The sequence below is a fragment of the Agelaius phoeniceus genome, chromosome 34 (assembly GCF_051311805.1).
Source record: "Agelaius phoeniceus isolate bAgePho1 chromosome 34, bAgePho1.hap1, whole genome shotgun sequence".
NCBI classification, from domain to species: Eukaryota; Metazoa; Chordata; class Aves; order Passeriformes; family Icteridae; genus Agelaius; species Agelaius phoeniceus.
This window is the reverse complement of record NC_135298.1, coordinates 4,319,093-4,390,426: the sequence shown is the minus strand read 5'-3', so window position 1 is coordinate 4,390,426 and position 71,334 is coordinate 4,319,093.

The window sequence follows — 71,334 nt, the reverse complement described above, 5'->3', positions numbered from 1 at the left end:
TCTCCCTGAATGGCTAAGCCGCCCCCTTTTATCCCAGTTCTCTTCAATGCTCACAGCTGCAGCCCATCAAGGACAACCAGGACCTGTGGGGCAAAGCCTCTAGACAGATATTCAAATAGAATCCATTTCCTCTACTCTAGCCAGTAAGTACTACCCTACAAGTCCTCAGAACCCCAAAGGCCACCTTTCATCTGACACCCAGACCCTGGGGAAAGGACTTCTTTTTCCCATGGCAAATGGCCTCCCTTGGCAGCCACTCACCCTGGCAGAAAGTGGGAGCCTAGCTAGAATGATGCAATCGTTGCTGGATTTTTCCAAAAGAAAAGCTGGCAGCAACTAGGGCCCTGGAAGTACTTAGAGCCTCAAACGCCACCTTGAACATATTACTGAGACCCTGGGGAAAGGACTTCTTTTTCCCATGGAAAATGGCCTTCATTTGTGGCCACTTGGCCTGGCAGGCAGGGCAGTGCCAAGCCAGGAATCTACAAACTCTGCCGGATCCTTCCAGAACGAAAGCTGCCAGCAACTAGGACCCTGCAAGTCCTTAGAGCCCCAGATGCCACCTGTCATCTGACACCCAGAGCCTGGGCCAATGACTTCGTTTTCCCCATGGAAAATGGCCTCCATTTCTGGCCACTCGCCCTGACCAAGAGGGTGGTGCCCAGCAAGAAATTTGCAAGCTTTGCTGGATTGCTCCAAATCTAAAGCTGCCACTTGTTGTTGTTCTATTTCTCTAGAGTCCCATCATGCTGTTCTCAGATTGCTAAAGTCCATACCTCCTCGGTGTGTTCTTATGGCTGCAGATCTTCACAGCACAGACGCTTTCTTCTGCATGCTGTTCTTTCCCAGTTCAGGGCTCCTTCAAGGCTCTCCCTGAATGGCTAAGCCGCCCCCTTTTATCCCAGTTCTCTTCAATGCTCACAGCTGCAGCCCATCAAGGACAACCAGGACCTGTGGGGCAAAGCCTCTAGACAGATATTCAAATAGAATCCATTTCCTCTACTCTAGCCAGTAAGTACTACCCTACAAGTCCTCAGAACCCCAAAGGCCACCTTTCATCTGACACCCAGACCCTGGGGAAAGGACTTCTTTTTCCCATGGCAAATGGCCTCCCTTGGCAGCCACTCACCCTGGCAGAAAGTGGGAGCCTAGCTAGAATGATGCGATCGTTGCTGGATTTTTCCAAAAGAAAAGCTGGCAGCAACTAGGGCCCTGGAAGTACTTAGAGCCTCAAACGCCACCTTGAACATATTACTGAGACCCTGGGGAAAGGACTTCTTTTTCCCATGGAAAATGGCCTTCATTTGTGGCCACTTGGCCTGGCAGGCAGGGCAGTGCCAAGCCAGGAATCTACAAACTCTGCTGGATCCTTCCAGAACGAAAGCTGCCAGCAACTAGGACCCTGCAAGTCCTTAGAGCCCCAGACGCCACCTTTCATCTGACACCCAGAGCCTGGGCCAATGACTTCGTTTTCCCCATGGAAAATGGCCTCCATTTCTGACCTCCCACCCTGACCAAGAGGGTGGTGCCCAGCAAGAAATTTGCAAGCTTTGCTGGATTGCTCCAAATCTAAAGCTGCCACTTGTTGTTGTTCTATTTCTCTAGAGTCCCATCATGCTGTTCTCAGATTGCTAAAGTCCATACCTCCTCGGTGTGTTCTTATGGCTGCAGATCTTCACAGCACAGACGCTTTCTTCTGCATGCTGTTCTTTCCCAGTTCAGGGCTCCTTCAAGGCTCTCCCTGAATGGCTAAGCCGCCCCCTTTTATCCCAGTTCTCTTCAATGCTCACAGCTGCAGCCCATCAAGGACAACCAGGACCTGTGGGGCAAAGCCTCTAGACAGATATTCAAATAGAATCCATTTCCTCTACTCTAGCCAGTAAGTACTACCCTACAAGTCCTCAGAACCCCAAAGGCCACCTTTCATCTGACACCCAGACCCTGGGGAAAGGACTTCTTTTTCCCATGGCAAATGGCCTCCCTTGGCAGCCACTCACCCTGGCAGAAAGTGGGAGCCTAGCTAGAATGATGCAATCGTTGCTGGATTTTTCCAAAAGAAAAGCTGGCAGCAACTAGGGCCCTGGAAGTACTTAGAGCCTCAAACGCCACCTTGAACATATTACTGAGACCCTGGGGAAAGGACTTCTTTTTCCCATGGAAAATGGCCTTCATTTGTGGCCACTTGGCCTGGCAGGCAGGGCAGTGCCAAGCCAGGAATCTACAAACTCTGCCGGATCCTTCCAGAACGAAAGCTGCCAGCAACTAGGACCCTGCAAGTCCTTAGAGCCCCAGATGCCACCTGTCATCTGACACCCAGAGCCTGGGCCAATGACTTCGTTTTCCCCATGGAAAATGGCCTCCATTTCTGGCCACTCGCCCTGACCAAGAGGGTGGTGCCCAGCAAGAAATTTGCAAGCTTTGCTGGATTGCTCCAAATCTAAAGCTGCCACTTGTTGTTGTTCTATTTCTCTAGAGTCCCATCATGCTGTTCTCAGATTGCTAAAGTCCATACCTCCTCGGTGTGTTCTTATGGCTGCAGATCTTCACAGCACAGACGCTTTCTTCTGCATGCTGTTCTTTCCCAGTTCAGGGCTCCTTCAAGGCTCTCCCTGAATGGCTAAGCCGCCCCCTTTTATCCCAGTTCTCTTCAATGCTCACAGCTGCAGCCCATCAAGGACAACCAGGACCTGTGGGGCAAAGCCTCTAGACAGATATTCAAATAGAATCCATTTCCTCTACTCTAGCCAGTAAGTACTACCCTACAAGTCCTCAGAACCCCAAAGGCCACCTTTCATCTGACACCCAGACCCTGGGGAAAGGACTTCTTTTTCCCATGGCAAATGGCCTCCCTTGGCAGCCACTCACCCTGGAAGAAAGTGGGAGCCTAGCTAGAATGATGCGATCGTTGCTGGATTTTTCCAAAAGAAAAGCTGGCAGCAACTAGGGCCCTGGAAGTACTTAGAGCCTCAAACGCCACCTTGAACATATTACTGAGACCCTGGGGAAAGGACTTCTTTTTCCCATGGAAAATGGCCTTCATTTGTGGCCACTTGGCCTGGCAGGCAGGGCAGTGCCAAGCCAGGAATCTACAAACTCTGCTGGATCCTTCCAGAACGAAAGCTGCCAGCAACTAGGACCCTGCAAGTCCTTAGAGCCCCAGACGCCACCTTTCATCTGACACCCAGAGCCTGGGCCAATGACTTCGTTTTCCCCATGGAAAATGGCCTCCATTTCTGGCCACTCGCCCTGACCAAGAGGGTGGTGCCCAGCAAGAAATTTGCAAGCTTTGCTGGATTGCTCCAAATCTAAAGCTGCCACTTGTTGTTGTTCTATTTCTCTAGAGTCCCATCATGCTGTTCTCAGATTGCTAAAGTCCATACCTCCTCGGTGTGTTCTTATGGCTGCAGATCTTCACAGCACAGACGCTTTCTTCTGCATGCTGTTCTTTCCCAGTTCAGGGCTCCTTCAAGGCTCTCCCTGAATGGCTAAGCCGCCCCCTTTTATCCCAGTTCTCTTCAATGCTCACAGCTGCAGCCCATCAAGGACAACCAGGACCTGTGGGGCAAAGCCTCTAGACAGATATTCAAATAGAATCCATTTCCTCTACTCTAGCCAGTAAGTACTACCCTACAAGTCCTCAGAACCCCAAAGGCCACCTTTCATCTGACACCCAGACCCTGGGGAAAGGACTTCTTTTTCCCATGGCAAATGGCCTCCCTTGGCAGCCACTCACCCTGGCAGAAAGTGGGAGCCTAGCTAGAATGATGCAATCGTTGCTGGATTTTTCCAAAAGAAAAGCTGGCAGCAACTAGGGCCCTGGAAGTACTTAGAGCCTCAAACGCCACCTTGAACATATTACTGAGACCCTGGGGAAAGGACTTCTTTTTCCCATGGAAAATGGCCTTCATTTGTGGCCACTTGGCCTGGCAGGCAGGGCAGTGCCAAGCCAGGAATCTACAAACTCTGCCGGATCCTTCCAGAACGAAAGCTGCCAGCAACTAGGACCCTGCAAGTCCTTAGAGCCCCAGATGCCACCTGTCATCTGACACCCAGAGCCTGGGCCAATGACTTCGTTTTCCCCATGGAAAATGGCCTCCATTTCTGGCCACTCGCCCTGACCAAGAGGGTGGTGCCCAGCAAGAAATTTGCAAGCTTTGCTGGATTGCTCCAAATCTAAAGCTGCCACTTGTTGTTGTTCTATTTCTCTAGAGTCCCATCATGCTGTTCTCAGATTGCTAAAGTCCATACCTCCTCGGTGTGTTCTTATGGCTGCAGATCTTCACAGCACAGACGCTTTCTTCTGCATGCTGTTCTTTCCCAGTTCAGGGCTCCTTCAAGGCTCTCCCTGAATGGCTACGCCGCCCCCTTTTATCCCAGTTCTCTTCAATGCTCACAGCTGCAGCCCATCAAGGACAACCAGGACCTGTGGGGCAAAGCCTCTAGACAGATATTCAAATAGAATCCATTTCCTCTACTCTAGCCAGTAAGTACTACCCTACAAGTCCTCAGAACCCCAAAGGCCACCTTTCATCTGACACCCAGACCCTGGGGAAAGGACTTCTTTTTCCCATGGCAAATGGCCTCCCTTGGCAGCCACTCACCCTGGCAGAAAGTGGGAGCCTAGCTAGAATGATGCAATCGTTGCTGGATTTTTCCAAAAGAAAAGCTGGCAGCAACTAGGGCCCTGGAAGTACTTAGAGCCTCAAACGCCACCTTGAACATATTACTGAGACCCTGGGGAAAGGACTTCTTTTTCCCATGGAAAATGGCCTTCATTTGTGGCCACTTGGCCTGGCAGGCAGGGCAGTGCCAAGCCAGGAATCTACAAACTCTGCTGGATCCTTCCAGAACGAAAGCTGCCAGCAACTAGGACCCTGCAAGTCCTTAGAGCCCCAGACGCCACCTTTCATCTGACACCCAGAGCCTGGGCCAATGACTTCGTTTTCCCCATGGAAAATGGCCTCCATTTCTGACCTCTCACCCTGACCAAGAGGGTGGTGCCCAGCAAGAAATTTGCAAGCTTTGCTGGATTGCTCCAAATCTAAAGCTGCCACTTGTTGTTGTTCTATTTCTCTAGAGTCCCATCATGCTGTTCTCAGCTTGCTAAAGTCCATACCTCCTCGGTGTGTTCTTATGGCTGCAGATCTTCACAGCACAGACGCTTTCTTCTGCATGCTGTTCTTTCCCAGTTCAGGGCTCCTTCAAGGCTCTCCCTGAATGGCTAAGCCGCCCCCTTTTATCCCAGTTCTCTTCAATGCTCACAGCTGCAGCCCATCAAGGACAACCAGGACCTGTGGGGCAAAGCCTCTAGACAGATATTCAAATAGAATCCATTTCCTCTACTCTAGCCAGTAAGTACTACCCTACAAGTCCTCAGAACCCCAAAGGCCACCTTTCATCTGACACCCAGACCCTGGGGAAAGGACTTCTTTTTCCCATGGCAAATGGCCTCCCTTGGCAGCCACTCACCCTGGCAGAAAGTGGGAGCCTAGCTAGAATGATGCAATCGTTGCTGGATTTTTCCAAAAGAAAAGCTGGCAGCAACTAGGGCCCTGGAAGTACTTAGAGCCTCAAACGCCACCTTGAACATATTACTGAGACCCTGGGGAAAGGACTTCTTTTTCCCATGGAAAATGGCCTTCATTTGTGGCCACTTGGCCTGGCAGGCAGGGCAGTGCCAAGCCAGGAATCTACAAACTCTGCCGGATCCTTCCAGAACGAAAGCTGCCAGCAACTAGGACCCTGCAAGTCCTTAGAGCCCCAGATGCCACCTGTCATCTGACACCCAGAGCCTGGGCCAATGACTTCGTTTTCCCCATGGAAAATGGCCTCCATTTCTGGCCACTCGCCCTGACCAAGAGGGTGGTGCCCAGCAAGAAATTTGCAAGCTTTGCTGGATTGCTCCAAATCTAAAGCTGCCACTTGTTGTTGTTCTATTTCTCTAGAGTCCCATCATGCTGTTCTCAGATTGCTAAAGTCCATACCTCCTCGGTGTGTTCTTATGGCTGCAGATTTCACAGCACAGATGCTTTCTTCTGCATGCTGTTCTTTCCCAGTTCAGGGCTCCTTCAAGGCTCTCCCTGAATGGCTAAGCCGCCCCCTTTTATCCCAGTTCTCTTCAATGCTCACATCTGCAGCCCATCAAGAACAACCAGGACCTGTGGGGCAAAGCCTCTAGACAGATATTCAAATAGAATCCATTTCCTCTACTCTAGCCAGTAAGTACTACCCTACAAGTCCTCAGAACCCCAAAGGCCACCTTTCATCTGACACCCAGACCCTGGGGAAAGGACTTCTTTTTCCCATGGCAAATGGCCTCCCTTGGCAGCCACTCACCCTGGCAGAAAGTGGGAGCCTAGCTAGAATGATGCAATCGTTGCTGGATTTTTCCAAAAGAAAAGCTGGCAGCAACTAGGGCCCTGGAAGTACTTAGAGCCTCAAACGCCACCTTGAACATATTACTGAGACCCTGGGGAAAGGACTTCTTTTTCCCATGGAAAATGGCCTTCATTTGTGGCCACTTGGCCTGGCAGGCAGGGCAGTGCCAAGCCAGGAATCTACAAACTCTGCCGGATCCTTCCAGAACGAAAGCTGCCAGCAACTAGGACCCTGCAAGTCCTTAGAGCCCCAGATGCCACCTGTCATCTGACACCCAGAGCCTGGGCCAATGACTTCGTTTTCCCCATGGAAAATGGCCTCCATTTCTGGCCACTCGCCCTGACCAAGAGGGTGGTGCCCAGCAAGAAATTTGCAAGCTTTGCTGGATTGCTCCAAATCTAAAGCTGCCACTTGTTGTTGTTCTATTTCTCTAGAGTCCCATCATGCTGTTCTCAGATTGCTAAAGTCCATACCTCCTCGGTGTGTTCTTATGGCTGCAGATCTTCACAGCACAGACGCTTTCTTCTGCATGCTGTTCTTTCCCAGTTCAGGGCTCCTTCAAGGCTCTCCCTGAATGGCTAAGCCGCCCCCTTTTATCCCAGTTCTCTTCAATGCTCACAGCTGCAGCCCATCAAGGACAACCAGGACCTGTGGGGCAAAGCCTCTAGACAGATATTCAAATAGAATCCATTTCCTCTACTCTAGCCAGTAAGTACTACCCTACAAGTCCTCAGAACCCCAAAGGCCACCTTTCATCTGACACCCAGACCCTGGGGAAAGGCCTTCTTTTTCCCATGGCAAATGGCCTCCCTTGGCAGCCACTCACCCTGGCAGAAAGTGGGAGCCTAGCTAGAATGATGCAATCGTTGCTGGATTTTTCCAAAAGAAAAGCTGGCAGCAACTAGGGCCCTGGAAGTACTTAGAGCCTCAAACGCCACCTTGAACATATTACTGAGACCCTGGGGAAAGGACATCTTTTTCCCATGGAAAATGGCCTTCATTTGTGGCCACTTGGCCTGGCAGGCAGGGCAGTGCCAAGCCAGGAATCTACATACTCTGCTGGATCCTTCCAGAACGAAAGCTGCCAGCAACTAGGACCCTGCAAGTCCTTAGAGCCCCAGATGCCACCTGTCATCTGACACCCAGAGCCTGGGCCAATGACTTCGTTTTCCCCATGGAAAATGGCCTCCATTTCTGGCCACTCGCCCTGACCAAGAGGGTGGTGCCCAGCAAGAAATTTGCAAGCTTTGCTGGATTGCTCCAAATCTAAAGCTGCCACTTGTTGTTGTTCTATTTCTCTAGAGTCCCATCATGCTGTTCTCAGATTGCTAAAGTCCATACCTCCTCGGTGTGTTCTTATGGCTGCAGATCTTCACAGCACAGACGCTTTCTTCTGCATGCTGTTCTTTCCCAGTTCAGGGCTCCTTCAAGGCTCTCCCTGAATGGCTACGCTGCCCCCTTTTATCCCAGTTCTCTTCAATGCTCACAGCTGCAGCCCATCAAGGACAACCAGGACCTGTGGGGCAAAGCCTCTAGACAGATATTCAAATAGAATCCATTTCCTCTGCTCTAGCCAGTAAGTACTACCCTACAAGTCCTCAGAACCCCAAAGGCCACCTTTCATCTGACACCCAGACCCTGGGGAAAGGACTTCTTTTTCCCATGGCAAATGGCCTCCCTTGGCAGCCACTCACCCTGGCAGAAAGTGGGAGCCTAGCTAGAATGATGCAATCGTTGCTGGATTTTTCCAAAAGAAAAGCTGGCAGCAACTAGGGCCCTGGAAGTACTTAGAGCCTCAAACGCCACCTTGAACATATTACTGAGACCCTGGGGAAAGGACTTCTTTTTCCCATGGAAAATGGCCTTCATTTGTGGCCACTTGGCCTGGCAGGCAGGGCAGTGCCAAGCCAGGAATCTACAAACTCTGCCGGATCCTTCCAGAACGAAAGCTGCCAGCAACTAGGACCCTGCAAGTCCTTAGAGCCCCAGATGCCACCTGTCATCTGACACCCAGAGCCTGGGCCAATGACTTTGTTTTCCCCATGGAAAATGGCCTCCATTTCTGGCCACTCGCCCTGACCAAGAGGGTGGTGCCCAGCAAGAAATTTGCAAGCTTTGCTGGATTGCTCCAAATCTAAAGCTGCCACTTGTTGTTGTTCTATTTCTCTAGAGTCCCATCATGCTGTTCTCAGATTGCTAAAGTCCATACCTCCTCGGTGTGTTCTTATGGCTGCAGATCTTCACAGCACAGACGCTTTCTTCTGCATGCTGTTCTTTCCCAGTTCAGGGCTCCTTCAAGGCTCTCCCTGAATGGCTACGCCGCCCCCTTTTATCCCAGTTCTCTTCAATGCTCACAGCTGCAGCCCATCAAGGACAACCAGGACCTGTGGGGCAAAGCCTCTAGACAGATATTCAAATAGAATCCATTTCCTCTACTCTAGCCAGTAAGTACTACCCTACAAGTCCTCAGAACCCCAAAGGCCACCTTTCATCTGACACCCAGACCCTGGGGAAAGGACTTCTTTTTCCCATGGCAAATGGCCTCCCTTGGCAGCCACTCACCCTGGAAGAAAGTGGGAGCCTAGCTAGAATGATGCGATCGTTGCTGGATTTTTCCAAAAGAAAAGCTGGCAGCAACTAGGGCCCTGGAAGTACTTAGAGCCTCAAACGCCACCTTGAACATATTACTGAGACCCTGGGGAAAGGACTTCTTTTTCCCATGGAAAATGGCCTTCATTTGTGGCCACTTGGCCTGGCAGGCAGGGCAGTGCCAAGCCAGGAATCTACAAACTCTGCCGGATCCTTCCAGAACGAAAGCTGCCAGCAACTAGGACCCTGCAAGTCCTTAGAGCCCCAGACGCCACCTTTCATCTGACACCCAGAGCCTGGGCCAATGACTTCGTTTTCCCCATGGAAAATGGCCTCCATTTCTGGCCACTCGCCCTGACCAAGAGGGTGGTGCCCAGCAAGAAATTTGCAAGCTTTGCTGGATTGCTCCAAATCTAAAGCTGCCACTTGTTGTTGTTCTATTTCTCTAGAGTCCCATCATGCTGTTCTCAGATTGCTAAAGTCCATACCTCCTCGGTGTGTTCTTATGGCTGCAGATCTTCACAGCACAGACGCTTTCTTCTGCATGCTGTTCTTTCCCAGTTCAGGGCTCCTTCAAGGCTCTCCCTGAATGGCTAAGCCGCCCCCTTTTATCCCAGTTCTCTTCAATGCTCACAGCTGCAGCCCATCAAGGACAACCAGGACCTGTGGGGCAAAGCCTCTAGACAGATATTCAAATAGAATCCATTTCCTCTACTCTAGCCAGTAAGTACTACCCTACAAGTCCTCAGAACCCCAAAGGCCACCTTTCATCTGACACCCAGACCCTGGGGAAAGGACTTCTTTTTCCCATGGCAAATGGCCTCCCTTGGCAGCCACTCACCCTGGCAGAAAGTGGGAGCCTAGCTAGAATGATGCAATCGTTGCTGGATTTTTCCAAAAGAAAAGCTGGCAGCAACTAGGGCCTTGGAAGTATTTAGAGCCTCAAACGCCTCCTTGAACATATTACTGAGACCCTGGGGAAAGGACATCTTTTTCCCATGGAAAATGGCCTTCATTTGTGGCCACTTGGCCTGGCAGGCAGGGCAGTGCCAAGCCAGGAATCTACAAACTCTGCTGGATCCTTCCAGAACGAAAGCTGCCAGCAACTAGGACCCTGCAAGTCCTTAGAGCCCCAGACGCCACCTTTCATCTGACACCCAGAGCCTGGGCCAATGACTTCGTTTTCCCCATGGAAAATGGCCTCCATTTCTGGCCACTCGCCCTGACCAAGAGGGTGGTGCCCAGCAAGAAATTTGCAAGCTTTGCTGGATTGCTCCAAATCTAAAGCTGCCACTTGTTGTTGTTCTATTTCTCTAGAGTCCCATCATGCTGTTCTCAGATTGCTAAAGTCCATACCTCCTCGGTGTGTTCTTATGGCTGCAGATCTTCACAGCACAGACGCTTTCTTCTGCATGCTGTTCTTTCCCAGTTCAGGGCTCCTTCAAGGCTCTCCCTGAATGGCTACGCCGCCCCCTTTTATCCCAGTTCTCTTCAATGCTCACAGCTGCAGCCCATCAAGGACAACCAGGACCTGTGGGGCAAAGCCTCTAGACAGATATTCAAATAGAATCCATTTCCTCTACTCTAGCCAGTAAGTACTACCCTACAAGTCCTCAGAACCCCAAAGGCCACCTTTCATCTGACACCCAGACCCTGGGGAAAGGACTTCTTTTTCCCATGGCAAATGGCCTCCCTTGGCAGCCACTCACCCTGGCAGAAAGTGGGAGCCTAGCTAGAATGATGCAATCGTTGCTGGATTTTTCCAAAAGAAAAGCTGGCAGCAACTAGGGCCCTGGAAGTACTTAGAGCCTCAAACGCCACCTTGAACATATTACTGAGACCCTGGGGAAAGGACTTCTTTTTCCCATGGAAAATGGCCTTCATTTGTGGCCACTTGGCCTGGCAGGCAGGGCAGTGCCAAGCCAGGAATCTACAAACTCTGCTGGATCCTTCCAGAACGAAAGCTGCCAGCAACTAGGACCCTGCAAGTCCTTAGAGCCCCAGATGCCACCTGTCATCTGACACCCAGAGCCTGGGCCAATGACTTCGTTTTCCCCATGGAAAATGGCCTCCATTTCTGGCCACTCGCCCTGACCAAGAGGGTGGTGCCCAGCAAGAAATTTGCAAGCTTTGCTGGATTGCTCCAAATCTAAAGCTGCCACTTGTTGTTGTTCTATTTCTCTAGAGTCCCATCATGCTGTTCTCAGATTGCTAAAGTCCATACCTCCTCGGTGTGTTCTTATGGCTGCAGATCTTCACAGCACAGACGCTTTCTTCTGCATGCTGTTCTTTCCCAGTTCAGGGCTCCTTCAAGGCTCTCCCTGAATGGCTAAGCCGCCCCCTTTTATCCCAGTTCTCTTCAATGCTCACAGCTGCAGCCCATCAAGGACAACCAGGACCTGTGGGGCAAAGCCTCTAGACAGATATTCAAATAGAATCCATTTCCTCTACTCTAGCCAGTAAGTACTACCCTACAAGTCCTCAGAACCCCAAAGGCCACCTTTCATCTGACACCCAGACCCTGGGGAAAGGACTTCTTTTTCCCATGGCAAATGGCCTCCCTTGGCAGCCACTCACCCTGGCAGAAAGTGGGAGCCTAGCTAGAATGATGCAATCGTTGCTGGATTTTTCCAAAAGAAAAGCTGGCAGCAACTAGGGCCTTGGAAGTATTTAGAGCCTCAAACGCCTCCTTGAACATATTACTGAGACCCTGGGGAAAGGACATCTTTTTCCCATGGAAAATGGCCTTCATTTGTGGCCACTTGGCCTGGCAGGCAGGGCAGTGCCAAGCCAGGAATCTACAAACTCTGCTGGATCCTTCCAGAACGAAAGCTGCCAGCAACTAGGACCCTGCAAGTCCTTAGAGCCCCAGACGCCACCTTTCATCTGACACCCAGAGCCTGGGCCAATGACTTCGTTTTCCCCATGGAAAATGGCCTCCATTTCTGGCCACTCGCCCTGACCAAGAGGGTGGTGCCCAGCAAGAAATTTGCAAGCTTTGCTGGATTGCTCCAAATCTAAAGCTGCCACTTGTTGTTGTTCTATTTCTCTAGAGTCCCATCATGCTGTTCTCAGATTGCTAAAGTCCATACCTCCTCGGTGTGTTCTTATGGCTGCAGATCTTCACAGCACAGACGCTTTCTTCTGCATGCTGTTCTTTCCCAGTTCAGGGCTCCTTCAAGGCTCTCCCTGAATGGCTACGCCGCCCCCTTTTATCCCAGTTCTCTTCAATGCTCACAGCTGCAGCCCATCAAGGACAACCAGGACCTGTGGGGCAAAGCCTCTAGACAGATATTCAAATAGAATCCATTTCCTCTACTCTAGCCAGTAAGTACTACCCTACAAGTCCTCAGAACCCCAAAGGCCACCTTTCATCTGACACCCAGACCCTGGGGAAAGGACTTCTTTTTCCCATGGCAAATGGCCTCCCTTGGCAGCCACTCACCCTGGCAGAAAGTGGGAGCCTAGCTAGAATGATGCAATCGTTGCTGGATTTTTCCAAAAGAAAAGCTGGCAGCAACTAGGGCCCTGGAAGTACTTAGAGCCTCAAACGCCACCTTGAACATATTACTGAGACCCTGGGGAAAGGACTTCTTTTTCCCATGGAAAATGGCCTTCATTTGTGGCCACTTGGCCTGGCAGGCAGGGCAGTGCCAAGCCAGGAATCTACAAACTCTGCTGGATCCTTCCAGAACGAAAGCTGCCAGCAACTAGGACCCTGCAAGTCCTTAGAGCCCCAGACGCCACCTGTCATCTGACACCCAGAGCCTGGGCCAATGACTTCGTTTTCCCCATGGAAAATGGCCTCCATTTCTGGCCACTCGCCCTGACCAAGAGGGTGGTGCCCAGCAAGAAATTTGCAAGCTTTGCTGGATTGCTCCAAATCTATAGCTGCCACTTGTTGTTGTTCTATTTCTCTAGAGTCCCATCATGCTGTTCTCAGATTGCTAAAGTCCATACCTCCTCGGTGTGTTCTTATGGCTGCAGATCTTCACAGCACAGACGCTTTCTTCTGCATGCTGTTCTTTCCCAGTTCAGGGCTCCTTCAAGGCTCTCCCTGAATGGCTAAGCCGCCCCCTTTTATCCCAGTTCTCTTCAATGCTCACAGCTGCAGCCCATCAAGGACAACCAGGACCTGTGGGGCAAAGCCTCTAGACAGATATTCAAATAGAATCCATTTCCTCTACTCTAGCCAGTAAGTACTACCCTACAAGTCCTCAGAACCCCAAAGGCCACCTTTCATCTGACACCCAGACCCTGGGGAAAGGACTTCTTTTTCCCATGGCAAATGGCCTCCCTTGGCAGCCACTCACCCTGGCAGAAAGTGGGAGCCTAGCTAGAATGATGCAATCGTTGCTGGATTTTTCCAAAAGAAAAGCTGGCAGCCACTAGGGCCCTGGAAGTACTTAGAGCTTTAAACGACACCTTGAACATATTACTGAGACCCTGGGTAAAGGACTTCTTTTTCCCATGGAAAATGGCCTTCATTTGTGGCCACTTGGCCTGGCAGGCAGGGCAGTGCCAAGCCAGGAATCTACAAACTCTGCTGGATCCTTCCAGAACGAAAGCTGCCAGCAACTAGGACCCTGCAAGTCCTTAGAGCCCCAGACGCCACCTTTCATCTGACACCCAGAGCCTGGGCCAATGACTTCGTTATCCCCATGGAAAATGGCCTCCATTTCTGGCCTCTCACCCTGACCAAGAGGGTGGTGCCCAGCAAGAAATTTGCAAGCTTTGCTGGATTGCTCCAAATCTAAAGCTGCCACTTGTTGTTGTTCTATTTCTCTAGAGTCCCATCATGCTGTTCTCAGATTGCTAAAGTCCATACCTCCTCGGTGTGTTCTTATGGCTGCAGATCTTCACAGCACAGACGCTTTCTTCTGCATGCTGTTCTTTCCCAGTTCAGGGCTCCTTCAAGGCTCTCCCTGAATGGCTACGCCGCCCCCTTTTATCCCAGTTCTCTTCAATGCTCACAGCTGCAGCCCATCAAGGACAACCAGGACCTGTGGGGCAAAGCCTCTAGACAGATATTCAAATAGAATCCATTTCCTCTACTCTAGCCAGTAAGTACTACCCTACAAGTCCTCAGAACCCCAAAGGCCACCTTTCATCTGACACCCAGACCCTGGGGAAAGGACTTCTTTTTCCCATGGCAAATGGCCTCCCTTGGCAGCCACTCACCCTGGCAGAAAGTGGGAGCCTAGCTAGAATGATGCAATCGTTGCTGGATTTTTCCAAAAGAAAAGCTGGCAGCAACTAGGGCCCTGGAAGTACTTAGAGCCTCAAACGCCACCTTGAACATATTACTGAGACCCTGGGGAAAGGACATCTTTTTCCCATGGAAAATGGCCTTCATTTGTGGCCACTTGGCCTGGCAGGCAGGGCAGTGCCAAGCCAGGAATCTACAAACTCTGCTGGATCCTTCCAGAACGAAAGCTGCCAGCAACTAGGACCCTGCAAGTCCTTAGAGCCCCAGACGCCACCTGTCATCTGACACCCAGAGCCTGGGCCAATGACTTCGTTTTCCCCATGGAAAATGGCCTCCATTTCTGACCTCTCACCCTGACCAAGAGGGTGGTGCCCAGCAAGAAATTTGCAAGCTTTGCTGGATTGCTCCAAATCTAAAGCTGCCACTTGTTGTTGTTCTATTTCTCTAGAGTCCCATCATGCTGTTCTCAGATTGCTAAAGTCCATACCTCCTCGGTGTGTTCTTATGGCTGCAGATCTTCACAGCACAGACGCTTTCTTCTGCATGCTGTTCTTTCCCAGTTCAGGGCTCCTTCAAGGCTCTCCCTGAATGGCTACGCCGCCCCCTTTTATCCCAGTTCTCTTCAATGCTCACAGCTGCAGCCCATCAAGGACAACCAGGACCTGTGGGGCAAAGCCTCTAGACAGATATTCAAATAGAATCCATTTCCTCTACTCTAGCCAGTAAGTACTACCCTACAAGTCCTCAGAACCCCAAAGGCCACCTTTCATCTGACACCCAGACCCTGGGGAAAGGACTTCTTTTTCCCATGGCAAATGGCCTCCCTTGGCAGCCACTCACCCTGGCAGAAAGTGGGAGCCTAGCTAGAATGATGCAATCGTTGCTGGATTTTTCCAAAAGAAAAGCTGGCAGCCACTAGGGCCCTGGAAGTACTTAGAGCTTTAAACGACACCTTGAACATATTACTGAGACCCTGGGTAAAGGACTTCTTTTTCCCATGGAAAATGGCCTTCATTTGTGGCCACTTGGCCTGGCAGGCAGGGCAGTGCCAAGCCAGGAATCTACAAACTGTGCTGGATCCTTCCAGAACGAAAGCTGCCAGCAACTAGGACCCTGCAAGTCCTTAGAGCCCCAGACGCCACCTTTCATCTGACACCCAGAGCCTGGGCCAATGACTTCGTTATCCCCATGGAAAATGGCCTCCATTTCTGGCCTCTCACCCTGACCAAGAGGGTGGTGCCCAGCAAGAAATTTGCAAGCTTTGCTGGATTGCTCCAAATCTAAAGCTGCCACTTGTTGTTGTTCTATTTCTCTAGAGTCCCATCATGCTGTTCTCAGATTGCTAAAGTCCATACCTCCTCGGTGTGTTCTTATGGCTGCAGATCTTCACAGCACAGACGCTTTCTTCTGCATGCTGTTCTTTCCCAGTTCAGGGCTCCTTCAAGGCTCTCCCTGAATGGCTACGCCGCCCCCTTTTATCCCAGTTCTCTTCAATGCTCACAGCTGCAGCCCATCAAGGACAACCAGGACCTGTGGGGCAAAGCCTCTAGACAGATATTCAAATAGAATCCATTTCCTCTACTCTAGCCAGTAAGTACTACCCTACAAGTCCTCAGAACCCCAAAGGCCACCTTTCATCTGACACCCAGACCCTGGGGAAAGGACTTCTTTTTCCCATGGCAAATGGCCTCCCTTGGCAGCCACTCACCCTGGCAGAAAGTGGGAGCCTAGCTAGAATGATGCAATCGTTGCTGGATTTTTCCAAAAGAAAAGCTGGCAGCAACTAGGGCCCTGGAAGTACTTAGAGCCTCAAACGCCACCTTGAACATATTACTGAGACCCTGGGGAAAGGACATCTTTTTCCCATGGAAAATGGCCTTCATTTGTGGCCACTTGGCCTGGCAGGCAGGGCAGTGCCAAGCCAGGAATCTACAAACTCTGCTGGATCCTTCCAGAACGAAAGCTGCCAGCAACTAGGACCCTGCAAGTCCTTAGAGCCCCAGACGCCACCTGTCATCTGACACCCAGAGCCTGGGCCAATGACTTCGTTTTCCCCATGGAAAATGGCCTCCATTTCTGACCTCTCACCCTGACCAAGAGGGTGGTGCCCAGCAAGAAATTTGCAAGCTTTGCTGGATTGCTCCAAATCTAAAGCTGCCACTTGTTGTTGTTCTATTTCTCTAGAGTCCCATCATGCTGTTCTCAGATTGCTAAAGTCCATACCTCCTCGGTGTGTTCTTATGGCTGCAGATCTTCACAGCACAGACGCTTTCTTCTGCATGCTGTTCTTTCCCAGTTCAGGGCTCCTTCAAGGCTCTCCCTGAATGGCTACGCCGCCCCCTTTTATCCCAGTTCTCTTCAATGCTCACAGCTGCAGCCCATCAAGGACAACCAGGACCTGTGGGGCAAAGCCTCTAGACAGATATTCAAATAGAATCCATTTCCTCTACTCTAGCCAGTAAGTACTACCCTACAAGTCCTCAGAACCCCAAAGGCCACCTTTCATCTGACACCCAGACCCTGGGGAAAGGACTTCTTTTTCCCATGGCAAATGGCCTCCCTTGGCAGCCACTCACCCTGGCAGAAAGTGGGAGCCTAGCTAGAATGATGCAATCGTTGCTGGATTTTTCCAAAAGAAAAGCTGGCAGCAACTAGGGCCCTGGAAGTACTTAGAGCCTCAAACGCCACCTTGAACATATTACTGAGACCCTGGGGAAAGGACTTCTTTTTCCCATGGAAAATGGCCTTCATTTGTGGCCACTTGGCCTGGCAGGCAGGGCAGTGCCAAGCCAGGAATCTACAAACTCTGCCGGATCCTTCCAGAACGAAAGCTGCCAGCAACTAGGACCCTGCAAGTCCTTAGAGCCCCAGATGCCACCTGTCATCTGACACCCAGAGCCTGGGCCAATGACTTCGTTTTCCCCATGGAAAATGGCCTCCATTTCTGGCCACTCGCCCTGACCAAGAGGGTGGTGCCCAGCAAGAAATTTGCAAGCTTTGCTGGATTGCTCCAAATCTAAAGCTGCCACTTGTTGTTGTTCTATTTCTCTAGAGTCCCATCATGCTGTTCTCAGATTGCTAAAGTCCATACCTCCTCGGTGTGTTCTTATGGCTGCAGATCTTCACAGCACAGACGCTTTCTTCTGCATGCTGTTCTTTCCCAGTTCAGGGCTCCTTCAAGGCTCTCCCTGAATGGCTAAGCCGCCCCCTTTTATCCCAGTTCTCTTCAATGCTCACAGCTGCAGCCCATCAAGGACAACCAGGACCTGTGGGGCAAAGCCTCTAGACAGATATTCAAATAGAATCCATTTCCTCTACTCTAGCCAGTAAGTACTACCCTACAAGTCCTCAGAACCCCAAAGGCCACCTTTCATCTGACACCCAGACCCTGGGGAAAGGACTTCTTTTTCCCATGGCAAATGGTCTCCCTTGGCAGCCACTCACCCTGGCAGAAAGTGGGAGCCTAGCTAGAATGATGCAATCGTTGCTGGATTTTTCCAAAAGAAAAGCTGGCAGCAACTAGGGCCCTGGAAGTACTTAGAGCCTCAAACGCCACCTTGAACATATTACTGAGACCCTGGGGAAAGGACATCTTTTTCCCATGGAAAATGGCCTTCATTTGTGGCCACTTGGCCTGGCAGGCAGGGCAGTGCCAAGCCAGGAATCTACAAACTCTGCCGGATCCTTCCAGAACGAAAGCTGCCAGCAACTAGGACCCTGCAAGTCCTTAGAGCCCCAGATGCCACCTGTCATCTGACACCCAGAGCCTGGGCCAATGACTTCGTTTTCCCCATGGAAAATGGCCTCCATTTCTGGCCACTCGCCCTGACCAAGAGGGTGGTGCCCAGCAAGAAATTTGCAAGCTTTGCTGGATTGCTCCAAATCTAAAGCTGCCACTTGTTGTTGTTCTATTTCTCTAGAGTCCCATCATGCTGTTCTCAGCTTGCTAAAGTCCATACCTCCTCGGTGTGTTCTTATGGCTGCAGATCTTCACAGCACAGACGCTTTCTTCTGCATGCTGTTCTTTCCCAGTTCAGGGCTCCTTCAAGGCTCTCCCTGAATGGCTAAGCCGCCCCCTTTTATCCCAGTTCTCTTCAATGCTCACAGCTGCAGCCCATCAAGGACAACCAGGACCTGTGGGGCAAAGCCTCTAGACAGATATTCAAATAGAATCCATTTCCTCTACTCTAGCCAGTAAGTACTACCCTACAAGTCCTCAGAACCCCAAAGGCCACCTTTCATCTGACACCCAGACCCTGGGGAAAGGACTTCTTTTTCCCATGGCAAATGGCCTCCCTTGGCAGCCACTCACCCTGGCAGAAAGTGGGAGCCTAGCTAGAATGATGCAATCGTTGCTGGATTTTTCCAAAAGAAAAGCTGGCAGCAACTAGGGCCCTGGAAGTACTTAGAGCCTCAAACGCCACCTTGAACATATTACTGAGACCCTGGGGAAAGGACTTCTTTTTCCCATGGAAAATGGCCTTCATTTGTGGCCACTTGGCCTGGCAGGCAGGGCAGTGCCAAGCCAGGAATCTACAAACTCTGCTGGATCCTTCCAGAACGAAAGCTGCCAGCAACTAGGACCCTGCAAGTCCTTAGAGCCCCAGATGCCACCTGTCATCTGACACCCAGAGCCTGGGCCAATGACTTCGTTTTCCCCATGGAAAATGGCCTCCATTTCTGGCCACTCGCCCTGACCAAGAGGGTGGTGCCCAGCAAGAAATTTGCAAGCTTTGCTGGATTGCTCCAAATCTAAAGCTGCCACTTGTTGTTGTTCTATTTCTCTAGAGTCCCATCATGCTGTTCTCAGATTGCTAAAGTCCATACCTCCTCGGTGTGTTCTTATGGCTGCAGATCTTCACAGCACAGACGCTTTCTTCTGCATGCTGTTCTTTCCCAGTTCAGGGCTCCTTCAAGGCTCTCCCTGAATGGCTAAGCCGCCCCCTTTTATCCCAGTTCTCTTCAATGCTCACAGCTGCAGCCCATCAAGGACAACCAGGACCTGTGGGGCAAAGCCTCTAGACAGATATTCAAATAGAATCCATTTCCTCTACTCTAGCCAGTAAGTACCACCCTACAAGTCCTCAGAACCCCAAAGGCCACCTTTCATCTGACACCCAGACCCTGGGGAAAGGACTTCTTTTTCCCATGGCAAATGGCCTCCCTTGGCAGCCACTCACCCTGGCAGAAAGTGGGAGCCTAGCTAGAATGATGCAATCGTTGCTGGATTTTTCCAAAAGAAAAGCTGGCAGCAACTAGGGCCCTGGAAGTACTTAGAGCCTCAAACGCCACCTTGAACATATTACTGAGACCCTGGGGAAAGGACTTCTTTTTCCCATGGAAAATGGCCTTCATTTGTGGCCACTTGGCCTGGCAGGCAGGGCAGTGCCAAGCCAGGAATCTACAAACTCTGCCGGATCCTTCCAGAACGAAAGCTGCCAGCAACTAGGACCCTGCAAGTCCTTAGTGCCCCAGATGCCACCTGTCATCTGACACCCAGAGCCTGGGCCAATGACTTCGTTTTCCCCATGGAAAATGGCCTCCATTTCTGGCCACTCGCCCTGACCAAGAGGGTGGTGCCCAGCAAGAAATTTGCAAGCTTTGCTGGATTGCTCCAAATCTAAAGCTGCCACTTGTTGTTGTTCTATTTCTCTAGAGTCCCATCATGCTGTTCTCAGATTGCTAAAGTCCATACCTCCTCGGTGTGTTCTTATGGCTGCAGATCTTCACAGCACAGACGCTTTCTTCTGCATGCTGTTCTTTCCCAGTTCAGGGCTCCTTCAAGGCTCTCCCTGAATGGCTAAGCCGCCCCCTTTTATCCCAGTTCTCTTCAATGCTCACAGCTGCAGCCCATCAAGGACAACCAGGACCTGTGGGGCAAAGCCTCTAGACAGATATTCAAATAGAATCCATTTCCTCTACTCTAGCCAGTAAGTACTACCCTACAAGTCCTCAGAACCCCAAAGGCCACCTTTCATCTGACACCCAGACCCTGGGGAAAGGACTTCTTTTTCCCATGGCAAATGGCCTCCCTTGGCAGCCACTCACCCTGGCAGAAAGTGGGAGCCTAGCTAGAATGATGCAATCGTTGCTGGATTTTTCCAAAAGAAAAGCTGGCAGCAACTAGGGCCCTGGAAGTACTTAGAGCCTCAAACGCCACCTTGAACATATTACTGAGACCCTGGGGAAAGGACATCTTTTTCCCATGGAAAATGGCCTTCATTTGTGGCCACTTGGCCTGGCAGGCAGGGCAGTGCCAAGCCAGGAATCTACAAACTCTGCCGGATCCTTCCAGAACGAAAGCTGCCAGCAACTAGGACCCTGCAAGTCCTTAGAGCCCCAGATGCCACCTGTCATCTGACACCCAGAGCCTGGGCCAATGACTTCGTTTTCCCCATGGAAAATGGCCTCCATTTCTGGCCACTCGCCCTGACCAAGAGGGTGGTGCCCAGCAAGAAATTTGCAAGCTTTGCTGGATTGCTCCAAATCTAAAGCTGCCACTTGTTGTTGTTCTATTTCTCTAGAGTCCCATCATGCTGTTCTCAGATTGCTAAAGTCCATACCTCCTCGGTGTGTTCTTATGGCTGCAGATCTTCACAGCACAGACGCTTTCTTCTGCATGCTGTTCTTTCCCAGTTCAGGGCTCCTTCAAGGCTCTCCCTGAATGGCTAAGCCGCCCCCTTTTATCCCAGTTCTCTTCAATGCTCACAGCTGCAGCCCATCAAGGACAACCAGGACCTGTGGGGCAAAGCCTCTAGACAGATATTCAAATAGAATCCATTTCCTCTACTCTAGCCAGTAAGTACTACCCTACAAGTCCTCAGAACCCCAAAGGCCACCTTTCATCTGACACCCAGACCCTGGGGAAAGGACTTCTTTTTCCCATGGCAAATGGCCTCCCTTGGCAGCCACTCACCCTGGCAGAAAGTGGGAGCCTAGCTAGAATGATGCAATCGTTGCTGGATTTTTCCAAAAGAAAAGCTGGCAGCAACTAGGGCCCTGGAAGTACTTAGAGCCTCAAACGCCACCTTGAACATATTACTGAGACCCTGGGGAAAGGACATCTTTTTCCCATGGAAAATGGCCTTCATTTGTGGCCACTTGGCCTGGCAGGCAGGGCAGTGCCAAGCCAGGAATCTACAAACTCTGCTGGATCCTTCCAGAACGAAAGCTGCCAGCAACTAGGACCCTGCAAGTCCTTAGAGCCCCAGACGCCACCTGTCATCTGACACCCAGAGCCTGGGCCAATGACTTCGTTTTCCCCATGGAAAATGGCCTCCATTTCTGGCCACTCGCCCTGACCAAGAGGGTGGTGCCCAGCAAGAAATTTGCAAGCTTTGCTGGATTGCTCCAAATCTAAAGCTGCCACTTGTTGTTGTTCTATTTCTCTAGAGTCCCATCATGCTGTTCTCAGATTGCTAAAGTCCATACCTCCTCGGTGTGTTCTTATGGCTGCAGATCTTCACAGCACAGACGCTTTCTTCTGCATGCTGTTCTTTCCCAGTTCAGGGCTCCTTCAAGGCTCTCCCTGAATGGCTAAGCCGCCCCCTTTTATCCCAGTTCTCTTCAATGCTCACAGCTGCAGCCCATCAAGGACAACCAGGACCTGTGGGGCAAAGCCTCTAGACAGATATTCAAATAGAATCCATTTCCTCTACTCTAGCCAGTAAGTACTACCCTACAAGTCCTCAGAACCCCAAAGGCCACCTTTCATCTGACACCCAGACCCTGGGGAAAGGACTTCTTTTTCCCATGGCAAATGGCCTCCCTTGGCAGCCACTCACCCTGGCAGAAAGTGGGAGCCTAGCTAGAATGATGCAATCGTTGCTGGATTTTTCCAAAAGAAAAGCTGGCAGCAACTAGGGCCCTGGAAGTACTTAGAGCCTCAAACGCCACCTTGAACATATTACTGAGACCCTGGGGAAAGGACATCTTTTTCCCATGGAAAATGGCCTTCATTTGTGGCCACTTGGCCTGGCAGGCAGGGCAGTGCCAAGCCAGGAATCTACAAACTCTGCTGGATCCTTCCAGAACGAAAGCTGCCAGCAACTAGGACCCTGCAAGTCCTTAGAGCCCCAGACGCCACCTGTCATCTGACACCCAGAGCCTGGGCCAATGACTTCGTTTTCCCCATGGAAAATGGCCTCCATTTCTGACCTCTCACCCTGACCAAGAGGGTGGTGCCCAGCAAGAAATTTGCAAGCTTTGCTGGATTGCTCCAAATCTAAAGCTGCCACTTGTTGTTGTTCTATTTCTCTAGAGTCCCATCATGCTGTTCTCAGATTGCTAAAGTCCATACCTCCTCGGTGTGTTCTTATGGCTGCAGATCTTCACAGCACAGACGCTTTCTTCTGCATGCTGTTCTTTCCCAGTTCAGGGCTCCTTCAAGGCTCTCCCTGAATGGCTACGCCGCCCCCTTTTATCCCAGTTCTCTTCAATGCTCACAGCTGCAGCCCATCAAGGACAACCAGGACCTGTGGGGCAAAGCCTCTAGACAGATATTCAAATAGAATCCATTTCCTCTACTCTAGCCAGTAAGTACTACCCTACAAGTCCTCAGAACCCCAAAGGCCACCTTTCATCTGACACCCAGACCCTGGGGAAAGGACTTCTTTTTCCCATGGCAAATGGCCTCCCTTGGCAGCCACTCACCCTGGCAGAAAGTGGGAGCCTAGCTAGAATGATGCAATCGTTGCTGGATTTTTCCAAAAGAAAAGCTGGCAGCAACTAGGGCCCTGGAAGTACTTAGAGCCTCAAACGCCACCTTGAACATATTACTGAGACCCTGGGGAAAGGACTTCTTTTTCCCATGGAAAATGGCCTTCATTTGTGGCCACTTGGCCTGGCAGGCAGGGCAGTGCCAAGCCAGGAATCTACAAACTCTGCCGGATCCTTCCAGAACGAAAGCTGCCAGCAACTAGGACCCTGCAAGTCCTTAGAGCCCCAGATGCCACCTGTCATCTGACACCCAGAGCCTGGGCCAATGACTTCGTTTTCCCCATGGAAAATGGCCTCCATTTCTGGCCACTCGCCCTGACCAAGAGGGTGGTGCCCAGCAAGAAATTTGCAAGCTTTGCTGGATTGCTCCAAATCTAAAGCTGCCACTTGTTGTTGTTCTATTTCTCTAGAGTCCCATCATGCTGTTCTCAGATTGCTAAAGTCCATACCTCCTCGGTGTGTTCTTATGGCTGCAGATCTTCACAGCACAGACGCTTTCTTCTGCATGCTGTTCTTTCCCAGTTCAGGGCTCCTTCAAGGCTCTCCCTGAATGGCTAAGCCGCCCCCTTTTATCCCAGTTCTCTTCAATGCTCACAGCTGCAGCCCATCAAGGACAACCAGGACCTGTGGGGCAAAGCCTCTAGACAGATATTCAAATAGAATCCATTTCCTCTACTCTAGCCAGTAAGTACTACCCTACAAGTCCTCAGAACCCCAAAGGCCACCTTTCATCTGACACCCAGACCCTGGGGAAAGGACTTCTTTTTCCCATGGCAAATGGTCTCCCTTGGCAGCCACTCACCCTGGCAGAAAGTGGGAGCCTAGCTAGAATGATGCAATCGTTGCTGGATTTTTCCAAAAGAAAAGCTGGCAGCAACTAGGGCCCTGGAAGTACTTAGAGCCTCAAACGCCACCTTGAACATATTACTGAGACCCTGGGGAAAGGACATCTTTTTCCCATGGAAAATGGCCTTCATTTGTGGCCACTTGGCCTGGCAGGCAGGGCAGTGCCAAGCCAGGAATCTACAAACTCTGCCGGATCCTTCCAGAACGAAAGCTGCCAGCAACTAGGACCCTGCAAGTCCTTAGAGCCCCAGATGCCACCTGTCATCTGACACCCAGAGCCTGGGCCAATGACTTCGTTTTCCCCATGGAAAATGGCCTCCATTTCTGGCCACTCGCCCTGACCAAGAGGGTGGTGCCCAGCAAGAAATTTGCAAGCTTTGCTGGATTGCTCCAAATCTAAAGCTGCCACTTGTTGTTGTTCTATTTCTCTAGAGTCCCATCATGCTGTTCTCAGATTGCTAAAGTCCATACCTCCTCGGTGTGTTCTTATGGCTGCAGATCTTCACAGCACAGACGCTTTCTTCTGCATGCTGTTCTTTCCCAGTTCAGGGCTCCTTCAAGGCTCTCCCTGAATGGCTAAGCCGCCCCCTTTTATCCCAGTTCTCTTCAATGCTCACAGCTGCAGCCCATCAAGGACAACCAGGACCTGTGGGGCAAAGCCTCTAGACAGATATTCAAATAGAATCCATTTCCTCTACTCTAGCCAGTAAGTACTACCCTACAAGTCCTCAGAACCCCAAAGGCCACCTTTCATCTGACACCCAGACCCTGGGGAAAGGACTTCTTTTTCCCATGGCAAATGGCCTCCCTTGGCAGCCACTCACCCTGGCAGAAAGTGGGAGCCTAGCTAGAATGATGCAATCGTTGCTGGATTTTTCCAAAAGAAAAGCTGGCAGCAACTAGGGCCCTGGAAGTACTTAGAGCCTCAAACGCCACCTTGAACATATTACTGAGACCCTGGGGAAAGGACATCTTTTTCCCATGGAAAATGGCCTTCATTTGTGGCCACTTGGCCTGGCAGGCAGGGCAGTGCCAAGCCAGGAATCTACAAACTCTGCTGGATCCTTCCAGAACGAAAGCTGCCAGCAACTAGGACCCTGCAAGTCCTTAGAGCCCCAGACGCCACCTGTCATCTGACACCCAGAGCCTGGGCCAATGACTTCGTTTTCCCCATGGAAAATGGCCTCCATTTCTGACCTCTCACCCTGACCAAGAGGGTGGTGCCCAGCAAGAAATTTGCAAGCTTTGCTGGATTGCTCCAAATCTAAAGCTGCCACTTGTTGTTGTTCTATTTCTCTAGAGTCCCATCATGCTGTTCTCAGATTGCTAAAGTCCATACCTCCTCGGTGTGTTCTTATGGCTGCAGATCTTCACAGCACAGACGCTTTCTTCTGCATGCTGTTCTTTCCCAGTTCAGGGCTCCTTCAAGGCTCTCCCTGAATGGCTACGCCGCCCCCTTTTATCCCAGTTCTCTTCAATGCTCACAGCTGCAGCCCATCAAGGACAACCAGGACCTGTGGGGCAAAGCCTCTAGACAGATATTCAAATAGAATCCATTTCCTCTACTCTAGCCAGTAAGTACTACCCTACAAGTCCTCAGAACCCCAAAGGCCACCTTTCATCTGACACCCAGACCCTGGGGAAAGGACTTCTTTTTCCCATGGCAAATGGCCTCCCTTGGCAGCCACTCACCCTGGCAGAAAGTGGGAGCCTAGCTAGAATGATGCAATCGTTGCTGGATTTTTCCAAAAGAAAAGCTGGCAGCAACTAGGGCCCTGGAAGTACTTAGAGCCTCAAACGCCACCTTGAACATATTACTGAGACCCTGGGGAAAGGACTTCTTTTTCCCATGGAAAATGGCCTTCATTTGTGGCCACTTGGCCTGGCAGGCAGGGCAGTGCCAAGCCAGGAATCTACAAACTCTGCCGGATCCTTCCAGAACGAAAGCTGCCAGCAACTAGGACCCTGCAAGTCCTTAGAGCCCCAGATGCCACCTGTCATCTGACACCCAGAGCCTGGGCCAATGACTTCGTTTTCCCCATGGAAAATGGCCTCCATTTCTGGCCACTCGCCCTGACCAAGAGGGTGGTGCCCAGCAAGAAATTTGCAAGCTTTGCTGGATTGCTCCAAATCTAAAGCTGCCACTTGTTGTTGTTCTATTTCTCTAGAGTCCCATCATGCTGTTCTCAGATTGCTAAAGTCCATACCTCCTCGGTGTGTTCTTATGGCTGCAGATCTTCACAGCACAGACGCTTTCTTCTGCATGCTGTTCTTTCCCAGTTCAGGGCTCCTTCAAGGCTCTCCCTGAATGGCTACGCCGCCCCCTTTTATCCCAGTTCTCTTCAATGCTCACAGCTGCAGCCCATCAAGGACAACCAGGACCTGTGGGGCAAAGCCTCTAGACAGATATTCAAATAGAATCCATTTCCTCTACTCTAGCCAGTAAGTACTACCCTACAAGTCCTCAGAACCCCAAAGGCCACCTTTCATCTGACACCCAGACCCTGGGGAAAGGACTTCTTTTTCCCATGGCAAATGGCCTCCCTTGGCAGCCACTCACCCTGGCAGAAAGTGGGAGCCTAGCTAGAATGATGCAATCGTTGCTGGATTTTTCCAAAAGAAAAGCTGGCAGCAACTAGGGCCCTGGAAGTACTTAGAGCCTCAAACGCCACCTTGAACATATTACTGAGACCCTGGGGAAAGGACATCTTTTTCCCATGGAAAATGGCCTTCATTTGTGGCCACTTGGCCTGGCAGGCAGGGCAGTGCCAAGCCAGGAATCTACAAACTCTGCCGGATCCTTCCAGAACGAAAGCTGCCAGCAACTAGGACCCTGCAAGTCCTTAGAGCCCCAGATGCCACCTGTCATCTGACACCCAGAGCCTGGGCCAATGACTTCGTTTTCCCCATGGAAAATGGCCTCCATTTCTGGCCACTCGCCCTGACCAAGAGGGTGGTGCCCAGCAAGAAATTTGCAAGCTTTGCTGGATTGCTCCAAATCTAAAGCTGCCACTTGTTGTTGTTCTATTTCTCTAGAGTCCCATCATGCTGTTCTCAGATTGCTAAAGTCCATACCTCCTCGGTGTGTTCTTATGGCTGCAGATCTTCACAGCACAGACGCTTTCTTCTGCATGCTGTTCTTTCCCAGTTCAGGGCTCCTTCAAGGCTCTCCCTGAATGGCTAAGCCGCCCCCTTTTATCCCAGTTCTCTTCAATGCTCACAGCTGCAGCCCATCAAGGACAACCAGGACCTGTGGGGCAAAGCCTCTAGACAGATATTCAAATAGAATCCATTTCCTCTACTCTAGCCAGTAAGTACTACCCTACAAGTCCTCAGAACCCCAAAGGCCACCTTTCATCTGACACCCAGACCCTGGGGAAAGGACTTCTTTTTCCCATGGCAAATGGCCTCCCTTGGCAGCCACTCACCCTGGCAGAAAGTGGGAGCCTAGCTAGAATGATGCAATCGTTGCTGGATTTTTCCAAAAGAAAAGCTGGCAGCAACTAGGGCCCTGGAAGTACTTAGAGCCTCAAACGCCACCTTGAACATATTACTGAGACCCTGGGGAAAGGACTTCTTTTTCCCATGGAAAATGGCCTTCATTTGTGGCCACTTGGCCTGGCAGGCAGGGCAGTGCCAAGCCAGGAATCTACAAACTCTGCCGGATCCTTCCAGAACGAAAGCTGCCAGCAACTAGGACCCTGCAAGTCCTTAGAGCCCCAGATGCCACCTGTCATCTGACACCCAGAGCCTGGGCCAATGACTTCGTTTTCCCCATGGAAAATGGCCTCCATTTCTGGCCACTCGCCCTGACCAAGAGGGTGGTGCCCAGCAAGAAATTTGCAAGCTTTGCTGGATTGCTCCAAATCTAAAGCTGCCACTTGTTGTTGTTCTATTTCTCTAGAGTCCCATCATGCTGTTCTCAGATTGCTAAAGTCCATACCTCCTCGGTGTGTTCTTATGGCTGCAGATCTTCACAGCACAGACGCTTTCTTCTGCATGCTGTTCTTTCCCAGTTCAGGGCTCCTTCAAGGCTCTCCCTGAATGGCTAAGCCGCCCCCTTTTATCCCAGTTCTCTTCAATGCTCACAGCTGCAGCCCATCAAGGACAACCAGGACCTGTGGGGCAAAGCCTCTAGACAGATATTCAAATAGAATCCATTTCCTCTACTCTAGCCAGTAAGTACTACCCTACAAGTCCTCAGAACCCCAAAGGCCACCTTTCATCTGACACCCAGACCCTGGGGAAAGGACTTCTTTTTCCCATGGCAAATGGCCTCCCTTGGCAGCCACTCACCCTGGCAGAAAGTGGGAGCCTAGCTAGAATGATGCAATCGTTGCTGGATTTTTCCAAAAGAAAAGCTGGCAGCAACTAGGGCCCTGGAAGTACTTAGAGCCTCAAACGCCACCTTGAACATATTACTGAGACCCTGGGGAAAGGACATCTTTTTCCCATGGAAAATGGCCTTCATTTGTGGCCACTTGGCCTGGCAGGCAGGGCAGTGCCAAGCCAGGAATCTACAAACTCTGCCGGATCCTTCCAGAACGAAAGCTGCCAGCAACTAGGACCCTGCAAGTCCTTAGAGCCCCAGATGCCACCTGTCATCTGACACCCAGAGCCTGGGCCAATGACTTCGTTTTCCCCATGGAAAATGGCCTCCATTTCTGGCCACTCGCCCTGACCAAGAGGGTGGTGCCCAGCAAGAAATTTGCAAGCTTTGCTGGATTGCTCCAAATCTAAAGCTGCCACTTGTTGTTGTTCTATTTCTCTAGAGTCCCATCATGCTGTTCTCAGATTGCTAAAGTCCATACCTCCTCGGTGTGTTCTTATGGCTGCAGATCTTCACAGCACAGACGCTTTCTTCTGCATGCTGTTCTTTCCCAGTTCAGGGCTCCTTCAAGGCTCTCCCTGAATGGCTACGCCGCCCCCTTTTATCCCAGTTCTCTTCAATGCTCACAGCTGCAGCCCATCAAGGACAACCAGGACCTGTGGGGCAAAGCCTCTAGACAGATATTCAAATAGAATCCATTTCCTCTACTCTAGCCAGTAAGTACTACCCTACAAGTCCTCAGAACCCCAAAGGCCACCTTTCATCTGACACCCAGACCCTGGGGAAAGGACTTCTTTTTCCCATGGCAAATGGCCTCCCTTGGCAGCCACTCACCCTGGCAGAAAGTGGGAGCCTAGCTAGAATGATGCAATCGTTGCTGGATTTTTCCAAAAGAAAAGCTGGCAGCAACTAGGGCCCTGGAAGTACTTAGAGCCTCAAACGCCACCTTGAACATATTACTGAGACCCTGGGGAAAGGACTTCTTTTTCCCATGGAAAATGGCCTTCATTTGTGGCCACTTGGCCTGGCAGGCAGGGCAGTGCCAAGCCAGGAATCTACAAACTCTGCTGGATCCTTCCAGAACGAAAGCTGCCAGCAACTAGGACCCTGCAAGTCCTTAGAGCCCCCCAGATGCCACCTGTCATCTGACACCCAGAGCCTGGGCCAATGACTTCGTTTTCCCCATGGAAAATGGCCTCCATTTCTGGCCACTCGCCCTGACCAAGAGGGTGGTGCCCAGCAAGAAATTTGCAAGCTTTGCTGGATTGCTCCAAATCTAAAGCTGCCACTTGTTGTTGTTCTATTTCTCTAGAGTCCCATCATGCTGTTCTCAGATTGCTAAAGTCCATACCTCCTCGGTGTGTTCTTATGGCTGCAGATCTTCACAGCACAGACGCTTTCTTCTGCATGCTGTTCTTTCCCAGTTCAGGGCTCCTTCAAGGCTCTCCCTGAATGGCTAAGCCGCCCCCTTTTATCCCAGTTCTCTTCAATGCTCACAGCTGCAGCCCATCAAGGACAACCAGGACCTGTGGGGCAAAGCCTCTAGACAGATATTCAAATAGAATCCATTTCCTCTACTCTAGCCAGTAAGTACTACCCTACAAGTCCTCAGAACCCCAAAGGCCACCTTTCATCTGACACCCAGACCCTGGGGAAAGGACTTCTTTTTCCCATGGCAAATGGCCTCCCTTGGCAGCCACTCACCCTGGCAGAAAGTGGGAGCCTAGCTAGAATGATGCAATCGTTGCTGGATTTTTCCAAAAGAAAAGCTGGCAGCAACTAGGGCCCTGGAAGTACTTAGAGCCTCAAACGCCACCTTGAACATATTACTGAGACCCTGGGGAAAGGACATCTTTTTCCCATGGAAAATGGCCTTCATTTGTGGCCACTTGGCCTGGCAGGCAGGGCAGTGCCAAGCCAGGAATCTACAAACTCTGCCGGATCCTTCCAGAACGAAAGCTGCCAGCAACTAGGACCCTGCAAGTCCTTAGAGCCCCAGATGCCACCTGTCATCTGACACCCAGAGCCTGGGCCAATGACTTCGTTTTCCCCATGGAAAATGGCCTCCATTTCTGACCTCTCACCCTGACCAAGAGGGTGGTGCCCAGCAAGAAATTTGCAAGCTTTGCTGGATTGCTCCAAATCTAAAGCTGCCACTTGTTGTTGTTCTATTTCTCTAGAGTCCCATCATGCTGTTCTCAGATTGCTAAAGTCCATACCTCCTCGGTGTGTTCTTATGGCTGCAGATCTTCACAGCACAGACGCTTTCTTCTGCATGCTGTTCTTTCCCAGTTCAGGGCTCCTTCAAGGCTCTCCCTGAATGGCTAAGCCGCCCCCTTTTATCCCAGTTCTCTTCAATGCTCACAGCTGCAGCCCATCAAGGACAACCAGGACCTGTGGGGCAAAGCCTCTAGACAGATATTCAAATAGAATCCATTTCCTCTACTCTAGCCAGTAAGTACTACCCTACAAGTCCTCAGAACCCCAAAGGCCACCTTTCATCTGACACCCAGACCCTGGGGAAAGGACTTCTTTTTCCCATGGCAAATGGCCTCCCTTGGCAGCCACTCACCCTGGCAGAAAGTGGGAGCCTAGCTAGAATGATGCAATCGTTGCTGGATTTTTCCAAAAGAAAAGCTGGCAGCAACTAGGGCCCTGGAAGTACTTAGAGCCTCAAACGCCACCTTGAACATATTACTGAGACCCTGGGGAAAGGACATCTTTTTCCCATGGAAAATGGCCTTCATTTGTGGCCACTTGGCCTGGCAGGCAGGGCAGTGCCAAGCCAGGAATCTACAAACTCTGCCGGATCCTTCCAGAACGAAAGCTGCCAGCAACTAGGACCCTGCAAGTCCTTAGAGCCCCAGATGCCACCTGTCATCTGACACCCAGAGCCTGGGCCAATGACTTCGTTTTCCCCATGGAAAATGGCCTCCATTTCTGGCCACTCGCCCTGACCAAGAGGGTGGTGCCCAGCAAGAAATTTGCAAGCTTTGCTGGATTGCTCCAAATCTAAAGCTGCCACTTGTTGTTGTTCTATTTCTCTAGAGTCCCATCATGCTGTTCTCAGATTGCTAAAGTCCATACCTCCTCGGTGTGTTCTTATGGCTGCAGATCTTCACAGCACAGACGCTTTCTTCTGCATGCTGTTCTTTCCCAGTTCAGGGCTCCTTCAAGGCTCTCCCTGAATGGCTAAGCCGCCCCCTTTTATCCCAGTTCTCTTCAATGCTCACAGCTGCAGCCCATCAAGGACAACCAGGACCTGTGGGGCAAAGCCTCTAGACAGATATTCAAATAGAATCCATTTCCTCTACTCTAGCCAGTAAGTACTACCCTACAAGTCCTCAGAACCCCAAAGGCCACCTTTCATCTGACACCCAGACCCTGGGGAAAGGACTTCTTTTTCCCATGGCAAATGGCCTCCCTTGGCAGCCACTCACCCTGGCAGAAAGTGGGAGCCTAGCTAGAATGATGCAATCGTTGCTGGATTTTTCCAAAAGAAAAGCTGGCAGCAACTAGGGCCCTGGAAGTACTTAGAGCCTCAAACGCCACCTTGAACATATTACTGAGACCCTGGGGAAAGGACATCTTTTTCCCATGGAAAATGGCCTTCATTTGTGGCCACTTGGCCTGGCAGGCAGGGCAGTGCCAAGCCAGGAATCTACAAACTCTGCCGGATCCTTCCAGAACGAAAGCTGCCAGCAACTAGGACCCTGCAAGTCCTTAGAGCCCCAGATGCCACCTGTCATCTGACACCCAGAGCCTGGGCCAATGACTTCGTTTTCCCCATGGAAAATGGCCTCCATTTCTGGCCACTCGCCCTGACCAAGAGGGTGGTGCCCAGCAAGAAATTTGCAAGCTTTGCTGGATTGCTCCAAATCTAAAGCTGCCACTTGTTGTTGTTCTATTTCTCTAGAGTCCCATCATGCTGTTCTCAGATTGCTAAAGTCCATACCTCCTCGGTGTGTTCTTATGGCTGCAGATCTTCACAGCACAGACGCTTTCTTCTGCATGCTGTTCTTTCCCAGTTCAGGGCTCCTTCAAGGCTCTCCCTGAATGGCTAAGCCGCCCCCTTTTATCCCAGTTCTCTTCAATGCTCACAGCTGCAGCCCATCAAGGACAACCAGGACCTGTGGGGCAAAGCCTCTAGACAGATATTCAAATAGAATCCATTTCCTCTACTCTAGCCAGTAAGTACTACCCTACAAGTCCTCAGAACCCCAAAGGCCACCTTTCATCTGACACCCAGACCCTGGGGAAAGGACTTCTTTTTCCCATGGCAAATGGCCTCCCTTGGCAGCCACTCACCCTGGCAGAAAGTGGGAGCCTAGCTAGAATGATGCAATCGTTGCTGGATTTTTCCAAAAGAAAAGCTGGCAGCAACTAGGGCCCTGGAAGTACTTAGAGCCTCAAACGCCACCTTGAACATATTACTGAGACCCTGGGGAAAGGACTTCTTTTTCCCATGGAAAATGGCCTTCATTTGTGGCCACTTGGCCTGGCAGGCAGGGCAGTGCCAAGCCAGGAATCTACAAACTCTGCCGGATCCTTCCAGAACGAAAGCTGCCAGCAACTAGGACCCTGCAAGTCCTTAGAGCCCCAGATGCCACCTGTCATCTGACACCCAGAGCCTGGGCCAATGACTTCGTTTTCCCCATGGAAAATGGCCTCCATTTCTGGCCACTCGCCCTGACCAAGAGGGTGGTGCCCAGCAAGAAATTTGCAAGCTTTGCTGGATTGCTCCAAATCTAAAGCTGCCACTTGTTGTTGTTCTATTTCTCTAGAGTCCCATCATGCTGTTCTCAGATTGCTAAAGTCCATACCTCCTCGGTGTGTTCTTATGGCTGCAGATCTTCACAGCACAGACGCTTTCTTCTGCATGCTGTTCTTTCCCAGTTCAGGGCTCCTTCAAGGCTCTCCCTGAATGGCTAAGCCGCCCCCTTTTATCCCAGTTCTCTTCAATGCTCACAGCTGCAGCCCATCAAGGACAACCAGGACCTGTGGGGCAAAGCCTCTAGACAGATATTCAAATAGAATCCATTTCCTCTACTCTAGCCAGTAAGTACTACCCTACAAGTCCTCAGAACCCCAAAGGCCACCTTTCATCTGACACCCAGACCCTGGGGAAAGGACTTCTTTTTCCCATGGCAAATGGCCTCCCTTGGCAGCCACTCACCCTGGCAGAAAGTGGGAGCCTAGCTAGAATGATGCAATCGTTGCTGGATTTTTCCAAAAGAAAAGCTGGCAGCAACTAGGGCCCTGGAAGTACTTAGAGCCTCAAACGCCACCTTGAACATATTACTGAGACCCTGGGGAAAGGACATCTTTTTCCCATGGAAAATGGCCTTCATTTGTGGCCACTTGGCCTGGCAGGCAGGGCAGTGCCAAGCCAGGAATCTACAAACTCTGCCGGATCCTTCCAGAACGAAAGCTGCCAGCAACTAGGACCCTGCAAGTCCTTAGAGCCCCAGATGCCACCTGTCATCTGACACCCAGAGCCTGGGCCAATGACTTCGTTTTCCCCATGGAAAATGGCCTCCATTTCTGGCCACTCGCCCTGACCAAGAGGGTGGTGCCCAGCAAGAAATTTGCAAGCTTTGCTGGATTGCTCCAAATCTAAAGCTGCCACTTGTTGTTGTTCTATTTCTCTAGAGTCCCATCATGCTGTTCTCAGATTGCTAAAGTCCATACCTCCTCGGTGTGTTCTTATGGCTGCAGATCTTCACAGCACAGACGCTTTCTTCTGCATGCTGTTCTTTCCCAGTTCAGGGCTCCTTCAAGGCTCTCCCTGAATGGCTAAGCCGCCCCCTTTTATCCCAGTTCTCTTCAATGCTCACAGCTGCAGCCCATCAAGGACAACCAGGACCTGTGGGGCAAAGCCTCTAGACAGATATTCAAATAGAATCCATTTCCTCTACTCTAGCCAGTAAGTACTACCCTACAAGTCCTCAGAACCCCAAAGGCCACCTTTCATCTGACACCCAGACCCTGGGGAAAGGACTTCTTTTTCCCATGGCAAATGGCCTCCCTTGGCAGCCACTCACCCTGGCAGAAAGTGGGAGCCTAGCTAGAATGATGCAATCGTTGCTGGATTTTTCCAAAAGAAAAGCTGGCAGCAACTAGGGCCCTGGAAGTACTTAGAGCCTCAAACGCCACCTTGAACATATTACTGAGACCCTGGGGAAAGGACATCTTTTTCCCATGGAAAATGGCCTTCATTTGTGGCCACTTGGCCTGGCAGGCAGGGCAGTGCCAAGCCAGGAATCTACAAACTCTGCCGGATCCTTCCAGAACGAAAGCTGCCAGCAACTAGGACCCTGCAAGTCCTTAGAGCCCCAGATGCCACCTGTCATCTGACACCCAGAGCCTGGGCCAATGACTTCGTTTTCCCCATGGAAAATGGCCTCCATTTCTGGCCACTCGCCCTGACCAAGAGGGTGGTGCCCAGCAAGAAATTTGCAAGCTTTGCTGGATTGCTCCAAATCTAAAGCTGCCACTTGTTGTTGTTCTATTTCTCTAGAGTCCCATCATGCTGTTCTCAGATTGCTAAAGTCCATACCTCCTCGGTGTGTTCTTATGGCTGCAGATCTTCACAGCACAGACGCTTTCTTCTGCATGCTGTTCTTTCCCAGTTCAGGGCTCCTTCAAGGCTCTCCCTGAATGGCTAAGCCGCCCCCTTTTATCCCAGTTCTCTTCAATGCTCACAGCTGCAGCCCATCAAGGACAACCAGGACCTGTGGGGCAAAGCCTCTAGACAGATATTCAAATAGAATCCATTTCCTCTACTCTAGCCAGTAAGTACTACCCTACAAGTCCTCAGAACCCCAAAGGCCACCTTTCATCTGACACCCAGACCCTGGGGAAAGGACTTCTTTTTCCCATGGCAAATGGCCTCCCTTGGCAGCCACTCACCCTGGCAGAAAGTGGGAGCCTAGCTAGAATGATGCAATCGTTGCTGGATTTTTCCAAAAGAAAAGCTGGCAGCAACTAGGGCCCTGGAAGTACTTAGAGCCTCAAACGCCACCTTGAACATATTACTGAGACCCTGGGGAAAGGACTTCTTTTTCCCATGGAAAATGGCCTTCATTTGTGGCCACTTGGCCTGGCAGGCAGGGCAGTGCCAAGCCAGGAATCTACAAACTGTGCTGGATCCGTCCAGAACGAAAGCTGCCAGCAACTAGGACCCTGCAAGTCCTTAGAGCCCCAGACGCCACCTTTCATCTGACACCCAGAGCCTGGGCCAATGACTTCGTTTTCCCCATGGAAAATGGCCTCCATTTCTGACCTCTCACCCTGACCAAGAGGGTGGTGCCCAGCAAGAAATTTGCAAGCTTTGCTGGATTGCTCCAAATCTAAAGCTGCCACTTGTTGTTGTTCTATTTCTCTAGAGTCCCATAATGCTGTTCTCAGCTTGCTAAAGTCCATACCTCCTCGGTGTGTTCTTATGGCTGCAGATCTTCACAGCACAGACGCTTTCTTCTGCATGCTGTTCTTTCCCAGTTCAGGGCTCCTTCAAGGCTCTCCCTGAATGGCTAAGCCGCCCCCTTTTATCCCAGTTCTCTTCAATGCTCACAGCTGCAGCCCATCAAGGACAACCAGGACCTGTGGGGCAAAGCCTCTAGACAGATATTCAAATAGAATCCATTTCCTCTACTCTAGCCAGTAAGTACTACCCTACAAGTCCTCAGAACCCCAAAGGCCACCTTTCATCTGACACCCAGACCCTGGGGAAAGGACTTCTTTTTCCCATGGCAAATGGCCTCCCTTGGCAGCCACTCACCCTGGCAGAAAGTGGGAGCCTAGCTAGAATGATGCAATCGTTGCTGGATTTTTCCAAAAGAAAAGCTGGCAGCAACTAGGGCCCTGGAAGTACTTAGAGCCTCAAACGCCACCTTGAACATATTACTGAGACCCTGGGGAAAGGACATCTTTTTCCCATGGAAAATGGCCTTCATTTGTGGCCACTTGGCCTGGCAGGCAGGGCAGTGCCAAGCCAGGAATCTACAAACTCTGCCGGATCCTTCCAGAACGAAAGCTGCCAGCAACTAGGACCCTGCAAGTCCTTAGAGCCCCAGATGCCACCTGTCATCTGACACCCAGAGCCTGGGCCAATGACTTCGTTTTCCCCATGGAAAATGGCCTCCATTTCTGGCCACTCGCCCTGACCAAGAGGGTGGTGCCCAGCAAGAAATTTGCAAGCTTTGCTGGATTGCTCCAAATCTAAAGCTGCCACTTGTTGTTGTTCTATTTCTCTAGAGTCCCATCATGCTGTTCTCAGATTGCTAAAGTCCATACCTCCTCGGTGTGTTCTTATGGCTGCAGATCTTCACAGCACAGACGCTTTCTTCTGCATGCTGTTCTTTCCCAGTTCAGGGCTCCTTCAAGGCTCTCCCTGAATGGCTAAGCCGCCCCCTTTTATCCCAGTTCTCTTCAATGCTCACAGCTGCAGCCCATCAAGGACAACCAGGACCTGTGGGGCAAAGCCTCTAGACAGATATTCAAATAGAATCCATTTCCTCTACTCTAGCCAGTAAGTACTACCCTACAAGTCCTCAGAACCCCAAAGGCCACCTTTCATCTGACACCCAGACCCTGGGGAAAGGACTTCTTTTTCCCATGGCAAATGGCCTCCCTTGGCAGCCACTCACCCTGGCAGAAAGTGGGAGCCTAGCTAGAATGATGCAATCGTTGCTGGATTTTTCCAAAAGAAAAGCTGGCAGCAACTAGGGCCCTGGAAGTACTTAGAGCCTCAAACGCCACCTTGAACATATTACTGAGACCCTGGGGAAAGGACATCTTTTTCCCATGGAAAATGGCCTTCATTTGTGGCCACTTGGCCTGGCAGGCAGGGCAGTGCCAAGCCAGGAATCTACAAACTCTGCCGGATCCTTCCAGAACGAAAGCTGCCAGCAACTAGGACCCTGCAAGTCCTTAGAGCCCCAGATGCCACCTGTCATCTGACACCCAGAGCCTGGGCCAATGACTTCGTTTTCCCCATGGAAAATGGCCTCCATTTCTGGCCACTCGCCCTGACCAAGAGGGTGGTGCCCAGCAAGAAATTTGCAAGCTTTGCTGGATTGCTCCAAATCTAAAGCTGCCACTTGTTGTTGTTCTATTTCTCTAGAGTCCCATCATGCTGTTCTCAGATTGCTAAAGTCCATACCTCCTCGGTGTGTTCTTATGGCTGCAGATCTTCACAGCACAGACGCTTTCTTCTGCATGCTGTTCTTTCCCAGTTCAGGGCTCCTTCAAGGCTCTCCCTGAATGGCTAAGCCGCCCCCTTTTATCCCAGTTCTCTTCAATGCTCACAGCTGCAGCCCATCAAGGACAACCAGGACCTGTGGGGCAAAGCCTCTAGACAGATATTCAAATAGAATCCATTTCCTCTACTCTAGCCAGTAAGTACTACCCTACAAGTCCTCAGAACCCCAAAGGCCACCTTTCATCTGACACCCAGACCCTGGGGAAAGGACTTCTTTTTCCCATGGCAAATGGCCTCCCTTGGCAGCCACTCACCCTGGCAGAAAGTGGGAGCCTAGCTAGAATGATGCAATCGTTGCTGGATTTTTCCAAAAGAAAAGCTGGCAGCAACTAGGGCCCTGGAAGTACTTAGAGCCTCAAACGCCACCTTGAACATATTACTGAGACCCTGGGGAAAGGACATCTTTTTCCCATGGAAAATGGCCTTCATTTGTGGCCACTTGGCCTGGCAGGCAGGGCAGTGCCAAGCCAGGAATCTACAAACTGTGCTGGATCCGTCCAGAACGAAAGCTGCCAGCAACTAGGACCCTGCAAGTCCTTAGAGCCCCAGACGCCACCTTTCATCTGACACCCAGAGCCTGGGCCAATGACTTCGTTTTCCCCATGGAAAATGGCCTCCATTTTTGACCTCTCACCCTGACCAAGAGGGTGGTGCCCAGCAAGAAATTTGCAAGCTTTGCTGGATTGCTCCAAATCTAAAGCTGCCACTTGTTGTTGTTCTATTTCTCTAGAGTCCCATCATGCTGTTCTCAGATTGCTAAAGTCCATACCTCCTCGGTGTGTTCTTATGGCTGCAGATCTTCACAGCACAGACGCTTTCTTCTGCATGCTGTTCTTTCCCAGTTCAGGGCTCCTTCAAGGCTCTCCCTGAATGGCTAAGCCGCCCCCTTTTATCCCAGTTCTCTTCAATGCTCACAGCTGCAGCCCATCAAGGACAACCAGGACCTGTGGGGCAAAGCCTCTAGACAGATATTCAAATAGAATCCATTTCCTCTACTCTAGCCAGTAAGTACTACCCTACAAGTCCTCAGAACCCCAAAGGCCACCTTTCATCTGACACCCAGACCCTGGGGAAAGGACTTCTTTTTCCCATGGCAAATGGCCTCCCTTGGCAGCCACTCACCCTGGCAGAAAGTGGGAGCCTAGCTAGAATGATGCGATCGTTGCTGGATTTTTCCAAAAGAAAAGCTGGCAGCAACTAGGGCCCTGGAAGTACTTAGAGCCTCAAACGCCACCTTGAACATATTCCTGAGACCCTGGGGAAAGGACTTCGTTTTTCCCATGGAAAATGGCCTTCATTTGTGGCCACTTGGCCTGGCAGGCAGGGCAGTGCCAAGCCAGGAATCTACAAACTCTGCCGGATCCTTCCAGAACGAAAGCTGCCAGCAACTAGGACCCTGCAAGTCCTTAGAGCCCCAGATGCCACCTGTCATCTGACACCCAGAGCCTGGGCCAATGACTTCGTTTTCCCCATGGAAAATGGCCTCCATTTCTGACCTCTCACCCTGACCAAGAGGGTGGTGCCCAGCAAGAAATTTGCAAGCTTTGCTGGATTGCTCCAAATCTAAAGCTGCCACTTGTTGTTGTTCTATTTCTCTAGAGTCCCATCATGCTGTTCTCAGATTGCTAAAGTCCATACCTCCTCGGTGTGTTCTTATGGCTGCAGATCTTCACAGCACAGACGCTTTCTTCTGCATGCTGTTCTTTCCCAGTTCAGGGCTCCTTCAAGGCTCTCCCTGAATGGCTAAGCCGCCCCCTTTTATCCCAGTTCTCTTCAATGCTCACAGCTGCAGCCCATCAAGGACAACCAGGACCTGTGGGGCAAAGCCTCTAGACAGATATTCAAATAGAATCCATTTCCTCTACTCTAGCCAGTAAGTACTACCCTACAAGTCCTCAGAACCCCAAAGGCCACCTTTCATCTGACACCCAGACCCTGGGGAAAGGACTTCTTTTTCCCATGGCAAATGGCCTCCCTTGGCAGCCACTCACCCTGGCAGAAAGTGGGAGCCTAGCTAGAATGATGCAATCGTTGCTGGATTTTTCCAAAAGAAAAGCTGGCAGCAACTAGGGCCCTGGAAGTACTTAGAGCCTCAAACGCCACCTTGAACATATTACTGAGACCCTGGGGAAAGGACATCTTTTTCCCATGGAAAATGGCCTTCATTTGTGGCCACTTGGCCTGGCAGGCAGGGCAGTGCCAAGCCAGGAATCTACAAACTCTGCCGGATCCTTCCAGAACGAAAGCTGCCAGCAACTAGGACCCTGCAAGTCCTTAGAGCCCCAGATGCCACCTGTCATCTGACACCCAGAGCCTGGGCCAATGACTTCGTTTTCCCCATGGAAAATGGCCTCCATTTCTGGCCACTCGCCCTGACCAAGAGGGTGGTGCCCAGCAAGAAATTTGCAAGCTTTGCTGGATTGCTCCAAATCTAAAGCTGCCACTTGTTGTTGTTCTATTTCTCTAGAGTCCCATCATGCTGTTCTCAGATTGCTAAAGTCCATACCTCCTCGGTGTGTTCTTATGGCTGCAGATCTTCACAGCACAGACGCTTTCTTCTGCATGCTGTTCTTTCCCAGTTCAGGGCTCCTTCAAGGCTCTCCCTGAATGGCTAAGCCGCCCCCTTTTATCCCAGTTCTCTTCAATGCTCACAGCTGCAGCCCATCAAGGACAACCAGGACCTGTGGGGCAAAGCCTCTAGACAGATATTCAAATAGAATCCATTTCCTCTACTCTAGCCAGTAAGTACTACCCTACAAGTCCTCAGAACCCCAAAGGCCACCTTTCATCTGACACCCAGACCCTGGGGAAAGGACTTCTTTTTCCCATGGCAAATGGCCTCCCTTGGCAGCCACTCACCCTGGCAGAAAGTGGGAGCCTAGCTAGAATGATGCAATCGTTGCTGGATTTTTCCAAAAGAAAAGCTGGCAGCAACTAGGGCCCTGGAAGTACTTAGAGCCTCAAACGCCACCTTGAACATATTACTGAGACCCTGGGGAAAGGACTTCTTTTTCCCATGGAAAATGGCCTTCATTTGTGGCCACTTGGCCTGGCAGGCAGGGCAGTGCCAAGCCAGGAATCTACAAACTCTGCTGGATCCTTCCAGAACGAAAGCTGCCAGCAACTAGGACCCTGCAAGTCCTTAGAGCCCCAGACGCCACCTTTCATCTGACACCCAGAGCCTGGGCCAATGACTTCGTTTTCCCCATGGAAAATGGCCTCCATTTCTGGCCACTCGCCCTGACCAAGAGGGTGGTGCCCAGCAAGAAATTTGCAAGCTTTGCTGGATTGCTCCAAATCTAAAGCTGCCACTTGTTGTTGTTCTATTTCTCTAGAGTCCCATCATGCTGTTCTCAGATTGCTAAAGTCCATACCTCCTCGGTGTGTTCTTATGGCTGCAGATCTTCACAGCACAGACGCTTTCTTCTGCATGCTGTTCTTTCCCAGTTCAGGGCTCCTTCAAGGCTCTCCCTGAATGGCTAAGCCGCCCCCTTTTATCCCAGTTCTCTTCAATGCTCACAGCTGCAGCCCATCAAGGACAACCAGGACCTGTGGGGCAAAGCCTCTAGACAGATATTCAAATAGAATCCATTTCCTCTACTCTAGCCAGTAAGTACTACCCTACAAGTCCTCAGAACCCCAAAGGCCACCTTTCATCTGACACCCAGACCCTGGGGAAAGGACTTCTTTTTCCCATGGCAAATGGCCTCCCTTGGCAGCCACTCACCCTGGCAGAAAGTGGGAGCCTAGCTAGAATGATGCAATCGTTGCTGGATTTTTCCAAAAGAAAAGCTGGCAGCAACTAGGGCCCTGGAAGTACTTAGAGCCTCAAACGCCACCTTGAACATATTACTGAGACCCTGGGGAAAGGACATCTTTTTCCCATGGAAAATGGCCTTCATTTGTGGCCACTTGGCCTGGCAGGCAGGGCAGTGCCAAGCCAGGAATCTACAAACTGTGCTGGATCCTTCCAGAACGAAAGCTGCCAGCAACTAGGACCCTGCATGTCCTTAGAGCCCCAGACGCCACCTTTCATCTGACACCCAGAGCCTGGGCCAATGACTTCGTTTTCCCCATGGAAAATGGCCTCCATTTTTGACCTCTCACCCTGACCAAGAGGGTGGTGCCCAGCAAGAAATTTGCAAGCTTTGCTGGATTGCTCCAAATCTAAAGCTGCCACTTGTTGTTGTTCTATTTCTCTAGAGTCCCATCATGCTGTTCTCAGATTGCTAAAGTCCATACCTCCTCGGTGTGTTCTTATGGCTGCAGATCTTCACAGCACAGACGCTTTCTTCTGCATGCTGTTCTTTCCCAGTTCAGGGCTCCTTCAAGGCTCTCCCTGAATGGCTAAGCCGCCCCCTTTTATCCCAGTTCTCTTCAATGCTCACAGCTGCAGCCCATCAAGGACAACCAGGACCTGTGGGGCAAAGCCTCTAGACAGATATTCAAATAGAATCCATTTCCTCTACTCTAGCCAGTAAGTACTACCCTACAAGTCCTCAGAACCCCAAAGGCCACCTTTCATCTGACACCCAGACCCTGGGGAAAGGACTTCTTTTTCCCATGGCAAATGGCCTCCCTTGGCAGCCACTCACCCTGGCAGAAAGTGGGAGCCTAGCTAGAATGATGCAATCGTTGCTGGATTTTTCCAAAAGAAAAGCTGGCAGCAACTAGGGCCCTGGAAGTACTTAGAGCCTCAAACGCCACCTTGAACATATTACTGAGACCCTGGGGAAAGGACATCTTTTTCCCATGGAAAATGGCCTTCATTTGTGGCCACTTGGCCTGGCAGGCAGGGCAGTGCCAAGCCAGGAATCTACAAACTCTGCCGGATCCTTCCAGAACGAAAGCTGCCAGCAACTAGGACCCTGCAAGTCCTTAGAGCCCCAGATGCCACCTGTCATCTGACACCCAGAGCCTGGGCCAATGACTTCGTTTTCCCCATGGAAAATGGCCTCCATTTCTGACCTCTCACCCTGACCAAGAGGGTGGTGCCCAGCAAGAAATTTGCAAGCTTTGCTGGATTGCTCCAAATCTAAAGCTGCCACTTGTTGTTGTTCTATTTCTCTAGAGTCCCATCATGCTGTTCTCAGATTGCTAAAGTCCATACCTCCTCGGTGTGTTCTTATGGCTGCAGATCTTCACAGCACAGACGCTTTCTTCTGCATGCTGTTCTTTCCCAGTTCAGGGCTCCTTCAAGGCTCTCCCTGAATGGCTAAGCCGCCCCCTTTTATCCCAGTTCTCTTCAATGCTCACAGCTGCAGCCCATCAAGGACAACCAGGACCTGTGGGGCAAAGCCTCTAGACAGATATTCAAATAGAATCCATTTCCTCTACTCTAGCCAGTAAGTACTACCCTACAAGTCCTCAGAACCCCAAAGGCCACCTTTCATCTGACACCCAGACCCTGGGGAAAGGACTTCTTTTTCCCATGGCAAATGGCCTCCCTTGGCAGCCACTCACCCTGGCAGAAAGTGGGAGCCTAGCTAGAATGATGCAATCGTTGCTGGATTTTTCCAAAAGAAAAGCTGGCAGCAACTAGGGCCCTGGAAGTACTTAGAGCCTCAAACGCCACCTTGAACATATTACTGAGACCCTGGGGAAAGGACTTCTTTTTCCCATGGAAAATGGCCTTCATTTGTGGCCACTTGGCCTGGCAGGCAGGGCAGTGCCAAGCCAGGAATCTACAAACTCTGCCGGATCCTTCCAGAACGAAAGCTGCCAGCAACTAGGACCCTGCAAGTCCTTAGAGCCCCAGATGCCACCTGTCATCTGACACCCAGAGCCTGGGCCAATGACTTCGTTTTCCCCATGGAAAATGGCCTCCATTTCTGGCCACTCGCCCTGACCAAGAGGGTGGTGCCCAGCAAGAAATTTGCAAGCTTTGCTGGATTGCTCCAAATCTAAAGCTGCCACTTGTTGTTGTTCTATTTCTCTAGAGTCCCATCATGCTGTTCTCAGATTGCTAAAGTCCATACCTCCTCGGTGTGTTCTTATGGCTGCAGATCTTCACAGCACAGACGCTTTCTTCTGCATGCTGTTCTTTCCCAGTTCAGGGCTCCTTCAAGGCTCTCCCTGAATGGCTAAGCCGCCCCCTTTTATCCCAGTTCTCTTCAATGCTCACAGCTGCAGCCCATCAAGGACAACCAGGACCTGTGGGGCAAAGCCTCTAGACAGATATTCAAATAGAATCCATTTCCTCTACTCTAGCCAGTAAGTACTACCCTACAAGTCCTCAGAACCCCAAAGGCCACCTTTCATCTGACACCCAGACCCTGGGGAAAGGACTTCTTTTTCCCATGGCAAATGGCCTCCCTTGGCAGCCACTCACCCTGGCAGAAAGTGGGAGCCTAGCTAGAATGATGCAATCGTTGCTGGATTTTTCCAAAAGAAAAGCTGGCAGCAACTAGGGCCCTGGAAGTACTTAGAGCCTCAAACGCCACCTTGAACATATTACTGAGACCCTGGGGAAAGGACTTCTTTTTCCCATGGAAAATGGCCTTCATTTGTGGCCACTTGGCCTGGCAGGCAGGGCAGTGCCAAGCCAGGAATCTACAAACTCTGCTGGATCCTTCCAGAACGAAAGCTGCCAGCAACTAGGACCCTGCAAGTCCTTAGAGCCCCAGACGCCACCTTTCATCTGACACCCAGAGCCTGGGCCAATGACTTCGTTTTCCCCATGGAAAATGGCCTCCATTTCTGACCTCTCACCCTGACCAAGAGGGTGGTGCCCAGCAAGAAATTTGCAAGCTTTGCTGGATTGCTCCAAATCTAAAGCTGCCACTTGTTGTTGTTCTATTTCTCTAGAGTCCCATCATGCTGTTCTCAGATTGCTAAAGTCCATACCTCCTCGGTGTGTTCTTATGGCTGCAGATCTTCACAGCACAGACGCTTTCTTCTGCATGCTGTTCTTTCCCAGTTCAGGGCTCCTTCAAGGCTCTCCCTGAATGGCTAAGCCGCCCCCTTTTATCCCAGTTCTCTTCAATGCTCACAGCTGCAGCCCATCAAGGACAACCAGGACCTGTGGGGCAAAGCCTCTAGACAGATATTCAAATAGAATCCATTTCCTCTACTCTAGCCAGTAAGTACTACCCTACAAGTCCTCAGAACCCCAAAGGCCACCTTTCATCTGACACCCAGACCCTGGGGAAAGGACTTCTTTTTCCCATGGCAAATGGCCTCCCTTGGCAGCCACTCACCCTGGCAGAAAGTGGGAGCCTAGCTAGAATGATGCAATCGTTGCTGGATTTTTCCAAAAGAAAAGCTGGCAGCAACTAGGGCCCTGGAAGTACTTAGAGCCTCAAACGCCACCTTGAACATATTACTGAGACCCTGGGGAAAGGACTTCTTTTTCCCATGGAAAATGGCCTTCATTTGTGGCCACTTGGCCTGGCAGGCAGGGCAGTGCCAAGCCAGGAATCTACAAACTCTGCCGGATCCTTCCAGAACGAAAGCTGCCAGCAACTAGGACCCTGCAAGTCCTTAGAGCCCCAGATGCCACCTGTCATCTGACACCCAGAGCCTGGGCCAATGACTTCGTTTTCCCCATGGAAAATGGCCTCCATTTCTGGCCACTCGCCCTGACCAAGAGGGTGGTGCCCAGCAAGAAATTTGCAAGCTTTGCTGGATTGCTCCAAATCTAAAGCTGCCACTTGTTGTTGTTCTATTTCTCTAGAGTCCCATCATGCTGTTCTCAGATTGCTAAAGTCCATACCTCCTCGGTGTGTTCTTATGGCTGCAGATCTTCACAGCACAGACGCTTTCTTCTGCATGCTGTTCTTTCCCAGTTCAGGGCTCCTTCAAGGCTCTCCCTGAATGGCTAAGCCGCCCCCTTTTATCCCAGTTCTCTTCAATGCTCACAGCTGCAGCCCATCAAGGACAACCAGGACCTGTGGGGCAAAGCCTCTAGACAGATATTCAAATAGAATCCATTTCCTCTACTCTAGCCAGTAAGTACTACCCTACAAGTCCTCAGAACCCCAAAGGCCACCTTTCATCTGACACCCAGACCCTGGGGAAAGGACTTCTTTTTCCCATGGCAAATGGCCTCCCTTGGCAGCCACTCACCCTGGCAGAAAGTGGGAGCCTAGCTAGAATGATGCAATCGTTGCTGGATTTTTCCAAAAGAAAAGCTGGCAGCAACTAGGGCCCTGGAAGTACTTAGAGCCTCAAACGCCACCTTGAACATATTACTGAGACCCTGGGGAAAGGACTTCTTTTTCCCATGGAAAATGGCCTTCATTTGTGGCCACTTGGCCTGGCAGGCAGGGCAGTGCCAAGCCAGGAATCTACAAACTCTGCTGGATCCTTCCAGAACGAAAGCTGCCAGCAACTAGGACCCTGCAAGTCCTTAGAGCCCCAGACGCCACCTTTCATCTGACACCCAGAGCCTGGGCCAATGACTTCGTTTTCCCCATGGAAAATGGCCTCCATTTCTGACCTCTCACCCTGACCAAGAGGGTGGTGCCCAGCAAGAAATTTGCAAGCTTTGCTGGATTGCTCCAAATCTAAAGCTGCCACTTGTTGTTGTTCTATTTCTCTAGAGTCCCATCATGCTGTTCTCAGATTGCTAAAGTCCATACCTCCTCGGTGTGTTCTTATGGCTGCAGATCTTCACAGCACAGACGCTTTCTTCTGCATGCTGTTCTTTCCCAGTTCAGGGCTCCTTCAAGGCTCTCCCTGAATGGCTAAGCCGCCCCCTTTTATCCCAGTTCTCTTCAATGCTCACAGCTGCAGCCCATCAAGGACAACCAGGACCTGTGGGGCAAAGCCTCTAGACAGATATTCAAATAGAATCCATTTCCTCTACTCTAGCCAGTAAGTACTACCCTACAAGTCCTCAGAACCCCAAAGGCCACCTTTCATCTGACACCCAGACCCTGGGGAAAGGACTTCTTTTTCCCATGGCAAATGGCCTCCCTTGGCAGCCACTCACCCTGGCAGAAAGTGGGAGCCTAGCTAGAATGATGCAATCGTTGCTGGATTTTTCCAAAAGAAAAGCTGGCAGCAACTAGGGCCCTGGAAGTACTTAGAGCCTCAAACGCCACCTTGAACATATTACTGAGACCCTGGGGAAAGGACTTCTTTTTCCCATGGAAAATGGCCTTCATTTGTGGCCACTTGGCCTGGCAGGCAGGGCAGTGCCAAGCCAGGAATCTACAAACTCTGCCGGATCCTTCCAGAACGAAAGCTGCCAGCAACTAGGACCCTGCAAGTCCTTAGAGCCCCAGATGCCACCTGTCATCTGACACCCAGAGCCTGGGCCAATGACTTCGTTTTCCCCATGGAAAATGGCCTCCATTTCTGGCCACTCGCCCTGACCAAGAGGGTGGTGCCCAGCAAGAAATTTGCAAGCTTTGCTGGATTGCTCCAAATCTAAAGCTGCCACTTGTTGTTGTTCTATTTCTCTAGAGTCCCATCATGCTGTTCTCAGATTGCTAAAGTCCATACCTCCTCGGTGTGTTCTTATGGCTGCAGATCTTCACAGCACAGACGCTTTCTTCTGCATGCTGTTCTTTCCCAGTTCAGGGCTCCTTCAAGGCTCTCCCTGAATGGCTAAGCCGCCCCCTTTTATCCCAGTTCTCTTCAATGCTCACAGCTGCAGCCCATCAAGGACAACCAGGACCTGTGGGGCAAAGCCTCTAGACAGATATTCAAATAGAATCCATTTCCTCTACTCTAGCCAGTAAGTACTACCCTACAAGTCCTCAGAACCCCAAAGGCCACCTTTCATCTGACACCCAGACCCTGGGGAAAGGACTTCTTTTTCCCATGGCAAATGGCCTCCCTTGGCAGCCACTCACCCTGGCAGAAAGTGGGAGCCTAGCTAGAATGATGCAATCGTTGCTGGATTTTTCCAAAAGAAAAGCTGGCAGCAACTAGGGCCCTGGAAGTACTTAGAGCCTCAAACGCCACCTTGAACATATTACTGAGACCCTGGGGAAAGGACTTCTTTTTCCCATGGAAAATGGCCTTCATTTGTGGCCACTTGGCCTGGCAGGCAGGGCAGTGCCAAGCCAGGAATCTACAAACTGTGCTGGATCCTTCCAGAACGAAAGCTGCCAGCAACTAGGACCCTGCAAGTCCTTAGAGCCCCAGACGCCACCTGTCATCTGACACCCAGAGCCTGGGCCAATGACTTCGTTATCCCCATGGAAAATGGCCTCCATTTCTGGCCTCTCACCCTGACCAAGAGGGTGGTGCCCAGCAAGAAATTTGCAAGCTTTGCTGGATTGCTCCAAATCTAAAGCTGCCACTTGTTGTTGTTCTATTTCTCTAGAGTCCCATCATGCTGTTCTCAGATTGCTAAAGTCCATACCTCCTCGGTGTGTTCTTATGGCTGCAGATCTTCACAGCACAGACGCTTTCTTCTGCATGCTGTTCTTTCCCAGTTCAGGGCTCCTTCAAGGCTCTCCCTGAATGGCTAAGCCGCCCCCTTTTATCCCAGTTCTCTTCAATGCTCACAGCTGCAGCCCATCAAGGACAACCAGGACCTGTGGGGCAAAGCCTCTAGACAGATATTCAAATAGAATCCATTTCCTCTACTCTAGCCAGTAAGTACTACCCTACAAGTCCTCAGAACCCCAAAGGCCACCTTTCATCTGACACCCAGACCCTGGGGAAAGGACTTCTTTTTCCCATGGCAAATGGCCTCCCTTGGCAGCCACTCACCCTGGCAGAAAGTGGGAGCCTAGCTAGAATGATGCAATCGTTGCTGGATTTTTCCAAAAGAAAAGCTGGCAGCAACTAGGGCCCTGGAAGTACTTAGAGCCTCAAACGCCACCTTGAACATATTCCTGAGACCCTGGGGAAAGGACTTCTTTTTCCCATGGAAAATGGCCTTCATTTGTGGCCACTTGGCCTGGCAGGCAGGGCAGTGCCAAGCCAGGAATCTACAAACTCTGCCGGATCCTTCCAGAACGAAAGCTGCCAGCAACTAGGACCCTGCAAGTCCTTAGAGCCCCAGATGCCACCTGTCATCTGACACCCAGAGCCTGGGCCAATGACTTCGTTTTCCCCATGGAAAATGGCCTCCATTTCTGGCCACTCGCCCTGACCAAGAGGGTGGTGCCCAGCAAGAAATTTGCAAGCTTTGCTGGATTGCTCCAAATCTAAAGCTGCCACTTGTTGTTGTTCTATTTCTCTAGAGTCCCATCATGCTGTTCTCAGATTGCTAAAGTCCATACCTCCTCGGTGTGTTCTTATGGCTGCAGATCTTCACAGCACAGACGCTTTCTTCTGCATGCTGTTCTTTCCCAGTTCAGGGCTCCTTCAAGGCTCTCCCTGAATGGCTAAGCCGCCCCCTTTTATCCCAGTTCTCTTCAATGCTCACAGCTGCAGCCCATCAAGGACAACCAGGACCTGTGGGGCAAAGCCTCTAGACAGATATTCAAATAGAATCCATTTCCTCTACTCTAGCCAGTAAGTACTACCCTACAAGTCCTCAGAACCCCAAAGGCCACCTTTCATCTGACACCCAGACCCTGGGGAAAGGACTTCTTTTTCCCATGGCAAATGGCCTCCCTTGGCAGCCACTCACCCTGGCAGAAAGTGGGAGCCTAGCTAGAATGATGCAATCGTTGCTGGATTTTTCCAAAAGAAAAGCTGGCAGCAACTAGGGCCCTGGAAGTACTTAGAGCCTCAAACGCCACCTTGAACATATTACTGAGACCCTGGGGAAAGGACTTCTTTTTCCCATGGAAAATGGCCTTCATTTGTGGCCACTTGGCCTGGCAGGCAGGGCAGTGCCAAGCCAGGAATCTACAAACTCTGCCGGATCCTTCCAGAACGAAAGCTGCCAGCAACTAGGACCCTGCAAGTCCTTAGAGCCCCAGATGCCACCTGTCATCTGACACCCAGAGCCTGGGCCAATGACTTCGTTTTCCCCATGGAAAATGGCCTCCATTTCTGGCCACTCGCCCTGACCAAGAGGGTGGTGCCCAGCAAGAAATTTGCAAGCTTTGCTGGATTGCTCCAAATCTAAAGCTGCCACTTGTTGTTGTTCTATTTCTCTAGAGTCCCATCATGCTGTTCTCAGATTGCTAAAGTCCATACCTCCTCGGTGTGTTCTTATGGCTGCAGATCTTCACAGCACAGACGCTTTCTTCTGCATGCTGTTCTTTCCCAGTTCAGGGCTCCTTCAAGGCTCTCCCTGAATGGCTAAGCCGCCCCCTTTTATCCCAGTTCTCTTCAATGCTCACAGCTGCAGCCCATCAAGGACAACCAGGACCTGTGGGGCAAAGCCTCTAGACAGATATTCAAATAGAATCCATTTCCTCTACTCTAGCCAGTAAGTACTACCCTACAAGTCCTCAGAACCCCAAAGGCCACCTTTCATCTGACACCCAGACCCTGGGGAAAGGACTTCTTTTTCCCATGGCAAATGGCCTCCCTTGGCAGCCACTCACCCTGGCAGAAAGTGGGAGCCTAGCTAGAATGATGCAATCGTTGCTGGATTTTTCCAAAAGAAAAGCTGGCAGCAACTAGGGCCCTGGAAGTACTTAGAGCCTCAAACGCCACCTTGAACATATTACTGAGACCCTGGGGAAAGGACTTCTTTTTCCCATGGAAAATGGCCTTCATTTGTGGCCACTTGGCCTGGCAGGCAGGGCAGTGCCAAGCCAGGAATCTACAAACTCTGCTGGATCCTTCCAGAACGAAAGCTGCCAGCAACTAGGACCCTGCAAGTCCTTAGAGCCCCAGACGCCACCTTTCATCTGACACCCAGAGCCTGGGCCAATGACTTCGTTTTCCCCATGGAAAATGGCCTCCATTTCTGACCTCTCACCCTGACCAAGAGGGTGGTGCCCAGCAAGAAATTTGCAAGCTTTGCTGGATTGCTCCAAATCTAAAGCTGCCACTTGTTGTTGTTCTATTTCTCTAGAGTCCCATCATGCTGTTCTCAGATTGCTAAAGTCCATACCTCCTCGGTGTGTTCTTATGGCTGCAGATCTTCACAGCACAGACGCTTTCTTCTGCATGCTGTTCTTTCCCAGTTCAGGGCTCCTTCAAGGCTCTCCCTGAATGGCTAAGCCGCCCCCTTTTATCCCAGTTCTCTTCAATGCTCACAGCTGCAGCCCATCAAGGACAACCAGGACCTGTGGGGCAAAGCCTCTAGACAGATATTCAAATAGAATCCATTTCCTCTACTCTAGCCAGTAAGTACTACCCTACAAGTCCTCAGAACCCCAAAGGCCACCTTTCATCTGACACCCAGACCCTGGGGAAAGGACTTCTTTTTCCCATGGCAAATGGCCTCCCTTGGCAGCCACTCACCCTGGCAGAAAGTGGGAGCCTAGCTAGAATGATGCAATCGTTGCTGGATTTTTCCAAAAGAAAAGCTGGCAGCAACTAGGGCCCTGGAAGTACTTAGAGCCTCAAACGCCACCTTGAACATATTACTGAGACCCTGGGGAAAGGACTTCTTTTTCCCATGGAAAATGGCCTTCATTTGTGGCCACTTGGCCTGGCAGGCAGGGCAGTGCCAAGCCAGGAATCTACAAACTCTGCCGGATCCTTCCAGAACGAAAGCTGCCAGCAACTAGGACCCTGCAAGTCCTTAGAGCCCCAGATGCCACCTGTCATCTGACACCCAGAGCCTGGGCCAATGACTTCGTTTTCCCCATGGAAAATGGCCTCCATTTCTGGCCACTCGCCCTGACCAAGAGGGTGGTGCCCAGCAAGAAATTTGCAAGCTTTGCTGGATTGCTCCAAATCTAAAGCTGCCACTTGTTGTTGTTCTATTTCTCTAGAGTCCCATCATGCTGTTCTCAGATTGCTAAAGTCCATACCTCCTCGGTGTGTTCTTATGGCTGCAGATCTTCACAGCACAGACGCTTTCTTCTGCATGCTGTTCTTTCCCAGTTCAGGGCTCCTTCAAGGCTCTCCCTGAATGGCTAAGCCGCCCCCTTTTATCCCAGTTCTCTTCAATGCTCACAGCTGCAGCCCATCAAGGACAACCAGGACCTGTGGGGCAAAGCCTCTAGACAGATATTCAAATAGAATCCATTTCCTCTACTCTAGCCAGTAAGTACTACCCTACAAGTCCTCAGAACCCCAAAGGCCACCTTTCATCTGACACCCAGACCCTGGGGAAAGGACTTCTTTTTCCCATGGCAAATGGCCTCCCTTGGCAGCCACTCACCCTGGCAGAAAGTGGGAGCCTAGCTAGAATGATGCAATCGTTGCTGGATTTTTCCAAAAGAAAAGCTGGCAGCAACTAGGGCCCTGGAAGTACTTAGAGCCTCAAACGCCACCTTGAACATATTACTGAGACCCTGGGGAAAGGACTTCTTTTTCCCATGGAAAATGGCCTTCATTTGTGGCCACTTGGCCTGGCAGGCAGGGCAGTGCCAAGCCAGGAATCTACAAACTGTGCTGGATCCTTCCAGAACGAAAGCTGCCAGCAACTAGGACCCTGCAAGTCCTTAGAGCCCCAGACGCCACCTGTCATCTGACACCCAGAGCCTGGGCCAATGACTTCGTTATCCCCATGGAAAATGGCCTCCATTTCTGGCCTCTCACCCTGACCAAGAGGGTGGTGCCCAGCAAGAAATTTGCAAGCTTTGCTGGATTGCTCCAAATCTAAAGCTGCCACTTGTTGTTGTTCTATTTCTCTAGAGTCCCATCATGCTGTTCTCAGATTGCTAAAGTCCATACCTCCTCGGTGTGTTCTTATGGCTGCAGATCTTCACAGCACAGACGCTTTCTTCTGCATGCTGTTCTTTCCCAGTTCAGGGCTCCTTCAAGGCTCTCCCTGAATGGCTAAGCCGCCCCCTTTTATCCCAGTTCTCTTCAATGCTCACAGCTGCAGCCCATCAAGGACAACCAGGACCTGTGGGGCAAAGCCTCTAGACAGATATTCAAATAGAATCCATTTCCTCTACTCTAGCCAGTAAGTACTACCCTACAAGTCCTCAGAACCCCAAAGGCCACCTTTCATCTGACACCCAGACCCTGGGGAAAGGACTTCTTTTTCCCATGGCAAATGGCCTCCCTTGGCAGCCACTCACCCTGGCAGAAAGTGGGAGCCTAGCTAGAATGATGCAATCGTTGCTGGATTTTTCCAAAAGAAAAGCTGGCAGCAACTAGGGCCCTGGAAGTACTTAGAGCCTCAAACGCCACCTTGAACATATTACTGAGACCCTGGGGAAAGGACATCTTTTTCCCATGGAAAATGGCCTTCATTTGTGGCCACTTGGCCTGGCAGGCAGGGCAGTGCCAAGCCAGGAATCTACAAACTCTGCCGGATCCTTCCAGAACGAAAGCTGCCAGCAACTAGGACCCTGCAAGTCCTTAGAGCCCCAGATGCCACCTGTCATCTGACACCCAGAGCCTGGGCCAATGACTTCGTTTTCCCCATGGAAAATGGCCTCCATTTCTGGCCACTCGCCCTGACCAAGAGGGTGGTGCCCAGCAAGAAATTTGCAAGCTTTGCTGGATTGCTCCAAATCTAAAGCTGCCACTTGTTGTTGTTCTATTTCTCTAGAGTCCCATCATGCTGTTCTCAGATTGCTAAAGTCCATACCTCCTCGGTGTGTTCTTATGGCTGCAGATCTTCACAGCACAGACGCTTTCTTCTGCATGCTGTTCTTTCCCAGTTCAGGGCTCCTTCAAGGCTCTCCCTGAATGGCTAAGCCGCCCCCTTTTATCCCAGTTCTCTTCAATGCTCACAGCTGCAGCCCATCAAGGACAACCAGGACCTGTGGGGCAAAGCCTCTAGACAGATATTCAAATAGAATCCATTTCCTCTACTCTAGCCAGTAAGTACTACCCTACAAGTCCTCAGAACCCCAAAGGCCACCTTTCATCTGACACCCAGACCCTGGGGAAAGGACTTCTTTTTCCCATGGCAAATGGCCTCCCTTGGCAGCCACTCACCCTGGCAGAAAGTGGGAGCCTAGCTAGAATGATGCAATCGTTGCTGGATTTTTCCAAAAGAAAAGCTGGCAGCAACTAGGGCCCTGGAAGTACTTAGAGCCTCAAACGCCACCTTGAACATATTACTGAGACCCTGGGGAAAGGACTTCTTTTTCCCATGGAAAATGGCCTTCATTTGTGGCCACTTGGCCTGGCAGGCAGGGCAGTGCCAAGCCAGGAATCTACAAACTGTGCTGGATCCTTCCAGAACGAAAGCTGCCAGCAACTAGGACCCTGCAAGTCCTTAGAGCCCCAGACGCCACCTGTCATCTGACACCCAGAGCCTGGGCCAATGACTTCGTTATCCCCATGGAAAATGGCCTCCATTTCTGGCCTCTCACCCTGACCAAGAGGGTGGTGCCCAGCAAGAAATTTGCAAGCTTTGCTGGATTGCTCCAAATCTAAAGCTGCCACTTGTTGTTGTTCTATTTCTCTAGAGTCCCATCATGCTGTTCTCAGATTGCTAAAGTCCATACCTCCTCGGTGTGTTCTTATGGCTGCAGATCTTCACAGCACAGACGCTTTCTTCTGCATGCTGTTCTTTCCCAGTTCAGGGCTCCTTCAAGGCTCTCCCTGAATGGCTAAGCCGCCCCCTTTTATCCCAGTTCTCTTCAATGCTCACAGCTGCAGCCCATCAAGGACAACCAGGACCTGTGGGGCAAAGCCTCTAGACAGATATTCAAATAGAATCCATTTCCTCTACTCTAGCCAGTAAGTACTACCCTACAAGTCCTCAGAACCCCAAAGGCCACCTTTCATCTGACACCCAGACCCTGGGGAAAGGACTTCTTTTTCCCATGGCAAATGGCCTCCCTTGGCAGCCACTCACCCTGGCAGAAAGTGGGAGCCTAGCTAGAATGATGCAATCGTTGCTGGATTTTTCCAAAAGAAAAGCTGGCAGCAACTAGGGCCCTGGAAGTACTTAGAGCCTCAAACGCCACCTTGAACATATTCCTGAGACCCTGGGGAAAGGACTTCTTTTTCCCATGGAAAATGGCCTTCATTTGTGGCCACTTGGCCTGGCAGGCAGGGCAGTGCCAAGCCAGGAATCTACAAACTCTGCCGGATCCTTCCAGAACGAAAGCTGCCAGCAACTAGGACCCTGCAAGTCCTTAGAGCCCCAGATGCCACCTGTCATCTGACACCCAGAGCCTGGGCCAATGACTTCGTTTTCCCCATGGAAAATGGCCTCCATTTCTGGCCACTCGCCCTGACCAAGAGGGTGGTGCCCAGCAAGAAATTTGCAAGCTTTGCTGGATTGCTCCAAATCTAAAGCTGCCACTTGTTGTTGTTCTATTTCTCTAGAGTCCCATCATGCTGTTCTCAGATTGCTAAAGTCCATACCTCCTCGGTGTGTTCTTATGGCTGCAGATCTTCACAGCACAGACGCTTTCTTCTGCATGCTGTTCTTTCCCAGTTCAGGGCTCCTTCAAGGCTCTCCCTGAATGGCTAAGCCGCCCCCTTTTATCCCAGTTCTCTTCAATGCTCACAGCTGCAGCCCATCAAGGACAACCAGGACCTGTGGGGCAAAGCCTCTAGACAGATATTCAAATAGAATCCATTTCCTCTACTCTAGCCAGTAAGTACTACCCTACAAGTCCTCAGAACCCCAAAGGCCACCTTTCATCTGACACCCAGACCCTGGGGAAAGGACTTCTTTTTCCCATGGCAAATGGCCTCCCTTGGCAGCCACTCACCCTGGCAGAAAGTGGGAGCCTAGCTAGAATGATGCAATCGTTGCTGGATTTTTCCAAAAGAAAAGCTGGCAGCAACTAGGGCCCTGGAAGTACTTAGAGCCTCAAACGCCACCTTGAACATATTACTGAGACCCTGGGGAAAGGACTTCTTTTTCCCATGGAAAATGGCCTTCATTTGTGGCCACTTGGCCTGGCAGGCAGGGCAGTGCCAAGCCAGGAATCTACAAACTCTGCTGGATCCTTCCAGAACGAAAGCTGCCAGCAACTAGGACCCTGCAAGTCCTTAGAGCCCCAGACGCCACCTTTCATCTGACACCCAGAGCCTGGGCCAATGACTTCGTTTTCCCCATGGAAAATGGCCTCCATTTCTGACCTCTCACCCTGACCAAGAGGGTGGTGCCCAGCAAGAAATTTGCAAGCTTTGCTGGATTGCTCCAAATCTAAAGCTGCCACTTGTTGTTGTTCTATTTCTCTAGAGTCCCATCATGCTGTTCTCAGATTGCTAAAGTCCATACCTCCTCGGTGTGTTCTTATGGCTGCAGATCTTCACAGCACAGACGCTTTCTTCTGCATGCTGTTCTTTCCCAGTTCAGGGCTCCTTCAAGGCTCTCCCTGAATGGCTAAGCCGCCCCCTTTTATCCCAGTTCTCTTCAATGCTCACAGCTGCAGCCCATCAAGGACAACCAGGACCTGTGGGGCAAAGCCTCTAGACAGATATTCAAATAGAATCCATTTCCTCTACTCTAGCCAGTAAGTACTACCCTACAAGTCCTCAGAACCCCAAAGGCCACCTTTCATCTGACACCCAGACCCTGGGGAAAGGACTTCTTTTTCCCATGGCAAATGGCCTCCCTTGGCAGCCACTCACCCTGGCAGAAAGTGGGAGCCTAGCTAGAATGATGCAATCGTTGCTGGATTTTTCCAAAAGAAAAGCTGGCAGCAACTAGGGCCCTGGAAGTACTTAGAGCCTCAAACGCCACCTTGAACATATTACTGAGACCCTGGGGAAAGGACTTCTTTTTCCCATGGAAAATGGCCTTCATTTGTGGCCACTTGGCCTGGCAGGCAGGGCAGTGCCAAGCCAGGAATCTACAAACTCTGCTGGATCCTTCCAGAACGAAAGCTGCCAGCAACTAGGACCCTGCAAGTCCTTAGAGCCCCAGACGCCACCAGTCATCTGACACCCAGAGCCTGGGCCAATGACTTCGTTATCCCCATGGAAAATGGCCTCCATTTCTGGCCACTCGCCCTGACCAAGAGGGTGGTGCCCAGCAAGAAATTTGCAAGCTTTGCTGGATTGCTCCAAATCTAAAGCTGCCACTTGTTGTTGTTCTATTTCTCTAGAGTCCCATCATGCTGTTCTCAGATTGCTAAAGTCCATACCTCCTCGGTGTGTTCTTATGGCTGCAGATCTTCACAGCACAGACGCTTTCTTCTGCATGCTGTTCTTTCCCAGTTCAGGGCTCCTTCAAGGCTCTCCCTGAATGGCTACGCCGCCCCCTTTTATCCCAGTTCTCTTCAATGCTCACAGCTGCAGCCCATCAAGGACAACCAGGACCTGTGGGGCAAAGCCTCTAGACAGATATTCAAATAGAATCCATTTCCTCTACTCTAGCCAGTAAGTACTACCCTACAAGTCCTCAGAACCCCAAAGGCCACCTTTCATCTGACACCCAGACCCTGGGGAAAGGACTTCTTTTTCCCATGGCAAATGGCCTCCCTTGGCAGCCACTCACCCTGGCAGAAAGTGGGAGCCTAGCTAGAATGATGCAATCGTTGCTGGATTTTTCCAAAAGAAAAGCTGGCAGCAACTAGGGCCCTGGAAGTACTTAGAGCCTCAAACGCCACCTTGAACATATTACTGAGACCCTGGGGAAAGGACTTCTTTTTCCCATGGAAAATGGCCTTCATTTGTGGCCACTTGGCCTGGCAGGCAGGGCAGTGCCAAGCCAGGAATCTACAAACTGTGCTGGATCCTTCCAGAACGAAAGCTGCCAGCAACTAGGACCCTGCAAGTCCTTAGAGCCCCAGACGCCACCTGTCATCTGACACCCAGAGCCTGGGCCAATGACTTCGTTATCCCCATGGAAAATGGCCTCCATTTCTGGCCTCTCACCCTGACCAAGAGGGTGGTGCCCAGCAAGAAATTTGCAAGCTTTGCTGGATTGCTCCAAATCTAAAGCTGCCACTTGTTGTTGTTCTATTTCTCTAGAGTCCCATCATGCTGTTCTCAGATTGCTAAAGTCCATACCTCCTCGGTGTGTTCTTATGGCTGCAGATCTTCACAGCACAGACGCTTTCTTCTGCATGCTGTTCTTTCCCAGTTCAGGGCTCCTTCAAGGCTCTCCCTGAATGGCTACGCCGCCCCCTTTTATCCCAGTTCTCTTCAATGCTCACAGCTGCAGCCCATCAAGGACAACCAGGACCTGTGGGGCAAAGCCTCTAGACAGATATTCAAATAGAATCCATTTCCTCTACTCTAGCCAGTAAGTACTACCCTACAAGTCCTCAGAACCCCAAAGGCCACCTTTCATCTGACACCCAGACCCTGGGGAAAGGACTTCTTTTTCCCATGGCAAATGGCCTCCCTTGGCAGCCACTCACCCTGGCAGAAAGTGGGAGCCTAGCTAGAATGATGCAATCGTTGCTGGATTTTTCCAAAAGAAAAGCTGGCAGCAACTAGGGCCCTGGAAGTACTTAGAGCCTCAAACGCCACCTTGAACATATTACTGAGACCCTGGGGAAAGGACTTCTTTTTCCCATGGAAAATGGCCTTCATTTGTGGCCACTTGGCCTGGCAGGCAGGGCAGTGCCAAGCCAGGAATCTACAAACTCTGCCGGATCCTTCCAGAACGAAAGCTGCCAGCAACTAGGACCCTGCAAGTCCTTAGAGCCCCAGATGCCACCTGTCATCTGACACCCAGAGCCTGGGCCAATGACTTCGTTTTCCCCATGGAAAATGGCCTCCATTTCTGGCCACTCGCCCTGACCAAGAGGGTGGTGCCCAGCAAGAAATTTGCAAGCTTTGCTGGATTGCTCCAAATCTAAAGCTGCCACTTGTTGTTGTTCTATTTCTCTAGAGTCCCATCATGCTGTTCTCAGATTGCTAAAGTCCATACCTCCTCGGTGTGTTCTTATGGCTGCAGATCTTCACAGCACAGACGCTTTCTTCTGCATGCTGTTCTTTCCCAGTTCAGGGCTCCTTCAAGGCTCTCCCTGAATGGCTAAGCCGCCCCCTTTTATCCCAGTTCTCTTCAATGCTCACAGCTGCAGCCCATCAAGGACAACCAGGACCTGTGGGGCAAAGCCTCTAGACAGATATTCAAATAGAATCCATTTCCTCTACTCTAGCCAGTAAGTACTACCCTACAAGTCCTCAGAACCCCAAAGGCCACCTTTCATCTGACACCCAGACCCTGGGGAAAGGACTTCTTTTTCCCATGGCAAATGGCCTCCCTTGGCAGCCACTCACCCTGGCAGAAAGTGGGAGCCTAGCTAGAATGATGCAATCGTTGCTGGATTTTTCCAAAAGAAAAGCTGGCAGCAACTAGGGCCCTGGAAGTACTTAGAGCCTCAAACGCCACCTTGAACATATTACTGAGACCCTGGGGAAAGGACTTCTTTTTCCCATGGAAAATGGCCTTCATTTGTGGCCACTTGGCCTGGCAGGCAGGGCAGTGCCAAGCCAGGAATCTACAAACTCTGCTGGATCCTTCCAGAACGAAAGCTGCCAGCAACTAGGACCCTGCAAGTCCTTAGAGCCCCAGACGCCACCAGTCATCTGACACCCAGAGCCTGGGCCAATGACTTCGTTATCCCCATGGAAAATGGCCTCCATTTCTGGCCACTCGCCCTGACCAAGAGGGTGGTGCCCAGCAAGAAATTTGCAAGCTTTGCTGGATTGCTCCAAATCTAAAGCTGCCACTTGTTGTTGTTCTATTTCTCTAGAGTCCCATCATGCTGTTCTCAGATTGCTAAAGTCCATACCTCCTCGGTGTGTTCTTATGGCTGCAGATCTTCACAGCACAGACGCTTTCTTCTGCATGCTGTTCTTTCCCAGTTCAGGGCTCCTTCAAGGCTCTCCCTGAATGGCTACGCCGCCCCCTTTTATCCCAGTTCTCTTCAATGCTCACAGCTGCAGCCCATCAAGGACAACCAGGACCTGTGGGGCAAAGCCTCTAGACAGATATTCAAATAGAATCCATTTCCTCTACTCTAGCCAGTAAGTACTACCCTACAAGTCCTCAGAACCCCAAAGGCCACCTTTCATCTGACACCCAGACCCTGGGGAAAGGACTTCTTTTTCCCATGGCAAATGGCCTCCCTTGGCAGCCACTCACCCTGGCAGAAAGTGGGAGCCTAGCTAGAATGATGCAATCGTTGCTGGATTTTTCCAAAAGAAAAGCTGGCAGCAACTAGGGCCCTGGAAGTACTTAGAGCCTCAAACGCCACCTTGAACATATTACTGAGACCCTGGGGAAAGGACTTCTTTTTCCCATGGAAAATGGCCTTCATTTGTGGCCACTTGGCCTGGCAGGCAGGGCAGTGCCAAGCCAGGAATCTACAAACTCTGCCGGATCCTTCCAGAACGAAAGCTGCCAGCAACTAGGACCCTGCAAGTCCTTAGAGCCCCAGATGCCACCTGTCATCTGACACCCAGAGCCTGGGCCAATGACTTCGTTTTCCCCATGGAAAATGGCCTCCATTTCTGGCCACTCGCCCTGACCAAGAGGGTGGTGCCCAGCAAGAAATTTGCAAGCTTTGCTGGATTGCTCCAAATCTAAAGCTGCCACTTGTTGTTGTTCTATTTCTCTAGAGTCCCATCATGCTGTTCTCAGATTGCTAAAGTCCATACCTCCTCGGTGTGTTCTTATGGCTGCAGATCTTCACAGCACAGACGCTTTCTTCTGCATGCTGTTCTTTCCCAGTTCAGGGCTCCTTCAAGGCTCTCCCTGAATGGCTAAGCCGCCCCCTTTTATCCCAGTTCTCTTCAATGCTCACAGCTGCAGCCCATCAAGGACAACCAGGACCTGTGGGGCAAAGCCTCTAGACAGATATTCAAATAGAATCCATTTCCTCTACTCTAGCCAGTAAGTACTACCCTACAAGTCCTCAGAACCCCAAAGGCCACCTTTCATCTGACACCCAGACCCTGGGGAAAGGACTTCTTTTTCCCATGGCAAATGGCCTCCCTTGGCAGCCACTCACCCTGGCAGAAAGTGGGAGCCTAGCTAGAATGATGCAATCGTTGCTGGATTTTTCCAAAAGAAAAGCTGGCAGCAACTAGGGCCCTGGAAGTACTTAGAGCCTCAAACGCCACCTTGAACATATTACTGAGACCCTGGGGAAAGGACTTCTTTTTCCCATGGAAAATGGCCTTCATTTGTGGCCACTTGGCCTGGCAGGCAGGGCAGTGCCAAGCCAGGAATCTACAAACTCTGCTGGATCCTTCCAGAACGAAAGCTGCCAGCAACTAGGACCCTGCAAGTCCTTAGAGCCCCAGACGCCACCTTTCATCTGACACCCAGAGCCTGGGCCAATGACTTCGTTTTCCCCATGGAAAATGGCCTCCATTTCTGACCTCTCACCCTGACCAAGAGGGTGGTGCCCAGCAAGAAATTTGCAAGCTTTGCTGGATTGCTCCAAATCTAAAGCTGCCACTTGTTGTTGTTCTATTTCTCTAGAGTCCCATCATGCTGTTCTCAGATTGCTAAAGTCCATACCTCCTCGGTGTGTTCTTATGGCTGCAGATCTTCACAGCACAGACGCTTTCTTCTGCATGCTGTTCTTTCCCAGTTCAGGGCTCCTTCAAGGCTCTCCCTGAATGGCTAAGCCGCCCCCTTTTATCCCAGTTCTCTTCAATGCTCACAGCTGCAGCCCATCAAGGACAACCAGGACCTGTGGGGCAAAGCCTCTAGACAGATATTCAAATAGAATCCATTTCCTCTACTCTAGCCAGTAAGTACTACCCTACAAGTCCTCAGAACCCCAAAGGCCACCTTTCATCTGACACCCAGACCCTGGGGAAAGGACTTCTTTTTCCCATGGCAAATGGCCTCCCTTGGCAGCCACTCACCCTGGCAGAAAGTGGGAGCCTAGCTAGAATGATGCAATCGTTGCTGGATTTTTCCAAAAGAAAAGCTGGCAGCAACTAGGGCCCTGGAAGTACTTAGAGCCTCAAACGCCACCTTGAACATATTACTGAGACCCTGGGGAAAGGACATCTTTTTCCCATGGAAAATGGCCTTCATTTGTGGCCACTTGGCCTGGCAGGCAGGGCAGTGCCAAGCCAGGAATCTACAAACTCTGCCGGATCCTTCCAGAACGAAAGCTGCCAGCAACTAGGACCCTGCAAGTCCTTAGAGCCCCAGATGCCACCTGTCATCTGACACCCAGAGCCTGGGCCAATGACTTCGTTTTCCCCATGGAAAATGGCCTCCATTTCTGGCCACTCGCCCTGACCAAGAGGGTGGTGCCCAGCAAGAAATTTGCAAGCTTTGCTGGATTGCTCCAAATCTAAAGCTGCCACTTGTTGTTGTTCTATTTCTCTAGAGTCCCATCATGCTGTTCTCAGATTGCTAAAGTCCATACCTCCTCGGTGTGTTCTTATGGCTGCAGATCTTCACAGCACAGACGCTTTCTTCTGCATGCTGTTCTTTCCCAGTTCAGGGCTCCTTCAAGGCTCTCCCTGAATGGCTAAGCCGCCCCCTTTTATCCCAGTTCTCTTCAATGCTCACAGCTGCAGCCCATCAAGGACAACCAGGACCTGTGGGGCAAAGCCTCTAGACAGATATTCAAATAGAATCCATTTCCTCTACTCTAGCCAGTAAGTACTACCCTACAAGTCCTCAGAACCCCAAAGGCCACCTTTCATCTGACACCCAGACCCTGGGGAAAGGACTTCTTTTTCCCATGGCAAATGGCCTCCCTTGGCAGCCACTCACCCTGGCAGAAAGTGGGAGCCTAGCTAGAATGATGCAATCGTTGCTGGATTTTTCCAAAAGAAAAGCTGGCAGCAACTAGGGCCCTGGAAGTACTTAGAGCCTCAAACGCCACCTTGAACATATTACTGAGACCCTGGGGAAAGGACTTCTTTTTCCCATGGAAAATGGCCTTCATTTGTGGCCACTTGGCCTGGCAGGCAGGGCAGTGCCAAGCCAGGAATCTACAAACTCTGCTGGATCCTTCCAGAACGAAAGCTGCCAGCAACTAGGACCCTGCAAGTCCTTAGAGCCCCAGACGCCACCTGTCATCTGACACCCAGAGCCTGGGCCAATGACTTCGTTATCCCCATGGAAAATGGCCTCCATTTCTGGCCTCTCACCCTGACCAAGAGGGTGGTGCCCAGCAAGAAATTTGCAAGCTTTGCTGGATTGCTCCAAATCTAAAGCTGCCACTTGTTGTTGTTCTATTTCTCTAGAGTCCCATCATGCTGTTCTCAGATTGCTAAAGTCCATACCTCCTCGGTGTGTTCTTATGGCTGCAGATCTTCACAGCACAGACGCTTTCTTCTGCATGCTGTTCTTTCCCAGTTCAGGGCTCCTTCAAGGCTCTCCCTGAATGGCTAAGCCGCCCCCTTTTATCCCAGTTCTCTTCAATGCTCACAGCTGCAGCCCATCAAGGACAACCAGGACCTGTGGGGCAAAGCCTCTAGACAGATATTCAAATAGAATCCATTTCCTCTACTCTAGCCAGTAAGTACTACCCTACAAGTCCTCAGAACCCCAAAGGCCACCTTTCATCTGACACCCAGACCCTGGGGAAAGGACTTCTTTTTCCCATGGCAAATGGCCTCCCTTGGCAGCCACTCACCCTGGCAGAAAGTGGGAGCCTAGCTAGAATGATGCAATCGTTGCTGGATTTTTCCAAAAGAAAAGCTGGCAGCAACTAGGGCCCTGGAAGTACTTAGAGCCTCAAACGCCACCTTGAACATATTACTGAGACCCTGGGGAAAGGACATCTTTTTCCCATGGAAAATGGCCTTCATTTGTGGCCACTTGGCCTGGCAGGCAGGGCAGTGCCAAGCCAGGAATCTACAAACTCTGCCGGATCCTTCCAGAACGAAAGCTGCCAGCAACTAGGACCCTGCAAGTCCTTTGAGCCCCAGACGCCACCTTTCATCTGACACCCAGAGCCTGGGCCAATGACTTCGTTTTCCCCATGGAAAATGGCCTCCATTTCTGGCCACTCGCCCTGACCAAGAGGGTGGTGCCCAGCAAGAAATTTGCAAGCTTTGCTGGATTGCTCCAAATCTAAAGCTGCCACTTGTTGTTGTTCTATTTCTCTAGAGTCCCATCATGCTGTTCTCAGATTGCTAAAGTCCATACCTCCTCGGTGTGTTCTTATGGCTGCAGATCTTCACAGCACAGACGCTTTCTTCTGCATGCTGTTCTTTCCCAGTTCAGGGCTCCTTCAAGGCTCTCCCTGAATGGCTAAGCCGCCCCCTTTTATCCCAGTTCTCTTCAATGCTCACAGCTGCAGCCCATCAAGGACAACCAGGACCTGTGGGGCAAAGCCTCTAGACAGATATTCAAATAGAATCCATTTCCTCTACTCTAGCCAGTAAGTACTACCCTACAAGTCCTCAGAACCCCAAAGGCCACCTTTCATCTGACACCCAGACCCTGGGGAAAGGACTTCTTTTTCCCATGGCAAATGGCCTCCCTTGGCAGCCACTCACCCTGGCAGAAAGTGGGAGCCTAGCTAGAATGATGCAATCGTTGCTGGATTTTTCCAAAAGAAAAGCTGGCAGCAACTAGGGCCCTGGAAGTACTTAGAGCCTCAAACGCCACCTTGAACATATTACTGAGACCCTGGGGAAAGGACATCTTTTTCCCATGGAAAATGGCCTTCATTTGTGGCCACTTGGCCTGGCAGGCAGGGCAGTGCCAAGCCAGGAATCTACAAACTCTGCCGGATCCTTCCAGAACGAAAGCTGCCAGCAACTAGGACCCTGCAAGTCCTTAGAGCCCCAGATGCCACCTGTCATCTGACACCCAGAGCCTGGGCCAATGACTTCGTTTTCCCCATGGAAAATGGCCTCCATTTCTGGCCACTCGCCCTGACCAAGAGGGTGGTGCCCAGCAAGAAATTTGCAAGCTTTGCTGGATTGCTCCAAATCTAAAGCTGCCACTTGTTGTTGTTCTATTTCTCTAGAGTCCCATCATGCTGTTCTCAGATTGCTAAAGTCCATACCTCCTCGGTGTGTTCTTATGGCTGCAGATCTTCACAGCACAGACGCTTTCTTCTGCATGCTGTTCTTTCCCAGTTCAGGGCTCCTTCAAGGCTCTCCCTGAATGGCTAAGCCGCCCCCTTTTATCCCAGTTCTCTTCAATGCTCACAGCTGCAGCCCATCAAGGACAACCAGGACCTGTGGGGCAAAGCCTCTAGACAGATATTCAAATAGAATCCATTTCCTCTACTCTAGCCAGTAAGTACTACCCTACAAGTCCTCAGAACCCCAAAGGCCACCTTTCATCTGACACCCAGACCCTGGGGAAAGGACTTCTTTTTCCCATGGCAAATGGCCTCCCTTGGCAGCCACTCACCCTGGCAGAAAGTGGGAGCCTAGCTAGAATGATGCAATCGTTGCTGGATTTTTCCAAAAGAAAAGCTGGCAGCAACTAGGGCCCTGGAAGTACTTAGAGCCTCAAACGCCACCTTGAACATATTACTGAGACCCTGGGGAAAGGACTTCTTTTTCCCATGGAAAATGGCCTTCATTTGTGGCCACTTGGCCTGGCAGGCAGGGCAGTGCCAAGCCAGGAATCTACAAACTCTGCTGGATCCTTCCAGAACGAAAGCTGCCAGCAACTAGGACCCTGCAAGTCCTTAGAGCCCCAGACGCCACCTGTCATCTGACACCCAGAGCCTGGGCCAATGACTTCGTTATCCCCATGGAAAATGGCCTCCATTTCTGGCCTCTCACCCTGACCAAGAGGGTGGTGCCCAGCAAGAAATTTGCAAGCTTTGCTGGATTGCTCCAAATCTAAAGCTGCCACTTGTTGTTGTTCTATTTCTCTAGAGTCCCATCATGCTGTTCTCAGATTGCTAAAGTCCATACCTCCTCGGTGTGTTCTTATGGCTGCAGATCTTCACAGCACAGACGCTTTCTTCTGCATGCTGTTCTTTCCCAGTTCAGGGCTCCTTCAAGGCTCTCCCTGAATGGCTAAGCCGCCCCCTTTTATCCCAGTTCTCTTCAATGCTCACAGCTGCAGCCCATCAAGGACAACCAGGACCTGTGGGGCAAAGCCTCTAGACAGATATTCAAATAGAATCCATTTCCTCTACTCTAGCCAGTAAGTACTACCCTACAAGTCCTCAGAACCCCAAAGGCCACCTTTCATCTGACACCCAGACCCTGGGGAAAGGACTTCTTTTTCCCATGGCAAATGGCCTCCCTTGGCAGCCACTCACCCTGGCAGAAAGTGGGAGCCTAGCTAGAATGATGCAATCGTTGCTGGATTTTTCCAAAAGAAAAGCTGGCAGCAACTAGGGCCCTGGAAGTACTTAGAGCCTCAAACGCCACCTTGAACATATTACTGAGACCCTGGGGAAAGGACTTCTTTTTCCCATGGAAAATGGCCTTCATTTGTGGCCACTTGGCCTGGCAGGCAGGGCAGTGCCAAGCCAGGAATCTACAAACTGTGCCGGATCCTTCCAGAACGAAAGCTGCCAGCAACTAGGACCCTGCAAGTCCTTTGAGCCCCAGACGCCACCTTTCATCTGACACCCAGAGCCTGGGCCAATGACTTCGTTTTCCCCATGGAAAATGGCCTCCATTTCTGGCCACTCGCCCTGACCAAGAGGGTGGTGCCCAGCAAGAAATTTGCAAGCTTTGCTGGATTGCTCCAAATCTAAAGCTGCCACTTGTTGTTGTTCTATTTCTCTAGAGTCCCATCATGCTGTTCTCAGATTGCTAAAGTCCATACCTCCTCGGTGTGTTCTTATGGCTGCAGATCTTCACAGCACAGACGCTTTCTTCTGCATGCTGTTCTTTCCCAGTTCAGGGCTCCTTCAAGGCTCTCCCTGAATGGCTAAGCCGCCCCCTTTTATCCCAGTTCTCTTCAATGCTCACAGCTGCAGCCCATCAAGGACAACCAGGACCTGTGGGGCAAAGCCTCTAGACAGATATTCAAATAGAATCCATTTCCTCTACTCTAGCCAGTAAGTACTACCCTACAAGTCCTCAGAACCCCAAAGGCCACCTTTCATCTGACACCCAGACCCTGGGGAAAGGACTTCTTTTTCCCATGGCAAATGGCCTCCCTTGGCAGCCACTCACCCTGGCAGAAAGTGGGAGCCTAGCTAGAATGATGCAATCGTTGCTGGATTTTTCCAAAAGAAAAGCTGGCAGCAACTAGGGCCCTGGAAGTACTTAGAGCCTCAAACGCCACCTTGAACATATTACTGAGACCCTGGGGAAAGGACATCTTTTTCCCATGGAAAATGGCCTTCATTTGTGGCCACTTGGCCTGGCAGGCAGGGCAGTGCCAAGCCAGGAATCTACAAACTCTGCCGGATCCTTCCAGAACGAAAGCTGCCAGCAACTAGGACCCTGCAAGTCCTTAGAGCCCCAGATGCCACCTGTCATCTGACACCCAGAGCCTGGGCCAATGACTTCGTTTTCCCCATGGAAAATGGCCTCCATTTCTGGCCACTCGCCCTGACCAAGAGGGTGGTGCCCAGCAAGAAATTTGCAAGCTTTGCTGGATTGCTCCAAATCTAAAGCTGCCACTTGTTGTTGTTCTATTTCTCTAGAGTCCCATCATGCTGTTCTCAGATTGCTAAAGTCCATACCTCCTCGGTGTGTTCTTATGGCTGCAGATCTTCACAGCACAGACGCTTTCTTCTGCATGCTGTTCTTTCCCAGTTCAGGGCTCCTTCAAGGCTCTCCCTGAATGGCTAAGCCGCCCCCTTTTATCCCAGTTCTCTTCAATGCTCACAGCTGCAGCCCATCAAGGACAACCAGGACCTGTGGGGCAAAGCCTCTAGACAGATATTCAAATAGAATCCATTTCCTCTACTCTAGCCAGTAAGTACTACCCTACAAGTCCTCAGAACCCCAAAGGCCACCTTTCATCTGACACCCAGACCCTGGGGAAAGGACTTCTTTTTCCCATGGCAAATGGCCTCCCTTGGCAGCCACTCACCCTGGCAGAAAGTGGGAGCCTAGCTAGAATGATGCAATCGTTGCTGGATTTTTCCAAAAGAAAAGCTGGCAGCAACTAGGGCCCTGGAAGTACTTAGAGCCTCAAACGCCACCTTGAACATATTACTGAGACCCTGGGGAAAGGACTTCTTTTTCCCATGGAAAATGGCCTTCATTTGTGGCCACTTGGCCTGGCAGGCAGGGCAGTGCCAAGCCAGGAATCTACAAACTGTGCCGGATCCTTCCAGAACGAAAGCTGCCAGCAACTAGGACCCTGCAAGTCCTTTGAGCCCCAGACGCCACCTTTCATCTGACACCCAGAGCCTGGGCCAATGACTTCGTTTTCCCCATGGAAAATGGCCTCCATTTCTGGCCACTCGCCCTGACCAAGAGGGTGGTGCCCAGCAAGAAATTTGCAAGCTTTGCTGGATTGCTCCAAATCTAAAGCTGCCACTTGTTGTTGTTCTATTTCTCTAGAGTCCCATCATGCTGTTCTCAGATTGCTAAAGTCCATACCTCCTCGGTGTGTTCTTATGGCTGCAGATCTTCACAGCACAGACGCTTTCTTCTGCATGCTGTTCTTTCCCAGTTCAGGGCTCCTTCAAGGCTCTCCCTGAATGGCTAAGCCGCCCCCTTTTATCCCAGTTCTCTTCAATGCTCACAGCTGCAGCCCATCAAGGACAACCAGGACCTGTGGGGCAAAGCCTCTAGACAGATATTCAAATAGAATCCATTTCCTCTACTCTAGCCAGTAAGTACTACCCTACAAGTCCTCAGAACCCCAAAGGCCACCTTTCATCTGACACCCAGACCCTGGGGAAAGGACTTCTTTTTCCCATGGCAAATGGCCTCCCTTGGCAGCCACTCACCCTGGCAGAAAGTGGGAGCCTAGCTAGAATGATGCAATCGTTGCTGGATTTTTCCAAAAGAAAAGCTGGCAGCAACTAGGGCCCTGGAAGTACTTAGAGCCTCAAACGCCACCTTGAACATATTACTGAGACCCTGGGGAAAGGACATCTTTTTCCCATGGAAAATGGCCTTCATTTGTGGCCACTTGGCCTGGCAGGCAGGGCAGTGCCAAGCCAGGAATCTACAAACTCTGCCGGATCCTTCCAGAACGAAAGCTGCCAGCAACTAGGACCCTGCAAGTCCTTAGAGCCCCAGATGCCACCTGTCATCTGACACCCAGAGCCTGGGCCAATGACTTCGTTTTCCCCATGGAAAATGGCCTCCATTTCTGGCCACTCGCCCTGACCAAGAGGGTGGTGCCCAGCAAGAAATTTGCAAGCTTTGCTGGATTGCTCCAAATCTAAAGCTGCCACTTGTTGTTGTTCTATTTCTCTAGAGTCCCATCATGCTGTTCTCAGATTGCTAAAGTCCATACCTCCTCGGTGTGTTCTTATGGCTGCAGATCTTCACAGCACAGACGCTTTCTTCTGCATGCTGTTCTTTCCCAGTTCAGGGCTCCTTCAAGGCTCTCCCTGAATGGCTAAGCCGCCCCCTTTTATCCCAGTTCTCTTCAATGCTCACAGCTGCAGCCCATCAAGGACAACCAGGACCTGTGGGGCAAAGCCTCTAGACAGATATTCAAATAGAATCCATTTCCTCTACTCTAGCCAGTAAGTACTACCCTACAAGTCCTCAGAACCCCAAAGGCCACCTTTCATCTGACACCCAGACCCTGGGGAAAGGACTTCTTTTTCCCATGGCAAATGGCCTCCCTTGGCAGCCACTCACCCTGGCAGAAAGTGGGAGCCTAGCTAGAATGATGCAATCGTTGCTGGATTTTTCCAAAAGAAAAGCTGGCAGCAACTAGGGCCCTGGAAGTACTTAGAGCCTCAAACGCCACCTTGAACATATTACTGAGACCCTGGGGAAAGGACTTCTTTTTCCCATGGAAAATGGCCTTCATTTGTGGCCACTTGGCCTGGCAGGCAGGGCAGTGCCAAGCCAGGAATCTACAAACTCTGCTGGATCCTTCCAGAACGAAAGCTGCCAGCAACTAGGACCCTGCAAGTCCTTAGAGCCCCAGACGCCACCTGTCATCTGACACCCAGAGCCTGGGCCAATGACTTCGTTATCCCCATGGAAAATGGCCTCCATTTCTGGCCTCTCACCCTGACCAAGAGGGTGGTGCCCAGCAAGAAATTTGCAAGCTTTGCTGGATTGCTCCAAATCTAAAGCTGCCACTTGTTGTTGTTCTATTTCTCTAGAGTCCCATCATGCTGTTCTCAGATTGCTAAAGTCCATACCTCCTCGGTGTGTTCTTATGGCTGCAGATCTTCACAGCACAGACGCTTTCTTCTGCATGCTGTTCTTTCCCAGTTCAGGGCTCCTTCAAGGCTCTCCCTGAATGGCTAAGCCGCCCCCTTTTATCCCAGTTCTCGTCAATGCTCACAGCTGCAGCCCATCAAGGACAACCAGGACCTGTGGGGCAAAGCCTCTAGACAGATATTCAAATAGAATCCATTTCCTCTACTCTAGCCAGTAAGTACTACCCTACAAGTCCTCAGAACCCCAAAGGCCACCTTTCATCTGACACCCAGACCCTGGGGAAAGGACTTCTTTTTCCCATGGCAAATGGCCTCCCTTGGCAGCCACTCACCCTGGCAGAAAGTGGGAGCCTAGCTAGAATGATGCAATCGTTGCTGGATTTTTCCAAAAGAAAAGCTGGCAGCAACTAGGGCCCTGGAAGTACTTAGAGCCTCAAACGCCACCTTGAACATATTACTGAGACCCTGGGGAAAGGACTTCTTTTTCCCATGGAAAATGGCCTTCATTTGTGGCCACTTGGCCTGGCAGGCAGGGCAGTGCCAAGCCAGGAATCTACAAACTGTGCCGGATCCTTCCAGAACGAAAGCTGCCAGCAACTAGGACCCTGCAAGTCCTTTGAGCCCCAGACGCCACCTTTCATCTGACACCCAGAGCCTGGGCCAATGACTTCGTTTTCCCCATGGAAAATGGCCTCCATTTCTGGCCACTCGCCCTGACCAAGAGGGTGGTGCCCAGCAAGAAATTTGCAAGCTTTGCTGGATTGCTCCAAATCTAAAGCTGCCACTTGTTGTTGTTCTATTTCTCTAGAGTCCCATCATGCTGTTCTCAGATTGCTAAAGTCCATACCTCCTCGGTGTGTTCTTATGGCTGCAGATCTTCACAGCACAGACGCTTTCTTCTGCATGCTGTTCTTTCCCAGTTCAGGGCTCCTTCAAGGCTCTCCCTGAATGGCTAAGCCGCCCCCTTTTATCCCAGTTCTCTTCAATGCTCACAGCTGCAGCCCATCAAGGACAACCAGGACCTGTGGGGCAAAGCCTCTAGACAGATATTCAAATAGAATCCATTTCCTCTACTCTAGCCAGTAAGTACTACCCTACAAGTCCTCAGAACCCCAAAGGCCACCTTTCATCTGACACCCAGACCCTGGGGAAAGGACTTCTTTTTCCCATGGCAAATGGCCTCCCTTGGCAGCCACTCACCCTGGCAGAAAGTGGGAGCCTAGCTAGAATGATGCAATCGTTGCTGGATTTTTCCAAAAGAAAAGCTGCCAGCAACTAGGGCCCTGGAAGTACTTAGAGCCTCAAACGCCACCTTGAACATATTACTGAGACCCTGGGGAAAGGACTTCTTTTTCCCATGGAAAATGGCCTTCATTTGTGGCCACTTGGCCTGGCAGGCAGGGCAGTGCCAAGCCAGGAATCTACAAACTCTGCTGGATCCTTCCAGAACGAAAGCTGCCAGCAACTAGGACCCTGCAAGTCCTTAGAGCCCCAGACGCCACCTGTCATCTGACACCCAGAGCCTGGGCCAATGACTTCGTTATCCCCATGGAAAATGGCCTCCATTTCTGGCCTCTCACCCTGACCAAGAGGGTGGTGCCCAGCAAGAAATTTGCAAGCTTTGCTGGATTGCTCCAAATCTAAAGCTGCCACTTGTTGTTGTTCTATTTCTCTAGAGTCCCATCATGCTGTTCTCAGATTGCTAAAGTCCATACCTCCTCGGTGTGTTCTTATGGCTGCAGATCTTCACAGCACAGACGCTTTCTTCTGCATGCTGTTCTTTCCCAGTTCAGGGCTCCTTCAAGGCTCTCCCTGAATGGCTAAGCCGCCCCCTTTTATCCCAGTTCTCTTCAATGCTCACAGCTGCAGCCCATCAAGGACAACCAGGACCTGTGGGGCAAAGCCTCTAGACAGATATTCAAATAGAATCCATTTCCTCTACTCTAGCCAGTAAGTACTACCC